This window comes from Hibiscus syriacus, unplaced genomic scaffold (assembly GCF_006381635.1).
Source record: "Hibiscus syriacus cultivar Baekdansim isolate YM2019G1 unplaced genomic scaffold, ASM638163v2 tig00113184_pilon, whole genome shotgun sequence".
Lineage (NCBI taxonomy): Eukaryota > Viridiplantae > Streptophyta > Magnoliopsida > Malvales > Malvaceae > Hibiscus > Hibiscus syriacus.
Window position 1 is genome coordinate 1 of NW_024063448.1, and position 72,089 is coordinate 72,089.

The window sequence follows — 72,089 nt, forward strand, 5'->3', positions numbered from 1 at the left end:
AAGAGGATGAGGAAAGTGCTCATCGTAGTACCTGTTCAAAATTTAACGTTAAGTTTTGGGAAAAAAAATGAAAGTTTAGGTACTAAAACGGGCCAAAATTGATAGTTTAGATACTAAACGCGTTAAATTTTTAATGGTGGGAGTACTAAAATGAAACAACAACTAAACGTTAGGTCAGACCCGTCCCAAAAGATGTGGAGGTCCTATGCTACTTTTTAAAATGAGGCTTCTAAAATATTTTATAATAAAACGAAATTATAAAATATCAAAATTTATCATATTACTAATATTTCTTATAAAAAAAAAAAATTAAACATACGAAACTAAGATAATATCACAAAACAACTCTATAATCATGACATTTTATTTAAAAAAGTCATTCTCCAAACGTTCTTAGAAGCAAAATCAACACAATTATTATCATTGTCATTCAAATTAACAGAATCATCATTCAAAATAATTTTATCATCAACATCAATAACGTAATTAATTCCAACAGAAGTATGTGATTCCTTCACAAATAACTTATCAAGAGCTCTTATTTGAGATTGAGTTAACTTTTCTCGTTTTTTTCTCATGTTTTTCACGTCCAGAATCATGTTTTCTAATTGTAGTACCCATGATCAAATTCTCAGAGAAAGAGATCAAGTGATAAACTAAAAACCAAAAGGATAGAAAGAACCTTAAAGTTTAGAAGAATAAAACTTTGAAACAATCGAATTGAAAGTCTTCAATGAGACTATCAAATTGGAGAAGAAACAACCTTCAAATTCCTCAATTAAAAATTCAACCATCAAAACACTAATTAAAAGTAGTAGTAGAAAATTTCTTTTTTTGAGTTTTAGACGATGGAGAAGATTGAAATTATGATAAATATAAATAAGATATTTTTCCGTTAGACATCGTGATTTTAGTGAGTTTTTTAATAAGAAATTATTACAATTCATTTATTGAGATAATAAAGGAATGATAGCATATTGTTTTGGAAAAAATAATTTTTTTATTAACAGATTTCTTTTAAGCGTGGGCCTTTAAAATTTGGGACTATGTTACATATTACATTCTATACATGTAAAAATGATGGGTATGCGTTAGATATGATTTTAAAAATTAAATTTAAAAGCGGACCAAATATGATAATTTAAATGTTAAATGTGTAATTTACCCTAAATATATTTGAACATTGAAAAAAAGTAAAAAAAAATAATAATCCGGACGAAAATCGAATATTACATTATTCCACAAAAGACATGGACCAAAACGTGTGTATGGTATGGACCTATTGGTTCAACATATGGTGTTCAACAGTAAGCAAGAGACCATGTGATGGAGATGAAAGATTTGGCAGCCAAGTGAAGTCCCAGAAATTATGGGTTTGGGGGAAAAGACCATTTGTGGTCTCCTAATCGTCCTCTTAAAGGTAACGGGGACGACTCAGCTCTCTCACTTGACTTCTGTCAAGCCTAATTTCTTCTTCTTTAGTCTACCGATCACATTTGGATTTTCACACATAACAGGTTCAGGGGAGCTTTTTATGATGTTTTTTTTTTTCTTTCAAAATCGTTGTTTGTATAGTCTATTTTGAGGTCAACGAGCATCTATAAGATTGGAATGTAATTTTTTTTGTCTAATCATCGATATTTATCCATTTATCGATTAATCTGAATTAGATATTACAAAGACGTATTGCGCTTGATCTTCCCAATTATGTTTACTTCATTCACGACGCCAAAACGTTGGCCAAAATTAAAATTATATGAGGATAAAATCATATGACATAAATTCACTAATGTAAAAGGCATTTTATATGAGTATAAACTTATAGGAAGGGTCTAAAATATAATTCACTAATGTAAGATTAAAAAATGACATAAATTAATTGTAACCAAAAATATTATTAAGAGCGTAAAATCTATAATATTTTGGGTCCAATAAAAAAATTTATAATATTTTTATTGTAATTAAAATTATTATAAATTGTATATTTTAATTATAAATCTTTAAATTATTGTATTGTATATTTTCGATTATAATTGAAAATATTATAAATTTATATAACTTTTGAAGTTAAATATGATTATATTTTATATTAAAAAAATACTTAAATAATCTTAAATTAATCGGCAAAATCACTCAAAACCCATGATTCTCAATATATATATATTTATTTATTTATTTAGTAGGTAGAGAACGAACAGTGAAGACCACGTCCAGAATGCTACACGTTTCAGAACAATATGGAATTTGCTAAATGATTTCAATAATATAAATTGTACTATTAATAATTAAATTTTAAATTACTTATTATTTAGTATAAATTTAAAATATTTAAGTAATAGTAAACTATAAAAAGAATTTTTGTACATTTTTTTTGAATTTAAAAAATATAATATTCGACCACTTTCATTTTTATTTAACTAAAATATAGTTATTGAAAGTTAATTTTTGTTAAACCTTTACCGGATTATTGATATGAAATAATAAATTTATAAAATTAAAAAGGGTTCATTACAAAAATAGTCATTAATTTGAGTAAGTATGAGTTTTCTCCCACTAAAATTTTAAAAGTAACAAATTAGTCACTAAAATATCAAATAGATTCTTGAACAATGATTTTATATCTAATTTATCAAAAATTTTCTAATTTTTCCATTTTTTGTAATTTATATATATATACTTTTTAAATTTAAAAAATAAAACTTAAAAATTAACTTTTTTTAGACATGAAGCACTCAAATATTTTGAATGATAAATAAAAAATTAGAAAACTTTTAAAATAATTTAAATATAAAATCATTATTAAAGTACCTATTTGATTTTTTAGAGACAATTTCTTATTTTTAAAACTTCAATAGAAAAACGAAAATTTACTCAAATAATAATGATCATTTATATAGTTTACCCTTTTAATTTTTTAAATTCATTATTACACGTCAATATTATGTTTAATAACTTAATCTTAATTAAATAAAAAATAACTAAATATTATATTTTTAAATTTAATATAAAATTATTTGAATTAATTATTAATTCTATGAAATCGTTATTTTCATTAAAAATTAAACATTCTATTCATATTTAAATTAGTTTTACAATTATTTAAACATCAATGATCTCATTTCATCATTTTTATTACATTATTAATTTAATTTTTTAATGTTATGAAGCCAAAAAATATATATATTAATTTTCAGATTTAAATTGTTTTCCTTTATTAAAATATTTAAAATATATTTGAAGATATATGTAATATAATTAAAAATAAATCTTATCCAACATCATCGTAGGAAATAAAATATTAAAACGTCAAATTTTAAATAAATTTTATAAAAAACCAATTCAATAGAAAAAATAAATAAAATACACAAATAATCTTATACAGTAGAATGTTTTTTGATAAATCTCCTATTATTAAAAATTATAAAATAATTTTGTCATGTAAACTGTTTTATTAAATGTTTTAACTATTAAAAGTTATAAAATGATCACTCAATTATTTATATTTATAAAACAATCACTCAATTATTTAAATTCCTCTTAGTAAAACTAAGATAATAATAATAATGTTACATTTCAAAACAAGTTGAGCCAAATATATAGTTGTCCGCTTCTAGGGTTTCAGTTACAAACACAAACAAGGGCAGCTCACCTTTGTTCTTTGTTTAACGACGCACGGAAAGCATCTGATCCGAAACAGAAGCCAGACCCTGCATCAACCTACAGATTTCTACCGTGTCGTCCAAGTAGTACTTGGCCTTGCTCGGTTTTTTACCTACGGTACACGCAAACACTTCTGATCTGGGATCGATCAACGGCCCGGATACTGAGCTTATGATTACCTCGAACATATCTTCGTCGGATCGGTCGTCTCCTATGCATAGAACGAAGTCGGGTAACATCCCCTTCTCTTGCATGGTGGAAAGTAGGCGCTTAGCTACAAGACCCTTGCTTACACCCTGCATGTACACCAATGAAAATGAATGCTCGATAAAGAAACACCATCCAAAGGTCAAAAATACAAGAGCTCCATTAGAGAGCTCTCGATAATAGTTAAATGCAATTCGATACGAGAAAGAAAACGAATGCCTAGTTCAACCAATAAACCAGTTCCTACCTAAGGTCTATTTCTATTTCGTTTAATCCTTAATCAGATCCATGATAATCCGAATATGATCAGATCTCATTATGCATGGCTAACATGTGATTTAACTGATGCGATTAATCGATTTTCAGCTCAACCATGAAAAAAAAAGCACTTGTTTCCAAACCTGTGGCTTAACCTCCACAAAATTCTGACCACTCTTTACTGTAACAGGTTCGTTGGCCAGCACACTTTCGAGATGATCCAGAAGTTCTTTAGCTTGGCACGATCCAAAATCTGGATCCGCGTCCTCGTAACACCAGACGAGGGCAGTTTCCTTGTCTTCGATATAGGATCCATCAGTGGTCTCCATGTATTGCTTCATTACAGGTTCTGCAATCTGCTTCCATCCACAGTCCGCTGCTTGGACACACGTTTCCCATTCCTCGTCTCCCTTGAGCCTAAAAGGATAAAAAGATCAACTTTAAACTGAAAACCAGTCTTATGATAAAGATAAAAATAGGAATTACAAGGATTCAAGTGGTTCACTTAACCTCAAGAAGTAGCCATGCTCAGCAGCAATTCCTAGTTTATCGCATGGAGAAAACCATTCCGCGAGTGTCTTTCGGCTTTTGGCACTGACGATAAAAACCATGTTGTTTTTATCTCTGCACAGGCTATTTATAATGTCGAGGGATTTAGATGATGGGCTCTTGTCGATCGAAGCCTGTGGCATTAAAGTGCCATCATAGTCTAGAAGAATCGCCCTAGTGGTCGTCCTCTTGTAAGCTGATACAATGTGCTCCATTGAGAGCTTTCTGAAGTTTGGACCAAGAGCCACAACTCGAAAACTTAACCCAAAACCAATACCCCAGCATCGTCGTCTGACATGTTCTCGACATGTCCTCTCCAAATCTTGAAGGAAACTATGAGCCCAATATCCAACATGATGGGTACTCACATATCTGTAATGCTTCTCGTGCCTAAGCTGTTTTTCCGGTTCTGCCATCGCGAGGGCGCACTCCATTGCATCTGCTACAGCATCAATATTCCACGGATTTACTCGAATTGCTCCGCTCAGAGAAGGGGAGCAGCCAATGAATTCCGAAACAACAAGCATGCTTTTCTTTGGTGTGGATGGCTCCAACCCCAAAACCTTATTCAGCCTCTCGTTCGCCTGTCGGCTGATTATATACTCATACGGTATGAGATTCATTCCATCCCTTACAGCTGTTACTAAACAACACTCTGCAACAACATAATATGCAATCCTCTCGGAAAACTTAAGCGGTTCATTGATCAATACAACAGGGTCATACCCCGGCTTCCCGAAAGTTTCATTAATCCGCTTCACAGTCGAGTACGTCTCCTCCTGCACTTCTTTCACATCTTTTCCCCGGCCTCTCGCCGGAAGCGCTATCTGGACCAGCACGACCTTCCCTTGATACTCGGGATGTTGCAAAAGTAATTGCTCCATCGCTAGCAGCTTCAAACTAATACCCTTAAATATGTCCATATCATCCACCCCAAGCAACATTGTCTTGCCTTGATCACAATACTGCTTAATGAGGTCGGCGACCTTCGCTTCAGTCTCCGGAAGGCTCAAAACCGACTCGAGCTGACCCATATGTATCCCTACAGGGAGAATTTTGATACTAACAGTTCTTCCGTAATACTCCACGCCTATATACCCTCTCTTGGATTCATAAGTAAGACCAAGCATTCGACTACAGCACGACAGAAAATGCCTGGCGTAATCGAACGTATGAAACCCGATTAAATCCGCATTCAAAAAGGCACGCAAAAGCTCTTCCCTAATAGGCAATGTCTTATATATCTCCGATGAAGGAAACGGACTGTGAAGAAAAAACCCCAGTTTTACTCTATTGAACCTCTTCCTCAAGAAAGTTGGCAACACCATGAGATGATAATCATGTATCCAAACGAAATCATCCTCCGGGTTGATCACCTCCATGATCCGATCGGCGAAAATCTTATTGACCGATACGTAGGCTTGCCACAACGACCGGTTGAACCGACCGCCGAGATCCGGCGACAGAGGCAACATATAATGGAACAAAGGCCACAATTGCTGCTTGCAAAACCCATGATAATACCTGCTGAATAGATCAGGTGGCACAAAAGTGGGCACACACTTGAAGGTCTCAAGAAGAATCTGGGAGACCTCATCTTGTTCATTTGGGTGGATTTCTTCCTTTAAACAACCAACGTATATCACCTCAACATCATCATCTCCTAGCCCATCTTTCATTTGAAGTAGAAGTGAATTATCATCCCAGCTAAAAATCCAACCATTGCTGCTGCTATTTTTATTATTATCCGATTTTCGATGTGCCCTTATAGGCAGCTGATTAGCTACCATGATAATTCGATCTTTCTGAGAGGAGGAGGATGGATCGGAGCATACACTCTCCGACAGATCATCATCGATATCGGAAATGATCCCGGGGACCGTCATAATCCGAGGAATCCGACGGCTAATTCGGCCTAAAGATGGAGGCTCACCGGAGGCAAGCTCTAAGAGATTCGAGTATGATCTGGATACCATTCTTAAAGCTAATTAAAAGAGTTGCTTCAGTATTCCCAAAACCAAAAAAATCCCATTAAAGGGGTGATTCGTTTTGCAACTAGAAATAACGGAAACAATGAAAATTCAAAGGAAAAAGCTGAAGAATTTCAGGGTAAAGACAGATACTTTGGGTTAATGAGAAGCTCAAGAAGAAGTGAATCAAAAACAAATGGTGGATAATAAGTTGACAAATAAAAGGGAATGGAATAGATTCAAGATTACACAAGTAAGAAAATATAGTTCGCCCCAAAAGAATCTTCCACTAGAGATTGTCACACTTGCTACAACAACTGCAGAAAATTCCAAAGTTGAATGGGAAGAAGAAGAACAGAAAGATCAAGAATAGTTGAAGAAATTACCGGCAGTGGTTGTTGTTGAATATTGAAGAATTTCTACTTTTTGATTCCTTTTGGGTAGATAAGAATATCGGAAAATTCACAGGATAAAGCTTAGACCTTTAAGCTAAACAGTGTGACCCCCAAAGAATAAATGAAAAAGAAATTAGCTTTGATAGAGGCTCAAGCTCATCTTTAAATCCCTTTACCAGAAACAACACTCCCTTGCCAAACTCACCGAGAAAAATACTAAATATACCGAGTATTCTTCTTTTTTCTTTCTCGAGAATAAAAAATACATTTTGGGGGCTGAACGATGACCGTCGGATGAGATTTGTGGATTGATCGAACGGCCGGAAGTAGAAGAAAATGTGCACTCGGAGTTCTTATCCTCTTGTCCCTTAGGATAGTCCATCACGAGGCGGGGGGCGGGTCCCACAGACCTCAGGCATCTTGTCTGAAATTAGCTGTAAAATGGGTCGGGGAAATCCCACGTGGCGTGAAACCATTCGCCGGGTAGGTCTTCGTAGGCTACGTGGCATCGTCTCTACGCTTCGTTGACAACACAAAGCCATAGCGAAGTTGGTTCTCTCGAGATACGCGCTCTCGTTTTGACAGATGAGATCTCGTGGGATAATAAATAAATAAATAAACAAGTAAAGAAACGCAAAATATCGTGATTCGACAATACGATATTGAAGCTGAGAAACCTAAAATATCTCCCAAACAAACCGTACAATGCAACCTGCAACCTACAAATTTACAAGCTGTGTTTTTCTATAAATACAATGCAAAACTTTCGAGATAATATTCGAAAAAATTAATTCAAGAGTTAATACACTTTTAAGATTAATTGTTCAAATAGGGTGAAATTCACAGTGTTAGCTGTAGGTCGTCATACACTCCGGGCGACCTACCCTTGCTCAAACAGAGAGAATGAACGTATTGCATGGCACATGTACGTCCCAACACATAGGTCGCCATGCCCTCCGGGCGACCTTGTAGGTCGCCATGCACTCCGGGCGACCTACCCTCGCTCGAATTCCCTCGCATAGCTCGTTCGGATGCCCTCGCATAGCTCGTTCGGATGACCTCGGATACTTTCGGATGGCCTTGGTAGGATGGCCTCGGATGCCCAACGTGTTAGGACGTGCATGGCACATGCAATCTCTTGTAGCTCGCCGGGAAGACATGGCGACCTAGTAGGTCACCCGGAAGGCATGACGACCTACAGCCAACACTGTGGATTTTGAGCAATTAATCTTGAGAGTATTTTATCTCGTGAATTAATTTTTTTCAAAAATTATCTCGAAAGTTTTGTCAAATACAACGCTTGTTGTGTTATATTCATAAAAAGGTTTAATCATTTTCAATATATTATATAATAAAATAATTATTTATATTATATATATAAAATAATTATTTTTTAAAAATCAAATTGAAATACAATCCTTTTAAGGCGCATTACGTTTATCCTCTATATATATTTTTACGAGTTTATAAAATAAATTGACCGTCACATTTTAGATTACCTTTTCATTCCATTGAATATGTTTTGATTGGATATTTTAATTAAAATTATGCTAAATAATTAATATTAATAACGGTTTAATAGTACTTAAAAAATAAATAGCATTTCCTTCTTTAAGGGTAAAATACACAAATTATCCTCGAACATAGAGCGATATTTTGTAAAGTCTCTTAATTATCAAAAATTACAAAAATGATTTTAGATTATGAGACGTTTTGTTGAATCTTCTTACCATTACAAGTTATAAAATAATCTTTCGACTATTTATATATTTTAAAATTATCATTTTTTATTAAAAATTATTACAGTCTAAACTGAATGTTAAAATATTGACTAAGATATGATCACTAAATCTCAAAAGAATATTATATCATAGTCAGTGTATTAACGTTAAATTCCAAAATCTGTTAATTTTTAACAGAAAATACGGATTTAAAATATATAAATAATCGAGTAATTATTTTATAATTTTTAATAGTCAAAAGAATTAATAAAATCATATTTTATAATTTCTAATAATTAAAAGTTCATTAAAACATGATAAAATTTATCCTCTGTTACTGGGTATTACGTGATATTTCAATTAAAAATCTAATCAGATAAAAATAATTATAAAAAGAAAAAATTTATCGGGGGCGATACGATACAAAGGTGGGAAAAGGACCGAAAGCAGCTGGACGTCACATTGAGTTATCCGCCACGTCAGCATAGCGGGACCCATAGGCTATATATATATATGGTTTAACAGGGCAAGTGGGTTCATAAAAGCCTTTTTTTAATTTAATTAAATAAAGTGTAGACTTAAGTGGATAAGCACGGATAATTGAACAGTCTCACGTGGCCTCCAACACGCTCGACACGTGTACCGCACTTATTTAATTTGTGTCTGAATTCGCAAAGAATTAGTTTCTTATTCTCATATGTAATTTTGGAAAGAAGGTAAGGTAATAGGTTAACCCCTAACGTCAGGTTGAGAGTAATTTTTGTAGAAGACTTAGTTATGAATTTTCAATGGGATTCGATTCAACGACTACAAATTAAAAACCTTGCGTTCTACCAATGATAAATAGACAATATTTTGAATTCGCAAAGAAGCGAAAATACGTACGCAGTCTTAATATACGATTTAAAAAAATATTATCAATTTATTATTATTTAAATAATAAAATAGTTAAAAAGTTATCAAAAAATATTATTATTTTTATCGATTTTATTATTATTAGACGTTTTACAAGTTTTGTTAATAAAACAGATAAAATACTATCGATTTTGTTATTATTGAATAATTTATCGAAAATATTAAAAAAATATTGATATTTTAAAAATAAATAATAATTTTTTAAATAATTTTTTTATCAATTATATTATTTAAATAATAATAAAATCAATAAATATTTTTTAATTGTATATTAAAGGCATAAAACTTCCCCAAAGCAGCAGATAAAACAATATTTGCGAAGCGACAAAAACATTAGCCGGCACACCCCCTGGCTTTGCACAGCTCCCTTTGTGACATTTTAAAGATAATGTTTTTAATTGTATTGTTGGCATTTACGACGGCGGTCCATCGTTCCAATCATGGATCTGTCTGCGTGGAAGGACTCCCTCCTCCAATTGCTACCGTTCATAGATCTAACGGATGTGAAAGCACGGCACGAAATTATGACCAGGTTTTGGGGAAATTACTGAAAATGGTTAAAATGATTAAAAATATCTATCTTTAATTTATCAATAAATTAAAAGGGAAAAAAATCAAATTAAAGTACTTTACCCTATCTATCTAAACAACACAAATGAAGGCACCGGAGAAAAATAAACAAATCAATAAACGCTTGCATAAATACTTCATTATTTTTGTATTTTATGCCAAACAAAAATCAGTGGTGAAACAGAGAGGAACCTTGTAGCGCCTGTGCTAGGGTCGTCTGAGCTAGTGAAGGAAACGTTTGCCCAGCACATAAATACTTCATTATTGTTATAATAATAAGATAATGGATTCCACTGCAATTTTTTAACTAGTCCAAAGAAAATGCTCCACTGCAGTATCTGCAAAATCAGCAAAAACATGATAAATTTGGCTTTCCCATGAATGCCATGCAGTAAACCAGATGTTCAAGAAGAAATGTGTTCCACAATATGGAAAAAGGTTTAGTCAATAATAAACGATCTATGTCGATCCAACTATGTTTTTCTTGAAATACCCATTTCCGATATGGTATGAAGATATGATCTATTAATTATCCTTCAATAAGAAAATCAAAAGTACCTGTGTCGGACACCTGCCCATATCCAGGGACAGAAACAGGATTAGATGGACTTCAAAGTTAGCAGGGACCTAATAAGTATTTAATCTAAAATTGGGGGAGCCAAGGATTAATTTGACAAGTATTCAAACTAACAGGGACTACAGTTGATGCTAGACCCCCCCCCCCCTCCCCCCACCCAATTCACGTAGTAGCTCCATCCCTGCCCATATCTCACACTTACAGCCAAGCTCAAGTACCATATCATCAGATTACTTAAAATATCAATGTAACTGAAAATACAATCTGATAGTAATCATTAAAGACAACCACATACTTCCGGTAATGACTAGAAGCTTGAAAACATTTCAGGGTTGTCTTATGCATGAAGAATGTGAAGGTACGAGGAATATGTAATCATTAAGAGCAGTGGATAGTAATGCGATAACAACACTCTTGTAGGAAAACAATTGCAGAACCACATCTACAACCCCTCACCTGTTACTGAATTTCTCAACAGCATCAGATGCATAGAGGAGAGTTTCATTAGCTTTCTCTAGAACCATATAAAGCTCCTTTCCGCCGGTAATACGGGCAATGGCCCAGGCATTATTTTTCGCTCTAATGCACACTTCCAAATCTTTTTCACGACCTGGATTTTCCCATTTTGCTCGACCCTTTTCAGCATCTACTTCTTCTCGAAGCCTATTTAAGGCAAGTAAAGATTCCTGCATTATAACAGAAAAAGAGAACCAGTGAAGGCTTTAATGTTTATCTTGATGAATCAGCAGATTGCAGCAAGATGCGATGGAGGGAATCTTCTAGTTTCTAGATAACATCACAAAGTATCATCAGTAACAGCTTCTGATTTATTCTTAGATTTGAAGTTCGATTGACAAAAGGAAACTATATTTGACCAGAACAAGCTTTATTACAGGGTAGTAAATAGAACTGTAAAGGCAGTCTACAGCAAAATTGATTATCAAAACCAAAATAAATTTCTATTACTAAGAAATAACTGAAAAAGAAGAGTAAGATTATGCTTAGTACTTCGATTACTTGAACTTAGGGCACTTTAATCTTTTCAGAAGGAGAGTAATGAATTTAATTCAATTCTATCGAGATCACTCCTCAAACCCTGCAGTTTGTAGGAAGCACCATAGCAAAATAGCTTACAAATTTACATGATCGAGAAGTTGCAACACAGACTTCTAATAAATCAAGCTGAGCATCTCTCAACTCATAAATACTCCCCTATCTACAATATTGCTCGCATATGGATAAAAAAACTGAAGTTGATTATCACCGAATTATATGACACATCAATCGCCAACACATTTAATTCGAAAAAGCTTAAATCAGTGAAATGATGATAATTTTTTTTCTTGGCCATGTTAAGGAAAAAATTATGTGGTAACCATGTAAAACAACAACAGCTGTTTACCTTTGCTAATGTTGTAACCTTAGCTGGGGGTGAAGCCCTGGATATGTCTCTGTTACCATCCACTAACAAGTAACGATACCCACTGACATGATAAGCATTCTCTCCACCCCATCCCTTTGACAACTTTTCTTCAACTTTCAAAATCTTCAGTGAGGCCTAGAGGTTTTAGCAAATGCAAAAGGTCAAAGAGACTGTCAGACTAGCTAATTATGTATTCATATCATTTCTAAACTTGGTACAATTATTGCACCTAGTAATTAAAGGATCGTTCTCTATTCGGAATTGCTTTGATGCTCAAGTCAGGTTTGTTGTTCATTTGAAAGTCCTAAATGTATTTAAATGATATTTGGCCATGTAGGAACTAACATTTTCAAGAAGTTGTTGTTTCACAATTGAAACACCTTGGTCCCCATTAAGGATAGAAGAGAGAGGAATAAGAAGGATCAACGTAAGGCTTTTGTACTGATAAGCACAGAGATACATCCTCTCCTCTGTCTGCGTAGCCAAACTGTTGGAGTAGTTACATTCAAACTACCAATGTCCCCACCCCAAATATCAGTGACAAGAAAACCGTCTTTCCCTTTGAACCACTTGTCATGCTGCAAGGGCATTGTAACACGATATCTATCATCTCCGGCATGAGAAACATCATGTGAACAATAAAATTGTTCTGAAGCAGAGCAGATCCAGTAGAAACATGTGATGAAGAATTTCCTTTCCGTAAATAGGACCATGACTTTGCGCCAGAGGATAGAGCAAGTGGGGTAATCCTTAAAACCGCATATGTGAACATGTTTATGGTATCCTCCTGACATGAGACCATTAGAAACATTAGTATTTAGCTTTATAAAGCTTAACAGGAAGGGTTCCAATATGAATTTTGACATGGAAACTTTATTTAGCCATTAGAGATTAACAACTTTGGGATAAATGTTGAGGCAGCTAAGAAAAACAAGAAAACTGGTACATCAGCTTCGAAGATCAGACCATACCGGAGAAAGTGTTGTGGACACGAGCAGATCTTGAAATAAAATGAGCGAGAAGCATGGCATGTTGCCAGCAGAAGATTCTAATATTCTGACAAGTGTCTACCAAAACAAGAGGAAATCATTAAAACTAAAGATAAACAATTACGAACAACTGCCATTTTAAGGTACATTTAGTATATTCGTATTCTATGCTTATGGTAGCAGGCCAATAAAGTTTCAAACAAGTCAGGAAGGAATGATTGGTTTTCAATAAGTTTCTAATCTCCTGTTTTAAAATGTTTTCAGTTAGCACTTAAGCAGGTTAAAAATTGATGTAGAACAAAAGGCTAAGCAATACAGTGCTGCCAACTCTCACATCTGGTATAAAAGGTCAAATAGGATTATCCAAACACATTTTTTGAAGAATCAGACAATTGTTTACAAGATCAACCATCAAGAACTGTTCAATTAGATTTACTCGTTAATGCTATATCTTTATTCTGGTAAATTGATGTGCTCAATAGAAGACTCGTGACTCTGGACCTTACAGGTGAGCTTGATTGTGTTATCTTGCCCACTGAAAGGGGAACAACTTCTTGATGATTCCAGAAACAAATACAAAAGAATGTATAGCGTCATTTTCCTTTAATTATATAGCTATTAGAAATCTATGGTAGGGACAATATATGGGAAAACTCAAGTGGAAACATGAGGTATGATGAATTGGTAGATACAGAGTAATAATGGCGCCAGACCTCATTTAAACTACATAAGTATGACAAATCTAAAGTGCAACAGTGTCACTCAAGCATAGAAATTATCTATTTACCTATACTACATTACAATCATTAGTAATTTAGTTACAAAGGTATATAACTTGAAACCACCAAAATATAAGTTTTCCCATAAAGTAGGAACTTTAAACCATTTGGAAAATAAGGAAAAAATGGCATCTAAAGTACATGTGACTACTTCCAAACACAATTCTTAACACAAACCTGAACTTCAATTGCAGCCTCTCGACCTACAGTTAGCATCTGCACAGTCCTTCGTTCCTTTAAGCAGTCACGGAATGATGGCAACTGGGGTTTCTTCCCAACCAGAAAATCTGCCTCAAAATAAAAATTATACATAAGGCATGAGATTTAGCTAGTAGCTACTTCAGCAAAACATGGAAGCACAAATCCGATAAGGCCATTTGATACAGCAACTTCAGCATTACCCCAGCAGCAATTATCCAAGGGAGACCGCTTTTGACATGCTGACAATTAGTGACTTACAATGAAATAAATTCAATCAAAGACAAAAGAACAATAAAAATAGTAAAAGTTTCAAGTGGATATAAAATTTCATATCAACTTACCTCTTAGATAATCCATGATGAAAGGGTATAAAAGGGCACGAGTTAGTCCTCCACCAGGTTCTTTATCAAGCAATGCTCTAATAGATCCATGAAACATCATGAAAAGAGAGTGAATTTCCTTAAGAACCTCTCTTAATGCATCAATCCTCCATATGGCTTCGGCCTCCTTACTTTTCTCCACTACCTACAGCAAGTTTAACAGATATCACCTACCTAGAATAACGTCAGAAGACCATAATTTAACAGACTACCTAGTTACATGTACTCTTCTCTTTTTCCAACAAAATGCTGACAATTAGGGAAATTCTTATAAACAAGGCCAAAAGGATTCCAAGACAGTCTATAGAGACGAATAAAAAAGCATTTCGTACATCTATACATAAAATTAGTAATTCAGAAGAAAATAAACATAGAAAAATATTTCATGCTAGAAAATTACAATCACGTCCATACCATAACCATCCAGATATCTAGCTCTGCCTCGTAAAAGACATGAGAGTGCTTCTCTGCTTCTATAACCTCGCAAGCAGCCTCCGGAGAGAAAATTCTGCAGGAAAAAGAAAAACACAAATTCTTTGAAAAAGAACTAGCTAGAATAAGAAACTGTGTTCTAATTTTAATTTGAACATGTTCGATCAGGAAAGGAGTCCCTTAGTACTAACCGCGTGAATGTAATGAGCCCTTCGCTGAGCCCAATCACGGAGAGTTGATTTGAAAAGGGCAAATCAGCAGGGAAGAAGTATAAAATTTTGTCAAGTTCTTGGCCTTCATGTTGGCCTCGTCTCAAATCAAATATACAGAGTTGCATGCCTTCACTAGCAGTTCCAATTGACGAGAAACCCATGCAACTTGCTGAATTGGCTCAATGGACCTGATTGAAATTAAGAGAGAAAAAGGAAAAATTGAATGCAAAAAGCTAAATAATTAAAAGAAGAAAAGAAATAAAAAAATAAGAAGAGAGACAGAGAGATGCAAAATCACTTACTGTGTAGAATTTGGAGATGAAGCTTCTCCGATCCTCGGTAACCAAAGAATGAGAGCGAGAAGACTTTGGTCTAGAAAAACAACTTTGAATCGTAGGTGGAAGGAGTAACTGTTAGTTAATGCATACAAATCAAACGACAAAATTGGGGAATTCATATTAAAGCCCAATTTGAGTTTTTCGGGCCTCGAGCGTACTACCAGACTTCAAGAATTGATCATTGGCCTAAACTCTTTATTAAACTTAAATGAATTTTTGTTGAATAATTATCCGATAAATTGGTAATATTATCATTTTTTTAGATGAATTTTTCTAATAGTATAGGATGATTGTTTGAATTCGATATATGATGTACATATCTTACCAACGTAATTGTTTGAATTCGATATATATAAAAATATTTCTTTAATGTAATAACGTCTTTGTGTTGGTTCGCTTCATTGGTACCATTTCAATTAAAATTCAATTTTATAAAGGCTTAAATATACAAACGTGTCCAATGTATGTCTTTTTTCAGTTTAGTGCTAATATTTTTTTCGTTCCATTTAGTGTCTAACGTTTCATTTCGTTACTCAAAATGGGTCACGTGTTAAGAGGCACGTATTACAATATAGTAATTTTAAAATTTTCTTTTTAAAAATAAATATTAAAAATATTATTATATTTATAATAAAACTCTTATTTCTTTTAAATTACAAAAAAGCCCAAATCCTAACGTTGAAACTTACCCACAGCGTCAGACGGCAACTACGACGTGACCTACCAGTTGGGTTTTGAGCGAACAGTGACGAGGAAGCTAAATATAGTGGCGTTTAGGCGTACGGAGGTCTGAGGCGGCCGAAATCGTCCAAAATCCGAGGCGTCAGGTGGGTTTTCGATGGAACTTCAAGGGTTCGATTCCGACGAATGGCGACGGCTATCCAATAATTATTTTGGGGCTTTGATCATGGCGGCGAGGTGCTTCGATTGGGATGGGCGATGACGGCGATCAGTGTGGGTTTAGGGGTTGAAATGAAAGTTTTCAAAGGTTTTGGATTATTTCGAAATTAATGTGTTCTTTATTTTAAAAATATATAATTTTTGGATTAAAATTATAAATCTTCCTATGGTTTCCCTTGCAGATGATCTGCCACCTCCCTTCAATTACAAGTCCAAATTTACAGATCTGCATCTCTTTAAAAATCTTGGGTTGAATTTGATATTAAAAAGTGTTTGCCTGCACCTCCCTGATATCGTATTTTGTGTCGTAAGTGAAATCGGCATGAGACGACCGATAAGCCATGGACATTTCCTTGTAATCTTGTAAGAAAATCTCCTCTCTCATCAGTGTTTGGTACAAATACATGGATTGGTGTTCCAGTAGTCACTCCTGCAGTTGTGCCATGATTTACACATAAAAAAGGAAGTAGAAGAAGACAGTAATGGTGGATTGTAGTAATTTGAAATAAGATTTAACCTTCGGAATATATCTGTCTCCGTCCTTCGGCAGTAAAGAAAGGTTGTTTTCGATGATTTTTTGGATTAAAATCAAATATTTTTTTGATTGAAAATTATATATTTTTTAAAATCAAAGACACGTTAATTTCGAATAACCTCAAAACTTTGAAGACCTTCATTTCAACCCCTAAACCCACTCCGACCGCCGCAGCCGCTCGTCCGTGCCTGTCACCGCCATGCCCAATCGAAGCGCCTCGTCATGATCAAAGCCCCCAAAACAATTCGTGGATAGCCATCGCCCTTAGTCGGAATCGAACCCTTGCAGTTTCGCCAAAAACCCACCACGACGCCTCGGATTTTGGATGATTTCGGCCGCCTCGGACCTCCGTTCGCCTCACCGCCACTATATTTAGCTTCCTCGTCGCGTCCACTCAAAACCCAACCGGTGGGTCACGTCGTAGTTGTCGTCCGCCTTGTGGGTAAGCTTCGGTGTTAGGATTTGGGCTTTTTTGTAATTTAAAAGAAATAAGAATTTTTTATAAATATAATGATATTTTTAATATTTTTTTTAAAAATAAATTATCAGATTGCGACATGTGTCACTTAACGGAAAAACTAACGGTCCGTCACGGCGTGACCCATTTTGAGTAACGAATAAACATTAGGCACCAAACTGAAAAAAAAAAAACATTAGACACTAAACTAAAAAAACGTCATACGTTGGCACCTTTTGTATTTTTAAGCCTTTATAAACAAGTAAAGAACTTGATAAAATTATTTTAAGTTTTTGTATATAATGTATTTTTAAAAAACAATTACTTATGTTAAAATGATCATTTTCTAGAGTAATTTATATTTTAGATCACGTGCGGATTAACTGACCTCTCTAGTAAAAGAATTGTTGGTATTCTTTAATGATACAGATTCGAGCACCGTGAATATCAGGGTGTGAGCGTTCAATTTCAAGAGGTTTAGAGTTATCTTTGAATAGATATTGCGTCGTACTTACCTTAATTTAATTGAATTATACAATTTAATTTTTATCTTTAATAAATCACGTCACTCATACTAATAGCATTAAATAATTAGAGTAAAATACGCATTTAATATTTAAAATATTAGTTTTAATTGTATTAGTACTAAACTTTTAATTTTTTTCAAAACATAAATTAAATTTTAATGGTACTAAAATGAAATAAAAACTTAAATTTAAGTATGATCTTAAAATATAAAAAGTTTAGATATTAAAACAAACCAAAACTGATAGTGTTTAAATACTATGTATTATATTTTGCGTCAGAGAGTCAAACAAATATTCAAATCAAACGACGTAGAATACAGACGTGGACGGTTGCATGTATACAGGTGCTAGCGTGAGGATACACACAGCATATAAAAATGCTGTCACTCTCCCCAGTCACTACTCCCACAATGTCCATAACCACTAAACTTCAACTCCACACTCCACTAATCTACGTTATACTACACTTCATCACCTCTCTCTCAATCTCTCTCTATTCCATTCCAAACAGAACTTTCAAATTCGAAGTCTTAAGCAATATATCGCATACAATGAAGTTGAAGAACAAGAACATAATGGAACGACTAGCCGCTGCATCGACGTTTGTAAAGAAGAAAATCCGTTCGAGGCGATCTCGACGAAGACGCTCTCAGGTCGCTCCATTTGTTTTGCGAAATCAGACTGTTGATCTCTCCGTCCATTCCAGTTCTTGTTCTTATTTTTTCGACGCCAATGATGTTTCTTGCGATTCAAGCGGATTTTCGAATCCGAAGAAGAGGAGTTTCGATGTAATTCAAGGTGGATATGGAGCTAAGAATCAAGGAAATGAAGGAGCTGGAGAGTCACAGTTTACGAGGATCACGAGATCGCATTACGAGAAGGGAAGAGAAGCTATAGGAAACGAAGTTGAAGTACTGAGTGAATCTTCTTGCGTCGAATCCAATTCTGGAGCTGATTTTCGTCTTTTTTGTGAACGAAGTTCTAAGTTAAAGAAAACGAGCGATAGTTCTAAGGAAATTGAGAGAAACGACGCGGTTTCGGTGGCGGTAACGCAATCGGATGTTTCCTGCATCGAGGTGATTCATGATGAAATCTCAAAACTCTCTTCGAAGTTTAAGGAAAACGACCTCGTTTCGTCGACGTCCGGTTTTGAGTTCTGCTCAACATCGAACTTCGACACTGCAGTTGAAGATAATGAAAACGACGTCGTTGACGCCAATTTCACCGTTTCGAACTCGAAGTTTGTGAGGATAAAAATCCGAAGAGCGTCGCGGTTTAGATTCTTCACAACTCGTTTGTGACGAACAGTTGTCATTGGAGGAAGTCGTATCTGATTACTCATCAAGTCATCGGACTCTGTTTTCTGAGCTGCAATCCATCATTTTCCCTGAAAGTTCGGATTTAGATTTCTCAGACTACACTCCTCTTTTATATGATTCCGGAAGCCAATTCTCTGATCAGAAATCGACCGATGAATCTCCGACTTCATTGACTTACTCTCTTTTTCTCGATTTCAAACAACAATTCTCCAGATCAACATCTCCTTTAGATCCTAAATTTGCTTCAAGCGCTGTAGATGAGTGTCAACTTTATCCTACAGTGAGTTTACTGAATATTTTTATCGAGTTATTTCGTTGAATGATAACCTTTTGTTGAGTGAATCAAATGATTTAAATTTTCTGTCCTTATCTTTTTTTAAAAAGTTGGTGAGGTTTGAAGATGAGGAAGACGAGGAGAGTTACAAGAGGTTTAGGGAAAGAGAAAGAAGGCAGGTGTTTTTGCGTGATTATGCCGAGGAATACCGATTCACAACTGACCATGGCGATCTTATTCTCCAGCAACGTTCTTTCATGATCCGTTGGATCGTTGAGGTCTGTGACTCTTTAGATCTTTATGAACTCGCTTTAATCTCACCAGAAAGTACAATTTGGGATGTTCTCTGCTTGACGATTTTACACATGCACTGCGCTATGAATCAAATCGTGACACTTCACCATTTTAAGGCATGAAAAAGACTTACTACCACTTTTTTTTTCTTGATGTTTATGAAAGTTATAAAGGGTTACTATTAAGAGTCTATACTTTTCGCCCTTCCTATTGGCTTGTTGTTTGGACCCTTTTGTGATACTGTGATAGACTGTTTAAACCTCGGTAGCATGTAGTTTCTGTGCCTTAGAAGGGATTCTATCGTATTTCTTCCTTCAGGTAGCCCGCAACTGAATCAAACTTGGGTGAAAAGAAACTCGTTATATAGATAGCATTGATTGGTCTTTAGCTTTCAGCATTTTAATATATATATATATACACGTGTGTGTGTGTGTGTTTATGTTGTTAAATAGCCTGTACCAACCGTTTCTTTATTCGTTTAGTGATAATATGTTGTCCAAGTTGATTGACATGTTTTCTGATTTTGAAAGCAGCAAAGTACTGCAAAGGAGTTTCAGCAGGAAACCATATTCCTTGGAGTTAGCTTGCTTGACAGATTCTTAAGCAAAGGATTCTTCAAAAGTAGAAGGAGCCTTCAGATCGTTGGAATAGCCTGTCTTACATTGGCCACCAGATTAGAAGAAAATCAGCCCTACAACAGGTGACGATTACGATAGTTCCTCTCTTTCAATGGGTTACAATTAGGGCAAGGAATTTGCTAATGAGAACTTATTTGTGGCTATACTTAATAATACCAGTGTGCGGCAAAAGAACTTTTACATTGGGAGCAACAAGTACAGTAGAAATGAAGTGGTGGCCATGGAAAGACTGGTGATGGAGTGTCTCAACTTCCAATGTTTTCTGCCTACTATCTATAATTTCTTATGGTAAGTTTTTTCCTCCCGTGTGCCAAGCACCTTCAATTGGAGACATTTAAGACAATCATTTAGATTATACGTTCACCTATATTCCCTTGAAAACTTATTCTGTAATTTTGATTGCTTCCTTAGACATGTTATAAGGTTCTGAAGCAAGAACTGATCTCAAATTATCCCTAGGTTCTATCTCAAAGCAGCCAAGGCTGATGCAGAGGTAGAAAAGAGGGCCAAGTATCTGGCTGTGGTTGCACTGTTGGACCACAAACAGCTGCGCTATTGGCCATCGACAGTTGCGGCAGCGATTGTCATAATGGCTTCTATGGATGCCAATCAACATGGATCGTACCACCAAGTCATCGAGGTACAAATATACACAAATATATATATATACACACACACACATATATTACATTCAGCATCAAGGCTTTTGAAAAGGATGTAAAAGCAAGGTTTGCATCACTATCTTAATTGGAACATTGTTCTCCTTCGAGAATCGTAAATATCATCACAATGTTTCGCATTGGTTTGCACTAAATCTACGTTCTGATGTTAAAATCTATATGTTTTGGCAGATTCATATGAGAACCAAAGATAATGATTTGCCTGAATGCATGACGGTATGGCTACTATACCACCGAATATTACTATAAAATAATCTTCTTTTGCAATTTCTGAGTGCACTGATAATGTTTGACTAAACAGAGCTTGGACTGGTTGGTACAGTACTTAAGCTGCAGCATGGCAAAGAAAAGGGCCCTGAACACATACCGTTTCCATTATTTGCCTTATAATTGAGGCATTATTCATTTCAAACCCTATTATTAAACGAAATCTGTCGTAAGTTGTTCATACTTGTACTTGAAGCTCATGTGAAGTAGAATTTACCCCAACTATATATGCATATTGCGGTTTGAAAAAGGTTAAAATTGTTAGGAAAAAAATGTTAATCCGAGATAAAATAATAATAATAATAATAAATATTATTATATAATTAAACAAAATAAAAATAAATAAAATTTAAAGTAGAGGCAAGAAATTGGTTTACTCATATTTGTACACTAAATCGGATGAGTAAAGTAACATAAATCGAAGGAAAATTTTGTTGAGGCTTTTATGAACAATTTCCTTTAAGACATATTCGTCCTCTCCTAGGTGCTTTGAGTAACGTTTGACGTCGAACAGTAAGTACAACCGTAGTGGTCAGTCGAACACAATCTTGTCTTTCTCTATCACCGGAAATAACGAATTTGAAAGGAATTTTCTAAGTGATTTCCTAATTCAACTTTGTTAATTGTGTCTCAAAGTTGTCTAAGATTGTGCTTCAAGTAACCTATTTATAGGTGAGGGGATATGAATCAAAAGGTTATAATCTTTTGATGAATAGTTAAATTTTATCGAATGGGCATGGAAAGTGCGACCTATCGAGGTAGTACGATCCAATATAACGTTCGAATAAGAATGAACTTGAAAATAATTGAGTATGTTTTAATAAAAATAAATGAATAATTGCTTTAAACAATGATGGCCGTATGCATGTCTTTATCATATGGTTGAATTTAATCTTTTATTAGTGCTTGATATGTAATCCCGAATAATTAGTAAAATTAATATTCTTGTATAAGGAATTGATAGATGGGGTAGCCTTCTCATTAGAGGACATGAAAATCGTGATCTTCTCAAAATATGAAACATTCTTTGAAGTTCGAAATAAATTAATTGATAGGTAATAAAATAAGTTGTGGGATAATTTTCGATTTTAGCATTTGTTTCGAGCAGCCCAATAATTGACGGCCTATTGACTTTTACAAGCTGATTACAGTTCCTAACAAAATCTTGATTTCCTACTCCCCTGCAGTTCCAAGTGATGAGTTTCATTGAATGATCATTGCTTCGGTGGTTTTGGTCTGATGACCCAATTCATTACCTTCAGCATCTGTCACTTGGCATGATCTTCAACTCATCCGTAGGCAAAGGGTTTGACTCTCTTAAAGGAACTTTAGTTCCCGTAGAATTAACATTAGTTCTAGTCTCCAATTCCCCACCATCCATGTGCACATCTGTCTTCTCTAATCATGGTATCCTTCCATCTTCTATATCAATCACTTCCACGGGATGGCTATAAAATTTGAATTTGACGGGTTTTAACTTGATCCAATTTGATTGAGTTGTATTTAAAAAATAATTGAGTTTGGGTCGAGTTTTTTAGATAATATTTCGGATCGGAACGGATCCAGATTTAGCGAGAAAAATACTTGAGTCAACCTGAGAAATAATATAAATTCAAATTATATTTAGGGATAATTATAATAATAACTCTCTATATATTATTATTATTTTAATTAGGTCCTTAATTTTTATATAAAGATATTTATTTCGTGTCAAGTCGCGTTCGGGTTTTATCTCAAAAGTCGAGTCAGGTTCAGATTAAGTGAAATTGTCTCTAAACTAGGGTCGAGTCGGATTTTAAATAGAGAGTATATATTTTTTGAGTCGGGTCAGGTTGACCGGAAACCCAACCCTACCCATATCCATCCTAGTTGCATATTGACCAGATTGTTTTTTTTTTTTGACACCAAAAACATGAGCTAGCAAAGAAAATTAGAAACCATTCCTGTTATAGCAAACTGAGATTTATACGAGACTTAATTTTGTTTACTTAATTTTTGTGTTGCAAATCGCTCTGTAATCTGCAAAATCATAACCAAAATTGACACCTACTAATCTATTCATTTACAATCAGAATGGCCTTTTAAGATTCTTAAAATGATCCATAGGATCAACACATTCCATTTTGTTCCTATGAAGATTCAACATCTTCAACACCTCCGAAGCTTTCTCCTTCGTTTTCTCACCACACCCCACCTGCAAAAGCAGCAACAGCTTTTGAAAAGCTCCCACTTGAAGAGCTTCAAACACGGCACTTTTATCATCATCTTCCATTTTGCAGAGTTTTCGCAATACAGACACCGAGAACTCGGTGGTCAAGTCGGAAACTCTGAGGATTTTCTTGACCAAACCGGCATACTCAAGGCGTTGTCGATGGCCATTCGTCTCCCTTCCTCGGTGTCGGATATTGCGTCGAGAACGGCCAACGCCTTCTCGCATATGCTCCGTTCGGAGTCGAGCGATGTCTCGAGTAGCAATGATATTGCGCCTAGGTTTACTAGGTTTCTCACTTGTTTGTCCTTTGTTGGAGATGATGTGATGATCTGGTGAATGATGAGTAAAGCGGCTTTTGTAGATGATGGACAAATTGGGTCTTTGATCAGCTTGAACAGTGCTTCAATGGCGCCTTCTGTTTCTGATAACTCATCCACTTTTGTTGTATTGTGTGATGAAGACGATGAAACGAGTTCCTTTAGCACTAAAACTGCGTTTCTTCCTCTGGACAAGTCTCCGCTTCTTAAGAACCATATTAAGCACTGCATGGCCGAGGCTGATCCGAAGAAACCCTTGGCCTGTACGTTTAGAGGGAACATCATGGTTAAAGCCGACAATATCTCTTCCAAAACATCATCGTTTTCGTCGAAAGAAGACGCCATGGAAAACGCCTGGAAAGCTTCAGATAAAACTTCGCCTGCCCCATTGGAAACAATGCAACGCTTGTTACGTTCACTCTCTTTTGTCAACGACTTCATCTTTACGACCGAATCTCGACACCTTCTTCCGTCTTGTTTCTTACGAGCAACGTCGACCTCAGAAAGGATGCTCGAGACCTCCGCGGAAGTGACCGGAACTCGAGGCGTCGGGATTCTTTCGATCCCTTTCAATCGGTTCTCGACGCACCAATCTTGAATGTTCTTCCTTATGATGTGATTCGGGGTCGGTTCGAGACTCCTCAGAACTCTGTTGGTGAGAGGGCAAGTGAAATTCCCAGACTCGATCCACTTCTCGATGTTTTCCCGATCGTAGGTTATCCCCGTGGACAACGTGACGGCATCTTTCATCAAGTCTAGCGAGATGGGGCACCGGAATTCTCTTGGAACATTAAGCTCAATCTCACCATTTTCGTTCCTTCGATGTTTCCCTCCACGTTTTGCAGCTCTTCTCCTTCTCCAAGAAGAAATCATGGTCAGTAAAGAAAGAACGTTGGGATTTGGTGGGTGATGGAGCGGACGAACATATATGTTTGTGATAATTTCTGGGAATTTGTTCAACGTTTAAGAGCTGAAGGAAATTATTAAATTTGAAAATTAGAATATATCTTTGACCGTTGAATGGATTACTAAAAATTAAAAATGATGAATGCAAATATGCAAATGTTGAAATGGTAAAAGGGGAAGCACAAATTCAAAAACATTGACCAAACCCCAACCCATCACAAGAGGGCAACGTCTATGGGCAAAAGAAAACAATTAATATTAAATTTTGTAATTTAATTTGATTTAACTCGTAATTTAATAAATTTTGATTTTATTTAATAATTAATGAATTAGGTTTTAAATTTAAATCGTGTCTCTCAACTTTACATGATATATATAGGGATAGATTGAAAGGACGGGACGGGTGTGACCAAATTATAATAAAAATATATATATGTAATTATTTTAAAGGAAACAAGTAACAGTATTATCAATTTGGACCTATTAATGACATTATAATAATTGATTTATTTGTTGACTATTACTTTTGTTCGTTTTATTCACTCAACTATTTTTTCTAAATCATAGCTAATGGTATGTTTTAACTTTATTTAGCTCACCCGTCGTTAAAAAATGAATGGTAACGTCGACGTGTCACCATAAGGTAATGTCGCATCATCGTTAAAAAATAAGAAAATGTCATGTTAGTAGTTTTGTTAGTTTTTTAACGGTGAATGACTAAAATAAAATCAAAATATAACGTTAAATGTGATTTTAAAAAAAGTAGTTAAGTGACCAAAACATAATAAAAATAATAATTGGGGTATTAAACTTGTGCATTACCCTTCTTTTTTCACCGGTGTGCAAAATGAACATGGATGCCAGGCCGAAAGACAGTACGTATAGGTTTTGAAAGCTTATATGATAAATAAGTAATTAAAAGTATACTATATTTTTCATTTAAGTACTTAGATTATTTTTTATTAAAATAAGTACATGAAGTTTTTTTTTGTTAAAATAGATACTTAAAGTATTTTTATATCAAAATATGTATCTAAAATATTTAAAAAATTTATCTAAGTACTAAAAGTATTTTTTAATGAATGTCACATGTCAACTTTTTTAGAACTTAAATGAAAAAATTTGAATAATTTATTTAACTATTTTGACATAAAATACTTTAAGTACTTGTTTTTGAATCAAAAATAACTTTATAGATTTATTTTGACAAAAAAAATTCTTTAGATACTTAAATAAAAAATATATTTTATGTATATAAGGGTATCTAGAATAATAAAGATCGGAGTAAAATAATCAAACATTTTAGCATGAGCGAAAGGTAAGTTAAAGTGAAGAAGCAAAATGAAAACGAAGTGGGAAAAAGAAAGCTTAAGAGAGTAGTGATTTAGCAAACAGTGGGAAGAAAAAAATGCATATTTTCTCGAGAATCGGCGCCGAAAGGGAAAGAAAATGTGGAAACGAACAAGACAGTGCTACTGAAAGTCTGAAGCATTTTAGTTTTAGTGCAGAAAACCAGCAAAGTGAGCTGACGTGAAGAGTTGAGAATCAGAGTTTGAAAAACGTTGTGGATGCTAAATCGAGAACCAGATCTGATAAACCAATAATTTAGTTCAAACATACTAAAGTGAGATTATAATAAGATAATCACGTATAAGATTTAACGTGTTTCGGTCTTATTTACTCAACGAATGATAATAATAACAATTCATTATATAAAAATTCAGTATCTATATCGAAACCGAACACTAAACACATGGTAGAGACTCTTGTGGGATAGTGATTCAATGATTTCTAGAAGGTAAACCATTATGACCATAGACTATACCTTGGTTTTTTTTTTTTTAATTTATAACTTAGAGTAGGGGTGTAAACGAGCCGAGTCGAGTTTGAGTTTTACTGAGCTCGACTCGAAAACTCTGAAATGAAGGTCGACTTGACTCGACTCGAAAACTCTCGAGCTTAAAATTTTCAAGCTCGACTCGAACTCAAAATCCTGAACTGAAGCTAGTGAGCAGCTCGAAAATGCTCGAAATGAAAAAAAAAACATTCTTAAACTTAACTCGATTGAAGCCTCAAACTCAAACTCGAACATGAACCTTAAATACATGAAATATTACTGTATTTTTTTCTCAAAAAATCAATACATAAATATTAATATTATTATTAATTTATTTTTTAAATAAAATCTTAACATATTATATTTTCGATCTGCTCACGAGCTTTTCGAGTCGAATATCGAGTAGCTCGTTTCAGCTCGTTAAGAACTCGAGTCAAGCTCGAGTCGAGTCCATTCGATTCGAGTATTTATCGAGCATTGATCGAGTCAATCTCGAATAGTTCGCGATCTGTCTCGTCTCATTTACAGCCCTAACTCAGAGAGGCTTTTTTTTATTAATTTAAGGTAAGTATAAGATAGTATTTATTTAAAAATAACTGAATGCTCATACCCCTGACATCTATAGTACTCGAACCTAGATCCTCAGGAATAATCACAATTCATTTACCACAGAGGTCACGTAATTCATACCCAGAGAGTCAAATAGTTTGCCTATTAAAACTGTTTTAAAGGTTTCAAAACTATATTTTCCCTAAGAGATAGATTTATCTCCATTGCTGAATACTATAGGATAAATGATTAAGTTCATGGATCAAGTTGCAGAGATGATGAAAGTTGTCTCTAGTTCAGACAACATGAGGGAAAACCCTAGGGTTATATAATATCGAAAGGAGGGGTGATCAGGGATGGATCGAAGAGTGGGTGAGCGCAGTCAACTCCCTAAAAATTTTAAATTATCATATATTTTAAATTTTGCTTATGTATTTTTTATTGAAAATCTGTTTTTTATCTTCTTAAGTTTTATGAGTTCATTCATTCTTAAAATTTTAGAAATATGTCCACTCAATATAATATCATAACATTAGTTAGATTTGTTAAATTAAATTCCGCTTTTACCCTTAAAATTTCAAAAGTATAAGGACTTAAACTAAACAAATTAAATGTAAGGTTTAAATCTACAATTTATGCATTGTAGATGGTTTAGTAATATTTTAACCTTTGTTAAGAATTGGAAGACTTGTAAGACAAACGTAAGTCTTGAAGATTTTTTTTTTTATTATTAAGCTAAGGTGTTTACGAGTAGGCATCTATTTTAAATATACTCCCAACCATTTGACAATGAACGCTTAATCATCTTGTTGCAATCGTTGGTGCTTGAACCCGTGACTTGTAGGAATAACAACAATTCTTTTAATTACTGAGGTTATTCGGTTCGTGTGTCGACATTAAAATTTATGTTTTGAGACTCAGTTCCGATGTTCGAGTATTTTATATTTAAAAATAATGAAAAATAACTTAAAATTGTTGTATTAAAATTATTAAATATTTTTATTTAATTTAAAATCATTTTTAAAAAACATTTATAATATTCTACTTAAATTTTATCAAGCAATGTTCACAGACATTAAAATTATTTTACTAAAATAAAATTGAAAAACTCAAGCCCAAAATTAATAAATTGAGAACCGAACCTAATTGTTATGGACGCCAAAAATATTTTAAAATACGAATGATTGAATATTTAAAGCTTAATAGGCTTTAAATTTTCTTTTGGGCCTGACCAGATTGTATGGTTATGGTACGGAAATCAATAATTTAGGCTTTCAACTTGAGAGATGAGATGCAAGAAATTTGGAGACTATAAATATAAAAAATGTGAATATTTAACGTTAAATAATTAAAAATTATCTTTAAACCGATAAAATATTTTAAATGACGCTAAATATTTATCCTTTAATAATTGCAGGCACAGATTTAATTAGAACACATAAGAATCAGCTAAGCGCTTTGATTAGTGGAATGGTGGAGTGCCAGCTGTACAGTAAATGCATTCGTGTTTGTTTCCTTTTTAAGACCACCCGAAAATGATTTGTGGACCGTTGGATTTGATCGGGAATACGCGTCCCTTCCCTCCACCGATTTTAAGCCGCCTCCTTTAATCCAATGCCCAGCCGAGATTTGGAAACGCTATGGGCCCCCGCCGCGATCCGCGTTTCTACAATCGATTAGTATTGGTCGCTACGGCACCGTTTCGCTTCGTCACTTGTATTCATCTGTTGAATGTTCTAGACTACAGAATAGAAATATGTGGGAAGGTTACTTTTGGGATAATATGAAACGAGGCGGTGTAATGGGGCGGCACGGAGCCCCGTTTACATATATTTATTTAATTTAAAGGTAAAGTTATACCAATAACCACTTAATTATAGTCATTTTTCATTTCGAATATTATTTTTAAAATTTTATTAATCATGTCATTCAACTATTTAAATATATTCAATTGGGTCACGTGTCGTTAATATTTGACGAGAGTGTCGATGTGACTGTTAATAAAATTGGTATGGTTACACATTTAATCACTATTACTTATTTATTCTATCAATTTTATTTGTTGTTATATCAGCACTTCTGTTAAATGTTAGCGTCGATGACTTAATTGAATGTATTTAAATAGTTGAGTGACCCTATTGACAAAATTTCAAAAATGATGGTCAAAATGAAAAGAGAATATAGTTAGGATGCACGAATCAAGTGGTCTTCGTAGTAAATGACTTGTTGTTATTCATTAAGAATACGAGTTCAAACACTATAGATGCCATGAGTGTGAGCATTCAATGTCAAAAGGTTAAGAGTTATCTTCGAACAAATATTGTCTTATACTTGTATCGATTAATTAAAAAATGCTAAAAGGAGAACCTATTTTTGGTCCTCGAAAGTCTTAATAATCATTATTTATACCCCTAATGATTTACACACTTTCTTTTGTATCGCCCATTATTGTCTTTGCTGGCGGTCCTAGGATGCGAATGGGTTGGGTCGGGTCAGATTTTCTGTCAATCCGACCTAATCCAAATATTATAAATCATCCACTCAATTTGAATTCGATATGGTTTTTTGAAATAAAATCCAAACTTGACTTGACTCGACCCGAAATAATATATTTAATATAAAAATTTATTTTTATTCAATAAAAATAAGGATTTAATTGAAAGAAAATAATATACAGAGGGATATTAATACAATGTTTTCGGATCAAGTATTTTTTATCTTAAATATGAACCCAACCTGATCTGATCTTAACCTAATTTAAAAAAAAAAATCAACCTAATCAGATCGAGTTGAGTCGAAATCCAACGGCTTCAGATCCCATGCGCATCCTTAGCCGGTCCACCTTTTATTCATTCTTTATTTTTTTTATGGCACTTTATCCCTCTGTCAAGACTTCAAATTTTCATATTTTTTTCAAGCTTATCGAATAACTTTTATTTAGAAGCCTTGGCGAAGGGGTAAGGTGGCCAAATAATTAATTGTATTTAAGAAGTTGTTCCTTACTAATATTTTAATTAGAGCAAATAATTAAAACATGTCGAATCAGATTCCACTTCTGTAATAAAAACATTTCATAATAAGCAACAAATTATTTGATATAATAAGAAAATTATTATTTAATATATTGATGGTATAATTTTTAAATCAAAACATATTAAAAATGATTATTTGATATGTAGAGTTTCTTAATTACGTAAACGGTATTAAAAAAGATACATGCATTTAATTAATGTTTAAAATAAATTAATGTTAGGTTAAAAAATTAATATTCAATATATATACTTTAATTGATTGAATAATTATTACAATCTTGATGAAAATTAAGATTCGAGGCTCACTAATGACCTTATTTGGCATGAAAATAAAAGTTTAATGATATTTTTTACTCTGAAATAAAAAAAACAATTTAACTCTTAATTTTATTTTATTTTTCTTATTTTTTAACTTTGATTTTTTAATCGAATCAAATTAACTGACAAAAATCAAAATATTTGTTAAGTTAATATCAATAATTGTATTTTTTTCCACACACACATATATATAATGATTTAAATAAATATTTTTTTATAATTTTTTTATTATTATATCATTTTTAATAATTAAATTGAACTCTTTACTCAAAAAGATAAAATAATAAATATAAATATTAATAAAAAGATAAAATAATTATTATTTACTTAACAGTCTGTTATTTTCTTAATAATTGTCAATTTAATAGAATTTTAAATTTTAGGAGTAAAAAAAGACATAAAAAATTAAAGACTAAAATAATATTTTAAAATATTTAGAAACAAAAAGTATCATTAGATAAAAAAACCCTCCACATCCACTCTAATAAATAAAATCCTAACAAAAAATTATAAACTATAAAATAACTTTAGAAATACTATCAAATCTACCAATAACCAGTTAGTCTAGTAGAATGAGATACTAGATTCTTTAAGCAAGGTCAGAGGTTCGAATCTTGATGATTGTGAATTGAGCAAACTGGGTTAGGAGGGTCGCATTTACCTCTACAGTATCCGATCCGGATTAGTCCATCAATAGATTAGATACCGGTGGTTATACAAAAAAAATGCTATCTAGTCTTGATCATAAAATAAACAGTAAATTAAACATTTTGTACATAAATTATTAGTTTTAGTTAGTTTTAATACTTAAATTTTCAATTTTTTTAAATCATACCAAAAGTTTAGCTTTTGTTTTATTTAGTATTCCGTCATAAAAAAAACTTTAGTTTTGGTTTCAATTCAGTATACTCGTTCAAAATTTAAGTTTTGAAAAAAAATTGAAAGTTTATGTATTAAAATTGTCAAAAATTGATAGTTTAACTACTAAATGTGTTAAGTTTTTAACGACAATCACTAAAATGAAATGAAAATTAAACGTTAAGAATGTTTAAAAAAAGTAAGTTTTAACATTAAAATGGATTAGTTTAGTTATTAAATACGTAATATACCCTAAGGGTGTGTTTGGTTCATGAAATGTAAGATTACCAGTGGGAATAAAAGATTACCAGAGAATATGATTACTGGGAATGTTGTATTTTGTGTTTGGTTGTTTTAGCATGAATGTAATATTACCGTGTTTGGTTAAAGGAATAAAATATTATTAGAATGTATATTTGACCAAATTGTCTTTATTATATATTTGTTTTTTAACAAGTTGGAAAATATTTATATATTTTCTTTAAAAATTTAAATTCATAAAATTTATATAATTTTTTTACAAAATTGAAAATATAAAAAGGTTTAATGAAATGGTAAAATTTTATTTTAACCCCCGAACTTCATATAAAATTTTAATTATATTTTTTTGTAAATCTAAAATAGTTTAAGGATAAATTTGTAATTTAACATTCATAGAATTTTTATTATTCAATGACAGAATAAGAATATTTTTGGAAAAAATATAAAGGCATTTTAGTCCAAAACGTCGGTAATCCAACAATACCTAAGGAAAGGGGTAATGACATTCCCGGTAATATACAAAAAAAAATCCACTATCTGTAATGTCAGATTACCGAGAATAACATTCTCAGCCAACCAAACGGAGAAATGTGTATTTCATTCCCATGAAAATCTCACATCCCCAATCAAACACACCCTAAAATAAAAGATGTCATTGGAATAATATATTTGCATTTTGTGCAAATAACGACATCCAATATATCTACTTTTTTTAAAGCATAAAATTCAGTATCAATGTCTTGCATATGAAAGCTACACAATTAGTTCAGTGTAATTTCGTAATTAGGAAAGCATTAAAGGATAGTATTGAGTTAAGATCCCGACCCCAGTCCCAATCTCAATGCATTTAGAGTATCTGGGATAAAGTTGAACACCAATCTCAATATCTATGAATTTGTGAATCTAAAATCAGGCTAAATTACAAGTAAATAATTATGCAAAATAAAATTAAGTGTAGGAAAATGATGGAATTAGTAAAAGAAATATCATGATGAACAGCTCAATAATACCCCCTTCCCCCTTACCAAAATGACCTGAGCTTTCTTTTCATTTCAATAAGCCATTTTCAGCTCTCCATAGCTGTAGAAAGATTATTCATTTTATTTCCCAACAATTCTTCTTCTTCTTCTCTTTGTCTTGTATAATCTCAAGGTGATAGAGCAACAAAAAGCAACAAAATATAAAGGGATAATACGATGATGAAGTTACCGTGTGTGGGTTCTTCTTTGTTATTGGTTTTGACTTTGGTTTCTGCTTTCGTTTCTGGGTTTGGGAAAAGGCTCCCGATTCTTTCATTTGATGAAGGGTATAGTCAGTTGTTTGGAGATGATAATCTTGTTCTCCATAGGGATGGTAAAGCTGTTCACTTGTCCTTGAATGAAAGAACAGGTTCGTTTTTTTCCCAATTAGTATTCAGCTTTGCTGCTCTCTGGTTTTGATATTTTTGGGCTTTCTCTGTTCCCTTGTTTTAGTATAAGGAAAACACCCTTTTTTTGTTCTGTTCATGGTGCAATAAACAGGGTCTGGATTTGTATCGCAAGACCTTTACTTGCATGGCTACTTCAGTGCTTCAATAAAGTTGCCTGCTGATTATACTGCTGGAGTTGTGGTTGCTTTCTATGTGAGTTCATTTCTGTTCAAGATTGAACTTTCTTTTTACTCTTTTAAAGTTCATCACTTCTTCATATTTTTGTTTAGGAATCTGATCAAAATCCAGATGGTTACCGTAAATACCAAATAATTACACCATTTAATACAAGAATATCCTCATTAATCTTCTCGACTACAGATGTCAAACGGTGATATATTCGAGAAGAACCACGACGAAATAGACTTCGAGTTCTTGGGGAACATCAGAGGCAAAGATTGGAGGGTTCAGACCAATATTTATGGAAATGGAAGCACCAGTCTTGGCAGAGAAGAAAGATACAATCTTTGGTTCGACCCTGCCGATGATTTCCATCAATACAGCATTCTATGGACCGATTCTCAAATCATGTAAGCATAAAACAATATGGTGATGAGTTTAATGTTGTCTGTTGCAGGTAACAAGGTTTGCCCCAAGTTTGTTTTTTTATTCATGTTTTTTTATTTTATTTTGCAGATTTTATATAGACAATATCTCTATTAGAGAGTTTATGAGAACAGCTGCAATGGGTGGAGATTTTCCTTCTAAGCCAATGTCTTTGTATACCACAATATGGGATGGGTCTGATTGGGCTACTAGTGGTGGCAAATATAGAGTCAATTACAAATATGCACCTTACGTTGCCGAATTCTCCGACCTGATCCTCCACGGTTGCGCCGTTGATCCGATTGAATTTTCGTCCGAGAGGTGCGACTCGACCGCCCAAAGTTTGGAACTCTCTGGTATCATCACCCCATCACAGAGAACCAAAATGGATAGCTTTAGGAGGAAGCACATGACATACTCCTACTGCTATGACCAAACCAGATACAAAGTCCCACCTATGGAGTGTGTGATCAATCCCAAAGAAGCCGAAAGACTCAAGAAGTTCGATCCGGTCACATTCGGGGGAGGCAGGCGTCACCACGGGAAACGACACCATCGCAGCCGAGCTAGCCAGTCCGAGACAGACGCCATCTGAATTAGAAATAAAAATAAAAACAGGCCATCGGTAGATTTATTTGATTACATGTTGGGGCATCATTTTCCACTCAGTTTTGTTGTGTATAGGCTCCATTTTTATGATTGATGTTTTGATTTTATGTACTTATTCCCAAACACACCTCATGGGATTCCATTTCTGATATATACCTTTCTTTTTCGTCATCTGCAACATCAGACATTGTTGTATTTGGATGGATAAAGTTTGGGGTTATGTGTATGTCTGGAAGTAGTGTGTGAATATATGCACATTCAAAGTAGTATAGGATGATGTGATGATTCAGACATGTTGTCAAAACGGTAGTTGGAATCCAAGGTGACTTTAGATAGGACAAGTGGGGTTAGAGGAGGTGTTTGTTTTTAAAGAGGTAAAAGATTTATAGTCTGCGGATCATATCTGTAGACATCTGCAGCAGAAGAGATGGATTAAAAGTTTGTAGTTTGCAAGAAGAAGAGTGTTTGTTTTTTAAAGTCTGCAGATTGCTAAAATAAACTGAAATATAAAATAAACTGATTTTTTAAACTTAAAAGAGTTTTGCAATATTGAAATTTAAATAATTTTAGTTTTATAATACTGAAATTTAAATAATCCATACAATTACAATAATAATTTTTTTAAAATAAAACAATTCATATTTTAAAATAAATCAATATATATTTAAAAATAAATCAATCTATATTTTAAAATAAATCAATCTATATTTTAAAATAAATTTTTTCATATTTTAAAATAAGTCAATCTATATTTTAAAATAAATTTTTTCATATTTTAAAATAAATCAATCCATATTTTTTAAAATAAATCAATCCATATTTTAAAATAAATTATTCCATATTTTAAAATAAATCATTCCATATTTTAAAATAAATCAATTCATATTTTAAAATAAAATTTTTCATATTTTAAAATAAATCAATCCATATTTTAAAATAAATCAATCCATATTTTAAAATAAATTTTTCCATATTTTAAAATAAATCAATTTATATTTTAAAATAAAATTTTTCATATTTTAAAATAAATCAATTCATATTTTAAAATAAATCAATCCATATTTTAAAATAAATCAATCTATATTTTAAAATAAATTTTAAAATAGATTTAAATGATTTTAATTTTCCCGCATACCTTTTAAGACATAAAACCATGTATGCACCAAGAATAGCTCACGCAGACGTTTGAAGAGCTTCTGTCTTCTAAAAAATAAACGGTCTGCGAAGCTCAATGTCTGCGTGTGGTCTGCGCGGTGCAGACATAAGAGCTTTGCAGACTTTACACAGTAAAAACAAACACTAACTTAGAAATGACCTTAGGTTTTGGGGGTGCAAAATCAAGTGAAGGAATTTCACTCAACTTATTCATGTAAACTTTGGTGGAATTTATAATGGATGTGTGAACTTTAGTTTATTGCAATTATATAATAAAAAATTGATTTGTTTTAATTTTATTTATAATTTTTTTTAATTCAATAGTATATATTTATGAAAATAAAAATTATTTTTTTATTTAAGTAGGAGCAATTAGTTTTTTCAACAATAACAACAACAACAACAACAAAACCCAATTCCCATATGCAATGGGGTAAGGGGAGGTAGGGTAGTAGGCTGCCCCCAACGCTAGGTTGAGAGTAGCTTCCGTGGAAGACCTCCGGCAGTCAGAAAATCAAAAATATAGATAAAAATGCAATGCATGTATAAATAAATACATAGTTGAACAGTATTCATATGTAGTCATTAATATCCTATGCGCGTCTTTAATGGGAAGTAATCCCTGCAAATAAAACCCTGCGAAAAAATCTCTGCATATAGACAATAACGTTAGACCCAACTAAATTTAAAAGAGGAAACATGAAGAGAATGATACACAGAAGCCAACGATAGCAAGCCCAGTTCTAAGCCTTCATAAATACCAATAACATAAACGTATAAAAAGTAGAAGTCATGAAAATTACTACAAAGGCATTAAAAGAAGACAGAGATGATATACCCTAATGATGTGACCCACACTACTCGACTACCCTAGTCTTAAGTCTCCATACTTTCCTATCAGAGGTCATGTCCTTGGTAAGGGCTAAATCCATCAAATCAGATCTCAAGCAGTCTTCCCACTTCCGCCTTGGTCGTCCTCTCCTTCTGGCACCGTCGACTGTAATCAATTCTACCCTCCTGACCGCATCCGACGGTAGTCGCCTAAGGACATGCCCAAACCACCGTAGTCTTCCCTCCCTCAATTTTTTGGAAATAGGCACCACCCCAAGGACATCCTAATAGCAGAGTTTGTTGTCATATCCCACAGAGTCTTACCACATGTCCATCGAAGCATTCTCATTTATGCGGCCTCTATCCTCCTTACGTGATCATTCTTGATTGCCCAACATTCTGATCCATACAACAGCGCTGGTCTTATTGCCATTCTATAAAATTTTCCCTTGAGTTTTAGAGGCACGTTCTTGTCACACAAAACTCCAGTAACGGCCCTCCACTTTAGCCATCCCGCCTTTATACGGTGTGTAACGTCATCATCTACACCCCCATCTTTATGTATCATAGACCCTAAGTACTTAAAACAATCCTTTGAGGGGAGAACGTATCCTTCTATGCATACTTCTACATCTTCATCGTTTTGGTTCCCACTAAAGTTTGAACATAAATACTTTGTCTTTTCAATATTGATCCTTAGACCTTTTTCTTCCAAAGTAGTCTTCCAGGTAGCCAGTCTACTATTCAACTCAGATTTTGTTTCAGCAACTAGGACAATGTCGTCAGCGAAAAGCATACACCATGGTACACTGGCTGGTGTCGCACAAAAGATGTCGTCCATAATCAAGGCGAAGATGTAAGGGCTAAGGGCCGATCCCTGGTAGAGTCCGATTTCCACCGGAAAAGCCTCGGTGTCGCCAACTGTAGTCCTGACGAATGTAGTAGATCTACAGTACATATCAAGAATCGCCCGAATATAAGCAGTTGAGATCCGTCTCGTTTTTAAAGTCTTCCAGATCGTATCGCGGGGAACACTATCATAAGCCTTCTCAAGGTCAATGAACGCCATGTGAAGATCTCTAGAATTTTCCCTATATTTCTCCATAAGCCGTCGAAGTAGATGAATCGCCTCCATGGTAGACCTGCCTGGCATAAAGCCAAATTGGTTTTCCGAAACCCTAGTAACTTGTCTCAACCTTGCCTCTATCACCCTTTCCCATAGCTTCATGGTATGGCTGAGTAGTTTAATACATCTGTAGTTACCACAACGTTGGGGATCTCCTTTATTCTTATAGATTGGTATCACCGTAGACTCTCTCCACTCCTCTGGCATCTTGGAAGTCTCTAAAATAATATTAAAGAAGTTGGTCAACCACTTAACTCCCTCTTCTCCTAGGGCCAACCACACAGTAATAGGAATTTGATCAGGACCGACATCTTTGTCACTTCCCATCTTTCTAAGAGCCATTTTAATTATTTCAAAATATTTTTCAACAATAATATTGGACACTCATTTTTTAATAGTCGATTATTACAAGATAATATTTGTTTTATATTTTTCTTAATTATATGAGTTTGGATATTAGAATTTTAGGGATAATTACACAGATGATCACATATATTTGTGTTTTGTCCATTTTTAGTCATTAATTTTTAAAAACATAAGATATTGTCACTTTCACTTTTATTTAATTAAGGTGTGGTCATCCCGAGTTAACTGCCTTAAACAACAGTTAAATATTTTGATATAATTGCATATTTGGTCCCTTTTATTTTCATATTATCTCAATTTAGTCATGCATTTGATAAATTAAAACAAATTTAATCTTCCAATCAAATGATGACACATGTCATGCCAATGTCACCATTCGATTGGAGAACTAACTTTATTTTAATTTAATATATTTATTTCTACCAATCAAAGAGTGACTTGTGTTACCCTCTACTTGAAAGAAAATAAAGGAAAGCAAATTGGGACAAAAAATATTCAAACCTTGATCACGTAGGAAACTAAACATATATCCAACCATTAATCCATAACCATTGCTTGGTCTAAAGTAGACAACATAGTGTATATATTTTTTGTCTTAGTGTATAAATACTTAAATTCATAATATTTTTTATATATTAACTTATTAAATAATTTAAAATATTTTATTTTCATTTAAAAATATATATTTAATGTTAAAATTTATTTAAAAGTATGACTAAAATGAAAGAATATGTAAATACAAAGGACCAAATATCTGATTATACAATAACATTAGACATTAATTTTTAATGTATAATTTTAATTATTTAAAAAATCAACAATAACATTGGATATTTATTTTTTAATAGTTGATGATTATAAGATAATATTTGTTCAAAATTTTCTTAATTATTAACAATGCACACACTTTGCAGATAGAACTGCGAAGTCGGGATATTAAAAAAACACTCTTTTTAATCATTAAAACCACTTGATGAGTTCGGGTATTAAAATTTTAAGGTTAACTACACAAATGATCACTTATGTTTGTATTTTGTCTATTTTGGTCACTGATTTCAAAAACATAAGATATTGTCACTTTTGTTTTTATTTAATTAAGGTGCAGTCACCCTGAGTTAACTACCATTAGCAACAGTTAAATATTTTGATATAATCACATATTTGATCCCTTCTATTTTCGTATTCTCTCAATTTAGTCATACTTTTGATAAATCAAAATAAATTTAATCCTCCAATCGAATGATGCCACATGTCACCGTTCGATTGAAGAACTAACTTTATTTTTAATTTAATATATTTTTTATAATTAAATAAAAATGACCACCCGTGTAGTTAACCCAAAAATGACAATGTCTTATGTTTTTTGAAATTAGTGACCAAAAGTGGATAAAACATAAACATAAATGATCACCCGTGTGGTTAATCCAAAATTTTAAATCAAACAATTTAAAAATATTTTTTTCATCAAGGTTTACAAAAGTATTGGAGAACACATCTTTAACTTCATAGGCTAGAGTAGCTGTGAGCTCATTTATTCCTTTGATTTCATATTTTTGTACTATAATTTAAATATAATAACTATGTTATATAATTATAAAATATAATGTGACTCATCATCTCTCTTAATCATAAGGTTAGTGGTTCAATATCCACCAATAAAAATAGAATAATAAATAGTGGGTCAAATTCTAATAGTAAATATTAATGCTTTGGGTCAAATTGAAATAGTACAATAAATATGAATGACATGAGTTAGAGTAGTACAATAATGTTGGTCCAAGTTTGACAGGGTAATTAATTTTGTGTACAAGATAGTTATAAACTAAAATATTCAGCATAATTACTAACCTAATTCACTTAAAATTTAAATCTTGTTGTATTTCATCTCTAGCTTTACTTGTTGCATCTAAAAGTTCCAATGTTACGTTCTCGTACCGCAGCAAAAAATTGTGAAGAGTTATTGACGCTATAAGTGTTTTATTCCACGTAATTAGTCGCAACGGCATTGTATCATCCACAATTTCATCCTCAATAAAATTTTCAATATCATTTCCACCCGAGTAATCCAAGAGGTGATTGACATCTATTTTGTTGTGGTACCTAAGGCCATTAATCATCCTATTAAGTTCATGAATACCTTATTCTGTAGTTTTTTCATTTTAATTTCTTTGAGGCTACTTCATCATGCGAATAAATTTTACAGTGTCGAAAATAATGCGTTATTGTCTTTTGTTGAACATTTATCATCTAGTCATGGGTATAGTTTACCTAATTTATTATATAATTATATCAATTTTATTAACTATCACGTCAATTTGTAGATGACTTAATTGATATTATTTAAATAATTAAATAACTTAATTAAAAAATTAAAAGATCGATGCTCAAATAAAAATCTCCGGTCATAGGTATAGTTTACCCAATTTATTTTTTTAATTTTGAAAAAGAAAAATACAACATTGTCTTTTGAAGCAATATTTCCAATTATGAACTGGAACCGTAAACTCAGAGAAAAATAGAAAACATAATTCATAGTTATCCAACATAAAATCATGTGCAAAGTTGATGGAAAGCTACACTTGCTTCACTTTTCTGCCATTTGCTAACCCTGAAAAGGAGTTCAAAAGGGGTCTTATAATCCGATACATATTCCGACATGAGCCGAGGAAGAACTTACCGTCCGACGAGAACACATACGTGATCGTCACAGAAAGGATGCATCGACGACATACCTGATGTTTGACATTTATGCCTGAAGGAATTGTGTCCAGTACATGACCTCTAAGCCCGGGATTCGGCGGCCTCTTTTCGCTCTACCAGTTTGATGAAGTTGCGAACAATCGATATGCCTTCGGATGTTACGATGCTCTCTGGATGGAATTGTATGCCCTACAGTTTTCGATCAACGTGCTCATGAAAGACGTATTTATGGAGAATTAAACGCAGATTTTTCATGGTTTCGTGTGGCACAAGGCACAAACAAGTAAAAATAATGGAAACTTTACCTGAATATGCTTATAGACTTTGTGGCTAGCAGCCATAATCAGCCCATCTTCTGTCCAAGCAGTAACCTCAAGTGCTTCGTCGGGGAAACTGTCCTTTTCGATCACAAGACTATGATATCTTCCGGCATTGAATGGGCTTGAAAAGGCACAATAATACTAAGAATTGCTGATAATTTGAGGCGTAATGAATGGAAATGAATCGGAAATTCTTTCACTCGAACGTGCAATGTAACAGATACTTCACACATGTCCAGCAATATGCATGAGGGCAGTAACATAAAGGAATCTAAACTTGAAAGGTGAAAACACAGCTCAAGGAACAAATATAAATAGCTTGACTATAGACAACACATAAATGAAGCAGAGTAAGAGAATTTTTAAACTGGGAATCACATTAGAAGAATCGATACGTACTTTGATAATCCAGCGAATAATCCATCTTCTCCCTTCTCGTCATAACACACGGGAGAACATTTGCCATGCATAACACCGTAGGGAGAACGGACTATCTTTCCTGCATTTTAGAATGCAGTCAAACAAATCATGTCAAAATCCCACAAGCAAGCACCTAATCTTCCACGATAAACATAAAGAGTCTTGATTTAGCTTTCTTAGCATAAGCGTAAACATTAACAAGAAGAGCAGTTACAAAAGGCAACCTAAAACACTCACCTCCAAAAGCCTCACCAATGCACTGCAAACCCATACAAACACCAAATAAAGGTACAAGAGGTCCAAGTTCCAAAACTGTTTGCAAGGATATTCCAGAGTCTTGGGGTGTTCCTATATTAAGGATAGAATAAAATTATATATATCATGCTTAAATATAACAGATTCTTATGTTCGGTTTGTTTATAGTTTAAAAAATATATTAGTAAACTCTTACCTGGACCAGGGGAGATAAGCACACCCCTAGGGTTTTTCCTATAAAAAAAAAAAACCAAGAGAAGTGTCACTTATTTGGATCGAAATCGAACATTTCAAGGATACATAAACCTCAAAGTTCTTACCTTTTCAACTCTTCTACAGTCAACTCATCGTTTCGATAAACCTCAAAGTGACATCCAAGCTCTCCCATGTACTACAAAATTATAGGTAAACCTTTGAGGATATTCCATTCTTAGTCAAGGATACAACTCAGAAAAGGCTAAGAGATAAGTTGAACCCAAAAAAATTCAAAATATCATAGATGCAAAATCTCAAGTTCCAAAATTTCTGTAACGTAACTCGTAGTGCTCATACGGCGGCAATCGAATCAATAGTATATTCTTAAAACGAGAAAGACAGGACCGGAATGAACACGACTTGCTATTGAGGATACCGAATTGAAATCACCGCAGCATGGGAATATTTAGCAGGAATCACTTTCAAAACATCATGTTTGCAGTCCTGGCACAAACCAGATTTGCTTTTCAATTGACAATTAGCCATTTTAATACAATTATGATTGAAGCACCTCATTTCACATGCAAAATCCTTGGAAAAGGGACTTGAATTATATATACCAATAACAACAAATTATTAATAGCAAAAGAAACCTTTTCTATACCATGTAAATACATTACATTTTGTTCCCATCAATCGTTTAATTGATTTCTTAAATGATCCAATCTTCACCTTAAATCTCCGATAAAAAAGGTCTTCCCTAACAATCAAACATATTTTGCTAAAGATTTTAATGCTGCAGCAATTCAGAACCAAGTAAGGACAAGATAAAGGAAACAAAAGAAAAATACACAAATTTCGAATATGCAATCAATCAAACCTGGCAAAGATTGTAGGTGAAACTATCATAATTATCAATGACGATAATGGGGTTCTTGTTGTTTCTATATTCTTCCAGAACTGAAGATTTTGAAGCGGATACAGACGATGCCAATGACAGTTTTCCAACAGACAAAGTTCTGTTTTTCGGCAAAAAGCAAAAACCTGCAAAGCAGAATAAAAAAGCAGATAAAGGAGGGAGCTTGGTGATGAAAAAAAAAACCCAAAAAGAATGGAGAGTAAAAACAGACTTGATGAAGGAGAGAGCTTGGAGAAGCGAGTCAGAGATGGGTTTTGAAGAGTTTTAGCATTAAGTGAAGGTTTTGGTTGAACCAGAGATGCTTGCGTTATAAAATTAGCCGCCATTTTCCTTCTGAAGAGGGAAGAACAGAAAACAAGATGTTCGATTCCTCCGGGAAAATTATTCTGCTTTACGTGTAAAATTTTGTTTATATAGGAATGATCATCCGTTCACTGTTTAGTCCTGAAATGGAAATGTGGAAAATGTTGATGGATGGGATCGTAATTAGACATTTTGTTGGAGGGTTAATTTGTTTATTTTGACAGATCCTCCTTATTTGTCGTTTGTACTGATTTGGGTTTATCTTTACGAGGAGGTTATGGTACAACAAACAAAAACAAAATCTTTATTAGGTATGATTTTTATAACCAGATCGGTTAGCGAATCATTCGTGCTATCGGTTTATTGGTGTAACCAGTTAAATCGGTCAGATCGGTCGTAAGAATCTGACGACATCATAATTATTTAAAAAATTAAATAAAAGTACTAAAAACGTTTAATAAAAAATAAAAAAATTTAGGTTGAACCGATTCACGATCCGGTCCGGTTCGAGTGGTTCAAAGCCGGTTCGAACGGTTCCTTGCGATTCACTAGAACCGGTTCAATAGGGATAGAATGGACCTGACAAGGCAACGGTTCTCGGTTTTCAAAACACTAATGTTAGGAAATATGAATGATTTAAAAAATTTAAAAAAAATATTTTTTGGTATAAACATTAGTATCCGATTTATGAATCTACTGATCCGGATCGGACACTATAAAAGTAAGGAGATCCTCTCAACTCAGTTTGTTCTATTCACAATCGTCAGGATTTAAACCTCTAACCTTATTTAAGAGATCTAGTGTCTCATCCCACTAGAACAACGGATTGTTGGTTTAAATAAATTTTTTTATGATATAACTATTTTTAATAATTTAATAATTTCATTAATTTTAAAAAAATAAAAATATTTATAACATAACTATTTTTGGAAAAGTAAAAGTTTTAATTTAAATTCCTTTTAGTTCAAAAATAAAAATTCGTTTTAAAAATCACATCTCATTATAAAATAAGTATTGTTCAAACTTCAAAGTTGAAACGTAAACGTGTATGTCTAAATAAATTACCTTAATATAATTTCATGGGTGGAGAAAAAAGTTTTTATGCTAAAATATTTTTTTTAAAAAGGGTAAATTATACGTTTATTACCTAAACTATTAGTTTTGATCTATTTAAGCACCTAAAATTTTACTTTTCAAAACTATATCCAAAGTTTAACTTTTGTTTCATTTTAAAACACACCGTTAAAAATCTTCTTTCAGCAACAGTTATCGCTAGAAACCTTTACTCATCGAAAAACTTGCCAAAAAACTATACGTACATTTTTTTGGTAAATGTTCAGGTGAGTAAAGGTTTCTAGCGATAAGTACTGCTAATAGTCATTCTTAACTTAAATAATTTATAAATCCTAATTCTAAACATATTAAATTATTTAAATTAATTATTATTTTTGATAAAATATCATAATTTAATTATAATTCTATCAAAAGTAAAAGTAAATTTTAATTAATGATTAATTTTAAATAAATCCTTATACTTTTTAATATTTATATAACAAGGATAAATTCGTTTGTAGTATGTTTTGGTACATCGCTTTAATAGTACGTTATATACATATTTATATTAGTTTCTTTAGTAGCTTGTGTTGCACGTGTATTTATACATTTAATTGTTTAGTTTTTTTATGTAATAAAATTAAAATGTTTTTTTATTTAATTTGTATACCATACGATGCACGAGGAATTTGTTTGATAATTTTATGTATATTTATTTATTGGTCCATTTTTACCTTTTCCATAGGTTATATTGACCTATTTTTAAAATCATATCCACTGAAAAATAAAAATATGTTGTAAAATATTATAATAATATAATTATTACAGTTTTAAAAATAAAAATATATCTAATATTATTCATTCAAAAATAATATATTAGTACTCTAAAAGAAGATAGCTATTTAATTTAAAATACATTATTCTTATTAAAATTAAAATTAATCTCATAGTAAAATTAAAAATATTATGTCATGCATATTAATTAATCTAATCTAAGAAAATCATATATATAATTAAATAATTTAATCTAAAAATCATAAATATAATTAAATAATTTAAATTTTATCTTTATCATTCGCTATCAAATTTTAAAATTTTATCCTTATTTTAAATTTAAAATAGCTTCAATTAAATTTAAAAATATTAACATTCGCTATCACATTTACGCTTAGATATTTGATATCCCGTATTCAAATATTAATTTTTTTAAGTAACTGAAAAAATAAATTTACTTAATAAACGGATTAATTGTTTACAAAATAGAGAAAAAATAAAATATTATGTTCTGATTTTAAAGGTGAAATTCAAAATTTATTATACAAATACAGGGGATTATGTTAAAATTATTGCATGCACATGGACAATATTACTATACCACAAAAAATAGAAATATTGTACAAAAAATACATTTAGAATGAATTTTATAGTTTTAAAATATCATTTATTAACTTCAATTAATTATAAAAATGTACAAGGTTATTCTAATATTTAATTTTATTCAATTTATTCCTTTACTCCAGTAAACGAATAATTTTAACTTTTAAAATAATTTAATAATTTAATTTTAAAAAATTCAAAATATCTTAAAATTTTATATATATTTGGTTTCAACAGGGCTTAGCACATGTGCATTGCTAGCATCCACAAAATTTCAACAGTTTGAGAAAATATTGGCAGCTCAGAAAGTATGCAGGCATGAGTATATATACATAATAAAATTGTATACTTCTTTCATCCCCTATAAATCAACTCCCTTGAAGAGATATTTGGAGTTTGTAAACCAAAAACTCTTTCAACTCTAGGTGGTTGAAGAAACACCATTGCCATCTTGACAATATTCATTCCCATGCAACTAATATCATAGAATTGGCAAGTTTCGACTCCTCGAATGTTAATTTGCTATCATAATCCAGAGGTTTCGAAGCTCCTGGAAACGGTAGGGTCAACCGGAATGGCTTTGAATCAGCCTCTCCAAGTTGAGAATAGCAGAATGACCACAATAGCTGCAAAATGACAAAATGAAATGGAAGTAATAAACCAAATCAGATAGGGGAATGGCTTTGAATCAGCCTCGCCAAGTTGAGAATAGCAGAATGACCACAGTAGCTGCAAAATGAAAAAATGAAATGGAAGTAATAAACCAAATCAGATAGGGGCAACACTAAGGACTGGATCACTCTACCCAAGGATACAATAATACATTTTTCTCACATTTTCAGTTCAGCTCAATTCAATGTTTACCCGTATTGGATCGGTTCGGAGAAAATTTCTCTGTACTCTGCGTCCATCAGGAAGACGTACTCCAACCCTACATAAGAGGTTCCTGTCACCTTTAGGTTCATCAGGTAGAGATGGATATGCAGGCTTTTGAATCGAACATGGTTCCTCCTTGTCAGTAGTGGATGATGCTTTATCATCTGAAGTTGTTTTAACAGTCTCTTTTGCACTCTCCATAGACGCTACTATTGCTCTTAACAGTTCCTTATCTTCATTTGTTTCATCTGCTGACACTATAACAAAATGAACTGACATTACATACAGACGAGTCAAACAGTTTTGTAAACATCTTTATTTGTTTTAACCTTGAGGTCATGGGATCGAGTCTCACGGAGGGCATTTTATAATTCGGAGGTCTTCTACGGAAGCTGCTCTCAACCTGGTGTTAGGGGCAGCCTATTATCTTACCTCCCCTTATCCCATTACATATGGGAACAAGGGACAGCCAGCCATATATTATTCTTGATGGATTTTTTCATGTTTCTTAAAAGTTATTCCTTGTCATTATCCATGAATGCAACAGTATTATGTACAGAATTAGCACATAGATAAAGGATTTCTCTCACTCCCCCTTGAAAGTTTCAAGCTGAAACTTTCCATCAATTCATAAAAAATATTGTTAACTTTACTGCCTTTATTGTAACAGGTCTTGGAACTACATGCTGAAACTTATTTAAGCGTTAACTTGTTCTCTATAGATAAACTTTAACTTGGTGTAGAAAAGAAGATACATGATTACCTTTAATTTTTTGTTGCTGTGTAACTGAGCTTCCTCTTGGACGTTTATGAGACAGAGTTGCATGATAATCCCTTGGGCCACCATCCATGAATTGAATCAGGTCCTAAAGGTTAAAATGCCAAGTATCAAATCACAAAATCCATAAATTGAAAGTTCTTCAACTACCATTTCATTTTTGCTTATTTTCCTAAGAACTTCCAATCTGCATTAATGTTACAAAATAGATACCTCCAGCAAACTCTCAGGTTGAACCATTCCACACCAGGAGCGCATTTTCTGTCCTGTGATTGGGTCAATAACAAGCACTACAGGAACCAAATCTAGCTTGTAATAGGTGCAAACTTTCCTCCCCTCACTTGTATCATCATAAACCTAGATCCATAAGACAGCATCAATAAAATAAAGAATATAAAGAAACAAGAGATTCAAAAATACAATTATATGGAAGTCCTCTATGGATGCATATGGCACTTAATATACGAAGCTCTGACTCCTAAAGTCGTATACACACAATAAAATGTGGCAGTTGTCTTAGAGGACTATTTGATTTCCCCGGCAATTGTTGGCTGATAAAAAACTGAAGTATCAGATCAAGTTCCCAATTTTAAGAGAATGCATCTTTATATCTCCATTAACAACAAGTTGCAAACAACTTGCATCATATAAGAATCTTGCAAATTTAACCACAATCAAAAAATAAAAGAGAGTTCAAAACACATTCCTAATTATACAATAGCATCTGTGATGGAGAGGAAATACAAAACAATTCCAGCAACCGATTCTATTAAAAATTCTCTTAATGGCAAATGATAACCGCCCTAATAACCTTCTAGTATGTAATTATGATAAAGTTATCACTAATAGTCCTATGCTAATCACATAACCATCTAACAGAACACAAAAGATAAACTAATGTAACGACTGATAACTAAAAAAACTAGTCCTAAAAATAAAATAATTAAAATAATCTGGGATTGTCCTGCATCAATCTGTTAAGAAAATAAATGGAAGGTAAAAACCATAGAATATGGGTAAAACAGATAGTAGAGGATGAGAGAGAGATGGCAAACAGGACAAGGACAACTAGAAAGCATCATTCTAACCTGCCAGAAAATAAAGTTGGTGCTAACAGTTTGAGAAACTGCTTCATTTCCCCATGTATCTCGATTAAGCTTCAAAAACACATACAGCATCAGAATATATGATTACATTATAAGATTCAAACCTGCCAGAAAATAAAGTTGGTGCTAACAGTTTGAGAAACTGCTTCATTTCCCCATGTATCTCGATTAAGCTTCAAAACACATACAGCATCAGAATATATGATTACATTATAAGCCAGTTCAAACCCAGGGAATGAAGTAAAAAAAATTATTAGTTTCAACTAGAGGAAAAGGGAAGACTCAAACAATACCATATGTGAGCTGAACTCCTTGGAAGATTGTAAGTTCAAGAGTAGCCACTTATCTTCAACAGATGCAGCAGCTTTTGCCTAAAAGATAGACATATAGCCTTTGATTAAATTGACTTTCAAAGTCAGAGAGAAAAATATAGAAAAGGCGGCCTCAAAATCCAATTTTCTAGTCCTCATTAACCCAAGGCACAAAATATCATTTTCCCTCAAAACAAAGTTATAAGCCCTGGGCTACATACTAAATGGTCCAACAAGGGATATTATCACTTAAAAGGACAAAATTTTGAGGTTGATATACAAGTCACACTTAGTAAGGAATAAGAAATTCTAAGATAATCAATATACTTTTTCAAAAGGTCCCTGGAACATCAGATGAAAAGGAGGACGATACAAAGAGGCAAGGTTATCTCGAGAAGCATCAACCGTGGAAGAAGAACCTTCATCTGATTCCTAAACCCTAGGACGTTTCATTTCCTCATTAAAATTACGGAAAGCAATTAACGAACCAGACTGTTGAGGAGGGAATCCCAAGCTTGATGCTCTGTAGGAATATTAGAAAATGAAATATTACCACATATGGAATTATTAGGAAATTGCAGTAGAATTCTCTCCAAATCATACAACAACTGAAGACGATGTAAGCATGCATGAGCTGACATTCAATGACACACTACAAGAAAATTACCATAAAAGAAAAAACCGATATATACATTTGCAATATCATATGAAGAAAAGAAAAATGTAACTGTTAAAAATTAAAGTAGAAGATACCCATATAGCGATGCATCATCATAAAGTGCCTCCCTTACTACAGGTAAGGGCGGTCGTACTTCCTCTCCACCAATGGGTCCAACATTGCTGGTTCCCGATTCCTTCAGCTCACTGAATAACATTAGAAGCCTATGGCAAAAACATTAGTAAATATTACGAAAACAAACAATTATGTGCTAAATTAGAGTGAAAATTAATGCAAATCTCTAACCCAGAATTTTGATCAGCCCAAGAATCTACGTTTTCCACAGCAGGAGACTCAGAATTTGGTGCAACTACACCACCTTCATTACCGACATAAAATAGCTGAAGAGCTTCATCAAGCTTCCAGCTTGTTGCCTGTTTTCCACAAATATTTAATCATTAAGAATGTTGCATAAATAACAATAGTCTTCTCAGAAATTTAAACTAAAAATATATATATTCTCAGTAAATAAACATTCATAACAGATTACCTCAGCTTTACTAATTGAATCACAAAGCCATTAAGAGTTTAAGGGGAAAAAAATACAAACAAAAAATACAAGCTTCAACATTGTGGAGACACTTGTATATCAAAAAGGCTTCGAACTTTATGAATCAAATGTCAAAAAATAGAGAGAGTCGATAAAAGCTTACTTGCAAAAACTGCATGGCAGTTTCGGTAGTTTGACCAACGGCGATCTCGAGAAAGGAGGAAACCATGCTCTGCTTATCACTTGCAGACAACATTCCCTCCATTTGCCCTCTTTATTTCGTTCCTCAATTTCCTAACCGAATCCCGGAAACGAAATCCGATTCCAAAGACCTAGATGGATGAATTCAGCTCAATTTGGAGTAGAAATCGAGAAAGGGGAGAGCCTTAGTAAATAATTAGGGTTTGAATTAGGGATTTGTCTAATATTTATAAGCTTAATGTCACGAAATTGGGCCTTTTCCCCACACTTTGGGCTATGTTGGGCCACATTTAGTCTTGGAGGTTGATAGAATAGTGTAGATTATTCTAGAACACTCAAGACTTGTACATATTCTAGAAGCATTCTAGAGTCTTCCATGTTAGGTAGGAAATAATGGAGAATTCTAGAGAATCTCTCCCTACCGTAGGATCAAATCAATCTCCACCGTCCATTGAGGAGGTGAGATGCTATAAATAGGTGTAGAATCCTCATTTGTAAATCATCCAAGAGTTGTAAGCATTCAAGCATTCAACAAGCTTTCTCTCTAAGTTCTTTCCTTTCTTCTTTGTTTCCTTGCCAATCCTTTCTCTAGCACGAGTTCGAGTGAGGCTGACTTAGCTATCGCGAGGGGCGAAAAGGAGCTAAGGCCGCACGAGGCTTATTGAGCGATTAAGTCCGTGACAGTTGGTATCAGAGCTAGTAAAGGCGTCAATATCGTGCACGTGTATTGTAGGAATGGCCGGAAATTCGAACGAGTCGATTGTTGCTGAGGAACGTGGAAGAGAAGCTGCACCCACCAACAAGAATAAGAAGAGGGACCAAAGTAAGGCCCGCGAGAGCACTTCTGTAGAACCGATGGTGGCAGAGTTTGGTGAGAAGCTGGAAAGGGTCCAGCACGACTTCAAGACGTTGGAGGACCATGTCTTGGAGCAAGTTGACACACTCAAAGGAAATGCCGAAGAGACCAACAACAAGGTGGAAGCTCGGTTCATACAGCTCGAGGATATGATCCAAGCCGTCCGTGAAAGCATCGAGGGGATGCGGGAGGACTTGACGCTCTGCAAGAGAGCCGCCGTTAGCGGGAGCGCTAACCATGTCTCCACCCCGAGGGTCGAGTGCCCCAAGCCACAAGGGTTCAACGGGGCAAGGGACGCCAAGGAAGTCGAAAACTACCTATGGCGGATGGAGCAATACTTTGAGGGAATCGGCCTTAACGACGAGGCCGCCAAGGTAAAGACCGCTGCCTTATATCTTTCCGATACTGCTATGTTATGGTGGCGTAGGAAACATGCCGACATTGAGCGAGGAGCTTGTCGGGTAGATACGTGGGATGAGTTCAAGAAAGAACTCAAGAAGCACTTCTATCCCGAGAATGTGGTCTACGAGGCTCGCAAGAAATTGCGGGAGTTGAAGCAACGGGGTATCATGCGGGACTATGTGAAAGAATTCACAACCCTTATGCTTCAAATTCCCAATATGTCCGAAGAAGATCTCTTGTTCTACTTCATTGACGGACTACAAGGATGGGCCAAGCAAGAGATGCACCGTCAGGACATTAAAACGGTTGATGAGGCCATTGCCATCGCCGAGTCACTTGTCGACTTCCAACCCTACTCCCACACCAATGCAACGAAAAATAAAGATAAGTATCCGGCCAAAGGTGGGGGAGAACGGCGGGAGAATTACCAAGGCAACCGAGATCGAGATCACCGAAGGCCACAAACTAAAGAGGGAGATCGTGATCGACGTCCGGGCCGAAGGGACTATGAAGAGAAGAAAAAGGCCTTCGTTCCCAAAGGAGGATGCTTCTTGTGTAAAGGACCACATCCGATGAGTAGCTGTCCCAAACTTGGTTCATTGTCTGCCATCGTCGATCGTCAAGACACAGAGTCTCAAGCCGAGATGGGGTCACTCCAAGTTCTAAACGCCTTGAAGGCCAAGCCATTGACACCAACATCGAGTAATGGGCTCATGTATGTGGAAGCAGTGATCAACGAGAAGTCGACAAGAGCCATGGTGGACACGGGAGCTACCCACAATTTCGTGTCTAAAGACGAAGCCAACCGTTTGGGCCTAAAATACACTGGGAGCACAGGATGGCTCAAGACGGTAAACACACAAGCTGTACCACTCCATGGCGTGGCACGAGGGGTCGAGCTACGCTTAGGCACTTGGAAGGGCCAAGTGAACTTTTCTGTCATTCCCATGGATGACTTTAAAGTCGTTTTGGGGTTAGACTTTCTCCGACAGGTAACCGCTATCCCTATGCCTTCCTTTAGTTCTGTTTGTATCTTGGAGAAAGGATCTCCTTGCATGATCCCCACGGTCGAGGCACCGAAAGAGAAAGGTCGAGATACCACACAACTCTCGGCCATACAACTTGGTAAAGGCATCAAGAAAGGGGACATTACTTACTTGGCCATGCTAAAGGAAGATGACGAGATCGAGAAAACAGATGACCTACCATTGATCATCCGTGAAGTCTTAGAGGAAAACAAGGACGTGATGCCGCCCGAGTTACCAAATAAACTTCCCCCAAGGCGTGAGGTGGATCACAAGATCGAGTTGGAACCCGGTGCCAAGCCGCCAGCCCTGGCACCCTACCGAATGGCCCCACCCGAACTTGAGGAACTTCGAAGGCAACTCAAGGAGCTAGTAGATATGGGAATGATTCGACCTTTGAAGGCACCGTATGGCGCACCGGTACTCTTCCAAAAGAAGCACGATGGGTCATTGCGCATGTGCGTCGATTACCGGGCACTTAACAAGGTAACCATTAAAAATCGCTACCCGATCCCTTTGATTGCCGATTTATTTGACAGACTTGGAGGAGCCAAGGTGTACACGAAGATGGACTTGCAAAAAGGCTACTACCAAGTTCGAATAGCAGAAGGCGACGAGCCAAAGACTGCATGCATCACCCGATACGGATCGTACGAGTGGTTGGTCATGCCCTTTGGTCTAACCAATGCACCGGCGACGTTTTGCACGCTCATGAACAAGCTCTTCCAACCGTACTTGGACCAGTTCATGGTGGTGTACTTGGACGATATCGTGGTATATAGTAATTCCATCGGAGAACATGTAGACCACTTGAGGATTGTGTTCAAGATACTTCGAGAAAACGAGCTGTACGTCAAGAAGGAAAAGTGCACGTTTGCCACCGAGGAAGTACACTTCCTTGGACATGTAATCGGTCACGGGAAGCTATTAATGGACAGGAACAAAATCAAGGCCATAACCGAGTGGGAGCCGCCGACCAAGGTAAGTGAGATGAGGTCCTTCCTTGGTCTAGTAAATTATTATCGACGGTTTATACAGGGCTACTCAGCGCGAGCATCACCATTGACGGACCTACTCAAGAAGGGGAAGGTATGGGAGTGGTCCGAACAATGTCAGAAGGCCTTTGAGAACCTGAAGGCAGCAGTTAGCCAAGAACCTGTCTTGGCCTTACCCGACTTTACCATGCCGTTCGAGGTGCATACCGATGCATCCGACTTCGCAATCGGGGGAGTATTAATGCAAGAGGGGCATCCGATAGCATTTGAGAGCCGCAAGCTGAATGACACCGAGAGGCGGTACACGGTGCAAGAGAAGGAGATGACAGCCATCATCCATTGCTTGCGAGTATGGAGACATTACTTACTCGGCGCGCACTTCACCATCAAGACCGACAACGTGGTGACGAGTTACTTTCAGACCCAGAAGAAGCTATCACCAAAACAAGCTAGGTGGCAAGACTTCCTAGCCGAGTTCGACTACACGTTGGAATATAAGCCGGGCAAAGCCAACGTTGTAGCCGATGCCTTAAGTCGAAAGGCGAAGCTCGCTGCGATCTCTCTAGCCAAGGGAACCGTGTTGGAGCGCATCAAGGAGGGCCTTGAGCAAGATCCAATGGCAAGAGAATTAGTAAAACTGGCTAGCGATGGCAAAACCCAACGGTTTTGGGTAGAGGACGGTCTACTCTACACCAAGGGACGACGAATCTATGTTCCAAAGTGGGACAACTTAAGGCGAGATCTTGTCAAAGAGTGTCACGACACCAAGTGGGCTGGTCATCCGGGTCAAAAGTGCACTATGGCCTTGCTAGAGACGGCATACTATTGGCCCCATATGAAGGATAGCGTGGAGCTTTACGTGAAGACTTGTCTTGTGTGCCAACAAGACAAAGTGGAGAACCGACAGCCGACGGGATTACTGGAACCTTTACCAGTTCCCCAAAGACCTTGGGATGCGATCACCTTGGATTTCATTAGTGCATTACCCAAGTCCGAGGGATACGGTTCGATCATGGTCGTCGTGGACCGATTTTCTAAGTATGGGACTTTCATACCATGCCCCAAGGATTGCACTGCGGAGGAGGCCGCGCGAGCATTCTTCAAGAATGTCGTGAAGCATTGGGGCCTACCAAGGAGCATCATCAGTGATCGAGACCCTCGATTTACCGGACGCCTTTGGACGGAATTGTTCAAGCTCCTTGGCATCGAGTTAAATTTCTCCACAAGCTTTCACCCTCAAACTGATGGGCAGACCGAACGGGTGAACTCCTTGTTGGAGTGTTATCTGCGGCACTTTGTGAGTGCTAACCAGCGAGATTGGGCTAAATTGCTAGACGTCACCCAATTCTCTTATAACTTGCAGCGAAGTGAAGCCACAGGCCGGAGTCCGTTCGAGCTTGCGACCGGACAACAACCGCTCACGCCGCACACATTGACAATGCCACTTGACGAGGGTAAGAGTCCCGGGGCCGCCAAGATGGCTAAGTCGTGGGAGGAGAACGCCGACATCGCCCGCGCATGTCTGGAGAAAGCACGAAAGAAGATGAAGAAATGGGCGGACGAGAAGAGGCGACATCGAGAGTTCTCCGTTGGAGACTTAGTCTTTGTGAAGCTTTTGCCACAACAATTCAAAGCCCTCCGAAGCGTTCACAAAGGACTAATACGGAGATACGAGGGACCATTCCAAGTACTTGCCAAGGTGGGAAAAGTGTCTTATCGCTTAGACTTGCCAAGTACACTTAAGATTCATCCGGTCTTCCATGTAAGTATGCTCAAGCCATATCATGCCGACAAGGAAGACCCAAGCCGAGGGTATTCGCATCGAGCACCTCCCGTAGTAACCAAGTCTTATGAAAAAGAGGTGGAAACGGTGCTCACAAGCAGGACGGTCCGCAAGAGAGGAGTCCCACCGCGTACCGAGTATTTAATCAAGTGGAAAGGACTACCAGAGTCTGAGGCAACATGGGAGCTAGCTGAAGACTTGTGGCAGTTCGAAGAACATCTCAAAGCGTACGAGGCGACGAGGACGACGCCAGAATAGGTGGGGGAGAATGTCACGAAATTGGGCCTTTTCCCCACACTTTGGGCTATGTTGGGCCACATTTAGTCTTGGAGGTTGATAGAATAGTGTAGATTATTCTAGAACACTCAAGACTTGTACATATTCTAGAAGCATTCTAGAGTCTTCCATGTTAGGTAGGAAATAATGGAGAATTCTAGAGAATCTCTCCCTACCGTAGGATCAAATCAATCTCCACCGTCCATTGAGGAGGTGGGATGCTATAAATAGGTGTAGAATCCTCATTTGTAAATCATCCAAGAGTTGTAAGCATTCAAGCATTCAACAAGCTTTCTCTCTAAGTTCTTTCCTTTCTTCTTTGTTTCCTTGCCAATCCTTTCTCTAGCACGAGTTCGAGTGAGGCTGACTTAGCTATCGCGAGGGGCGAAAAGGAGCTAAGGCCGCACGAGGCTTATTGAGCGATTAAGTCCGTGACATTAAGCTCCAAAACAGAAATCTGGTTGGAGAAGGAAACTCAATGGGATTTTATTTTCTCGTCTTTCCTTAAAAAGTCTTTTCGAGAAAATTAATTTTTTAATCGAGATTGATTTTATTTTGATTATTAAATTAAAATTTTAATAATTATATTTTAATATTTAATTGATGTTTTATTATTTTAAAACATAGATAATGACAGTAATATATTATAATAATAAATTTTATCAATTTGATATGAATTTAAAATAAAACTTATACAATAACTTTTACTTTTATATTTAAAAAGAGAGTAAAGTACATAAATAGTCCTCAAACTTTTAGGAAACTTATATTTTGGTCACAAAAACTTTGAAAACTTACATTACAATCATTAAACTTTAGGTTTATTTTCAATAAGGTCCTTGATGTTATCTCTCGTTAGTTTTATTTGACATGACACTTATCTCTCGTTGATCCTTCTTTTTCTTCTTCTTCTCTTCCTCCCCCTCCTCTTTATCATTATGCTCATTCTCCTCATTCTCATTTTCCTTCTTCTTTTTCTTCTCTTTCTCCTCTTCCTCCTCCTCGTCCTCTTTAAACTAAAACACTTCACCACTTTTTTTTCCTTTTAATATATCTTTCTCGTTGGTGTTGTTATTTTTTCAATGTTATTTATGGTGAGTCACCACTGTGAATGTTTGTAAACCGACGGTACCAACAGCAGGGAACTCATCCATTGCGAAAGTTCAACATTTGAGTCCCAACGGTTCCATAGCATGCTTCACCTTCGTCCAGACTTCACGGTTGTTACTCGTCGTGGAAATCAAAATCGTCACCGACTTGAAAACCTAAATGACTTTCTTCAAGGTCTCGACAATGTCAACATCTTCATCGTAAACGAAGCCGACGAGAAGGTGAAAACATGGACAAAGATAGTGGAATTCAAATGATTCAAGAACTATTGGGTAAGAGAGAAGCAATGGAAATGTGGGGTTTTATATGTGAGATTTTGTTTGTGAGAATAAGAAGAATAGGAGTTAACAAGAGATAAATGCCACGTCAGATAAAACTAACGGGAGGTAACGTCGGGGACCTTTCTGAAAATGAACTAAAAGTTTGATGACTGTATTGCAAGTTTTAAAAGTCGGGTGACCAAAATTCAAACGTCCTAAAAGTTTGGGGACTATTTAAATACTTTACCCTTAAAAATAAGATAAATTATACTGATAATCTATTTTTTTTGTTTCCAATCTATTTTATTTTGGTTATTGATCTTAAAAAAATATTTTTCTATTACTTTTATTCATAACCTTCATTAATTTTTATTACTTTATTGACGTGGCACATTAATAAAATAATTAAATTATAATTTAATTCTTAAAATTTACATAAATATCAATTTGATCTTAAATTTTATATAAAATTCTAATTTAATCTCTAAATTTTAGATAAACTATTAATTTGACTTTTAAATCTAGTCAAAATTCTCATTATCGGTCGTCACTCGCCAACATCGTCAATTACCAACAATCTCCGTCGCCGACAAACCACGAAATTACATTTAATTGTCTTATTAATACATAAACAGGCGACATGGTTCCTTTAAGAAGTTATTGGTTTACTCTCACAATTAGGAGTTTAGAAGAGCTAAAAACACCAGTGAGCCCTAGATAAAGATGATCTTAGCTCACTTTGTCTTGTTTTCGTTTCTTCCTTGTCAGCTTGGTACAAGGGTATGCATCTTGAAATCATATGGCTTGAAATGTTTCTCCGATTACCGAACATACTTAATCGCAGAGACGGATGTAAAATTTCATTTTAGGGAGAGAAAAATTCTAATTTTTTATGAATAAACGAATTTATAAAATTTGTAAGGAATAAAAGTAAAATTTTAATAAAAAAATACATAAAAAATTATAAAATATATCATAATTTTAAATTTTCATAGACGATTTCCATCTATTCGTGCATGGTGGTAATCATTGTTGTGAGTCAATTCAAGAAACTATTAATTAAAAAAAAAATCAAATAGAAGCTTGGGATGTGGAGAGAATGAATCTTACATCAAAGCTTGTTCTAACGCAACCAAATTTTAAAAAAAGGGCAAATAAAATTTTGCAATGGGTATATTACACTTTTAGTCCTCCCTATTAATTCTCTTATTAAAAAACATCACCTTTCCATTAGGTTTCAACTCTTCTCCATCAACGCCAAAAAGCATATCTAACAAGTCCAAAACACTAAAATCTACTACTTATTAGCTTGAGTCAACTCCTAACTGTTGACTCGAGAATTTGGGTCGTTACATATATATTTAATTCTCGTATAGATTTTTATATAACATAAGGTAAAATATAAAAAAGCGATTAAACTTGTGGTGCGGTCATTAATATTTGATGTAAAAATGAAGGAAAATTTGAGTTTTATTATTACCCGACTAAAAAATAAATTAAGTTACTCTTTCACATCATCATTCACACGTAAATTGTTACGTCAGTAAAATAAATCTCATGCCAACATTGTAAACGTCAATGTTATAACTATTAATATCACTAAAAAAATGATATAATTAAAAGATAAAAATATTATTACTAGTTTTTGGATTTATTTCAAAGATAAAATTACCACTTAAACTTTAAGTAAGGATAAAATTTCCACTTAAACTTTAAATAAGGGTAAAATATATTAATAATTTGAATTTATTTCTTCCAATAAATGAGATTTTAGTAGTTTCTAATTCTAAAGTAATTATAAAGTAATATATACATTTTTAGATAATTAATTTAATATTTATGGTGTACAATTTTTAAGGAACTAAATTTTAATAATTTATATATATATATATATATATATATATATATATATATATATATATATATATATATATATTATGTATGTAAATATATATATTTTATTTTTTTAGTAAACTACTCGTTTAGTATTTAAATTGTTATTTTTATTTTGTTTTAGTACTTAAACTTTATTGTTTTTAAAACATACCTAACTTTTAGTTTAGGTTTAAATTTGGTACCTTATCGTTAAAAAATTAACAGAAATTGTTGATGTGTCATTTTTTAAAAAAAATTCAACGATGATGATCTTATGATGACAAATCAACATCACCGTTAAGTTTTTAACTACGAAGTACCAAATTGAAACCTAGACTAACATTTGGTATGATTTTGAAAACAAATAAAGTTTAGGTACCAAAATGAAATAAAGTAATAGTTTAAATACTAAATGTGCATTTTACCCTTTAGTTTTTAAATATTTTTGGGGGGCCATGGCCCCCACTAGTCTCTTTTTTTTGTTCTGTCGTTGGTCTTGCTATTGTTGAAATGGATCTTTGTATTCAGTCATCTCTTAAATGTGTACACTCTTTTCTTCATTTAGGTGTATGAAGGTTTTTAATGAGGCATACATTTCGAATCTGTGAGTATATGATACTTCAGTAAAAATTTAATTGTCGGAAAAAATAGAGCTATCAAAGAGTTTGTGTTTTCTGAATCATGTGTTGGGACAATCGGTGCTACATTACTTACTTTTGCTCTTAGGGTGAATAATAGCTTGGAAGAGTTGCAGATATGGAAAGACTCCATTAGATCTAGAGGTGTTGAGGAGCTTTCGAAGATGATTTAAGTTAACTCGTGTTAAAGTTTATGCCGATTTTTACTCGAATTTGATCACAACGACACCCTTTATATCTTTTATTTTAGCAAGGAATAAAATAAATCAGATTTGTTTCAATTGTAACACCCTAATCTGACACGATCCAAAGACCAGCTTACTATAACCTTACATGGGACCGCTGAAGTGGCTAGCTCAAAAAATTTCTTTAAAACGATTTGAAACATTCATTCAAAATTTGTCTCCATGAATTCATAACTAAAAACTGTAAATGTTTAAGTTGTCAAAGTGGGAAGCTCCCATAATACATTCTAAACAAAATAAGTAAAATACTTCAAAATAGAGTTACGACTTACTACAAATGGGATCTATGAATAATGCAGGCCCTCTACAAGACTCAAGATGTACTCTGATGCCTCGGCAAATTCGGAATGTTGACTGGAGATAAGCTCCTTGAGAAATCTTCTAAGAATATGTGCATGGAAACACATTCCAAATGTTGAGCTCACAAGCTCAATGTCACACTGATAATTGTATTATACTACATGTATCCACTACATGAGCATGCTAGTAGGCATATATATGAACAAACAAGAATACAAACATGTAAAGTTGAGGTAGGCATCATGGTGCGGTCAAAGGGTTTTGCATCTCGGGACATACACCCCTTTAGCCTACCTATAATACCCTTGAGTATTCGAAGTAAGATCTAGAACTATATCAGAATGTACACCCGACTAGCTCACTCTTGAGAGTCTTGGGGTATTTGCACCCATCCAACGACTAAAGTGCCTTGATACTAGCTGAGATATATCTGATATTCTAACAAGCAAGACGACTGTCATACAACTAAAGTAACTCAGGTGTTCTGGTTGTTTCCTAAGCATCACATAATGACTAGTTGCATGTCATCTTAATTTGCATTATTTCTAGCTGTAACTATGTTCATTAATTGTTCTCACTTGTAGTTTTATTTAGTGAAGTTTTGGTGTTATTAGACTCTTTGTTCAACCTCTTGATCAAATTGGGTTTCTTACCCAAAACAGTATGCTGGTATCGATACTAAATTCTTTAGTATCAATATTGACCCTTGAATATCAGTAGTCACCCTTGGCACCGATACCAAAAGTAATTACTGGAATTTGAGGAACTGGACAACATCGATACCCTTAAATAGAGTATTGATACTTCTAAACTAGGGCATCCATACAATCTTGGGTATTGGTACCAAAATTATATTTGATATTTTGAAAATTAATCCAGTATTGATACCCCTACTTAGGGTATTGATATTCTTCCCACAGTATTGATACTCCATTGAGTATCGATACCAAAATAAGCTACTAAAATTTGAAATCTAAAACTAGTACCGATACTCCACCCTTGAGTATCGATACCCAACGAATAATATCGATACCCAATGAACATGTATCGATACTCCTAGCCAAAAAACCCCTGTTCTAGGATATCTAAAGAACAATATCAGTACTTTTCATCCAGTACCAATACCTAAGCCCAAAAATGCTTTGTTTTGAGCACGAAAATGCTATCCAACTTTCCCTAAAACCCCACTAAGGTACCCAACTGTTATTTGAGTCTTATATATGTTAAGAGGGGTCATTATATGGCAATATACATGTTGAAAAGGCCATAAGTTGAAATCTATCATGAATGTGCTTACATGCTTCATAAACTCATGCAAACAAACTAACACATTTAGTGATCAATATGTGGTAAAGATGAGTTAAAAATGTGTTACCTTAGATTCTAAGTTGATGGAAACACCCAAAGTTTAACCAAGTGCTAGCTTTTCCTTTTCCTTTTCCTTGCTCTTGGAGCTTTCTCTAACTTCTCTCACTGGAGATTTTTAGACTAGGTTTAAAATGCTACAAAGTTACCACCTTTTTGTTATACCACTTAAAGAGAATGAATAAGATGTAGATAACTAGAATATAAAGGAAAGTGAAGAAAAAAAGGAGCCCTGCTATGTGACTTCATTTCAATTAAAAATATTCAACCTTTGAAACAAAAGATGGAATAATCACTCCCTTGATCCTTCAAACTTTGGTATCAATTTAAAAATATCTTTTTTTTATCACAAGTTGGGCCCATCTCAAGTCCAATCCAACTTAATTTGAGTCAAGGCTTCCCACAAGACTAAAGAACTTATTCTAAACACTCGGTTTAGTTCGAAACCACTAATCCAAGATTTGGGGTGTTACATAAACGATTAAAGTAATTCTATAATCACTAATAGATCTAGATTTGAATCCTTTTATTAATACTTTTATTTTCATTTTTTAGCATTACTTATAATATAAGATAAATAACATATGTTGTAAGCCTTCAGTCAAATATGGTAGAAGCATTCTACCCCCTCCAACTAAATATAAATAAAATTTAAAAAATTCTCTCATGTCGTGACATGTGTCATGACACATAATTTATAACACATATTATCTGTAATTGAAAGATTAAATATATTGAGTTAATTTAAAATTATAATTAAATTGATAAAAATATATAAATAATAAGGTTTAAATACGTAAAATAAGAAAAGGACAATAATTAACTGATCCTATGTACAGCTCACCCTTTATTTTTAACCCTCTTCCCCTAATTTGGCTGAGAGAAGGTAGGGTTTCAAATTTTAAGAGGGATATTTCAGAGCAATAGTAAATGGGTGAAGAAGAAAAAGAAGAAGAAGAAAGAAAGGAACAGAACATGGAATCGAAGAAGGCGGGAGAAGAGGGCGAAAGCTCAATGACTCCATGGGAGCAACACGCCAAAGTCATAAGCATCCCTCGCTTCGATTACAAGGCTCCTTCTTCTTTGCTTCAACGCTCTCACTCTGCTTTTCTCATCACTTGCACTATCAGTACTTCTCCAGTCCCTTTCACTTATTTTCTTCTGTATCCTCTTTTTCCCCTAAATTTGGAAATGGGGTTTTGATATTTTCGTTTCTCTTGTTAGCAGAGAGGGAGAAGAGCGCTACGAAAGAAGCCATGTCTATCCTTTCAAAGGTCTCATCCTTTCGTATTTAAGACATTGCTAGTTGTTGATTTCATTGAACCATGTCCTGGGACTTTGAATGGTATTCGAGAGAAGAAGAAGAAAGACAAAAGCTTGGGTATTCAATAGTAGAAAGAAACATGAATCAATTAAAGTTCTCCCTTTGAGAGCTAAGTGTTGGTTACTTAAGTGATGAATCTATGTTTGCTTTAACTTTCCATATGTTTAAATAAGCTTAATAAATCATAATTGAAAAATGAATAGATTTTGTTTTTTACATGACGTTAATTGATTGCGGTGTTGTTTTCTGCTTCTAAACAACGATGCCAAAACACTGAATTGGTGCCTTTGATCATGTAGAGTGTATATCACTTTTGAATTCCTTCTCTTCAGTTACTCTATTAGAAAAGAGAGTTTAATGGATAAATTGCATCTGCACTTTGTTTCTTTTGAGGTTTCATGGAAACAGGTTTTTGCATATTGGAGAGATGTACTGTTATTGTCAATACTAATGCTTGCTAATTGTTTGAATATTTTTCCAGTACGTTGGTCCCTTCAACGGTGAAACCTCTGATGCAAATGTTGATGCTAAGAGAAGGAAAATATGTACTGAAGAAATTGATCAGATTATTAGCAAGACTGTTGACAGCCCGGAGATCACTGATGATGCAGGTGGGTACTTTCCAGGCCTTAAAAAATGGGACTTTGACATTCAGTTCAATTTCGTTTAGGCCCTGGATTCTAAATTTATTGATAGTATCTCATTGTGGTAGGTGGAATTCCAAAAGATGGCAGTTCCATCTCTGCAAATACTGATAAAAGTGAAGCACCAGAGCTTGCTCTTTCACTAGTTAAGCTAACAAAGAGCGGCTTGCTTCTGCTTACCCTCCCTGTGGAGAACTCCTTAGACACAATTGATGTTGTCTCAAAGATCTTTTGTGATCTGGGATCTGGTAGTTTAAAGTCACCGCTGTAAGTTTGTTACAGATATCCTCAAGTTTATATTTATTTTCGTCTTTAGACGTGTTTATAATTCTTTCCCATGGTCTCTTTTTTCCCAAAACTGTGATCTATCTGAATCATCTTCCAATGGCACAAAGAGATCTCTTCTGAGAATATTGTTAGGATAGCTGACTCCTAAGCCCTCTCTAAGCTTGCTTCAGGACTTGAAGTGAATAGTATCGAATAAGAACATACATTCATTAGTATATCTTTTCCATATTTGCATTATCATTCATATACATTTCTTTTTCACTTCAGTATTCTATCATATTTACTGAATTTTGGGTGAAATGGCATTTCATTGGTGCAGTTGGTGTCATCGAATCTTCCCTATCCAAGCTACATGTACCTTGAGTGAGAAGGAGCTGCATGCAGTTGTGTCGAAACTCGTTCAACAATATGTGAAAGACAAAGGAAACAAATTAACATCACCTCTAAAGGTTTGAGCTTTAGTTTTTAGTTTTTATGCTTGCAGTATGTTACCTAAGAGGCTTATGGAACATTTCTTCTAATACTAAGTTATGCAAGTGTAAAGCATTGTTTTTATCTCTAGTTTGCAGTTGGATTTAACAGAAGAGGAACTGAAGAGAGCCAGTTGAAGATTCCAAAAGATGGTTCAAAGAATTCTGATATGTCTGCATTATTGGACCGCAACAAATGCTTCAGCGTTGTTGCCGCCGCTGTTAAAGCCAATGTTCCAGATTCAGTTGTGGATCTGAAATCTCCAGAGGTACAAATATGTTATACAGCTTGTAAATGGTCTTAAATTTTCTACCCCGACGTTTGCCTAACTGCAATAGCAAATCTTTCAGCTATCTATTCTCGTAGAGTTGCTTCCTCTGTCCGGAGTGCCCAACGGATCGCTAGTGGTTGGCGTGTCAGCTCTACCCCTAAACCTTGTTAGTACTAAGCCAAAACTCTGCATTAAGCCACTGGTTGGGGATAAAATTGGGAAGAAGGGAAGTTAAAGCATGTCTACTGGTTGGCTTGCAACCTTCATCCACTGGTTAGGGAGTTTGGAACTTGTAACATTATTTTTTATGTTATGATTTGCTAATCCAAGGTAGCATAATCCGAACTGATTTACCCAGAAATTTTGTTTTACTTTAGGGTTAATAGATATGAGAAATTCAGTTTACCATTTTTTTTGATAAAAAGTTTACCATTTTGATTAATTTAGAAAATATGTGGGTTTTGTTCAAATTTGGTTTTGGTTTAAATCTCATGTCATGTGTAGGGGTGTAAACTAGTTGAGTCGAGTTCTAGTATTGCTGAGTTCGACTTGACTTTAAAACTTTAAAATAGAGCTCGACTCAACATGAAACTCTGAACTGAAGCTCGTGAACAATTTGAAAATACTCAAAATGGAAAAAAATCTTAATATATTATTAATAAATGTTAATATTATTAATAATTTATTTTAAAAAATAAAATCTTAATATATTATATTTTCGATCTGCTCATGAGCTTTCTGAATCGAGTATCAAGTAGTTCGTTTTGGTTCGTTAAGAACTTGAGTCGAGTCCATTCGATCTGAGTATTTATCGAGCCTTGACTGAGTCGATCTCAAGTAGTTCACGATATGTTTCGTCTCATTTACAGTTCTAGTCATGTGTATTTTAGTATAATTCAATTTGTAGTGATTTGAATGAATTGTTAATTAATATAATTTACTTATATTTTTTATCAAAAAGAAAACACATAATAACTTCACTATCATTTTAATAATAGTTACATAAAAAAGTTTCTTATTTTCAAATAAAAATAGCATAATATTATGTAATATTTTTATCAAAATAATTATTAGTATTATTATTAATTATTTTGTTATATTACCAAAATATTGACGATTATGTTTAATAATGTTGAAAATCATAATATTTAAATAATTTTAAGTATTAATCATTTGGTATTTCAAATATTTATTAAAATTTAAATTTAAGAAATTTTAATATTAAAATATGTATAACTTGATTTATATTAAGTTTGGATTTAAAATCATATTAATTAAAGTAGTTATTTTCTATTATTTTTTAAGAGAATAAATTTTTTAAAAAAATTGACCAATACTTACTATGTTGCCTAAATTTTCACCCTTCTTCATTTCCTTATTTGGTCTCTTGTTCTTCTTTTAAGCTTTATTTGCCCCTCAAGTTTTCCATTTATTTTGTATTACTAATTATTTATTTAAATATTAAATAATAATATAATAAATAATAATCCATTTATCAAATAATAAATTTTAACATAAAAAGTGGGTATTATTGCAACAGCAGAAAAAACTAAATAGATTACACATTGTATTAAAAAATATATAACCTTTCATAATCTTAATTAAGAAAGAACTAGAGGAAGAATTCTTTTTCTTCTCTTGGATTCATTCTTCACATATTGAAAGATATGATCATATGAAAGTTCATGTCGAATTCAGAGTCTCAAGTTCTAAACCAAAAACGAAATATTCATAATTTCATATATTTATAGCTTAGGGGGACAGCAATGAAGATTAGTTGCCACAAAGAGCAATGGAAAGATCTAAGTTAAGACTACGTGGGATGGAGCGGTCTTTATAATTAGAGTAGGATGATGACGAGAACCCCTTGCTGCTGCTCATCTCGCTTGTACAAGATGTATTACTTCTCTGTGACGATGGCAGGTGTTGCAGCGACAGTGACAACGATAATTCACATCCTTCTTCTTCTTCCTCCTTATCGTGTTGAATGCACGATCTCTTTACGTTCAGTTTGACGTGTTCACCGTCTTGTTCGTCTTCGTGTTCTACTCCTACCTTGCCAACCTAAGACATTTAAGTAACATCAAATGTTGGTACCCTAGTAGACCACAGTCCATGCACATATTGGAAACATTTTCTAACACAACATGGATCAGATAAGTAGTAAAACTACCATAACAGTAATTACTTAAAAAAAAGTATCTAAGAACAAGTGAAAAGGCACAGTTGGGAGAAAAGCTACAGAGGAATCAGATGGAACTGGTGGGGAAGAGAAGCATGAAATTCAAAAAAGCAAACTTCTGGTCCAATGCACTAAAGGTTCATTTTGAATCTCCATTCTGGCCAACCCCCAGAAAGGTCCCCTACTCACTAGAGTCACAGTGGACCACAGAATGTAAGAACAACTTTTTCATGGACACTGGTCCCATCCCCAATTCCAAGTTTAATTCATTTGATTTCTATGATCAAAGCAAGTGAAACCCATAAAAGGTAAAGTGAAAAAGTTAAAAGACAATTTTTCAATCCCCCTTATGCCTAATGTACCCTAAAGTTCTGTTGCATCATCCAAAGTGAAACACACTATGTAACTAGACTTTGTTGTAAGCACATTCACAAGATTTTCAATATAAAATACAAAAAATTATCTAAAATACATTATAATTTAAAATTTTCAGAATTTTAGGTCCATTTTAGCTGGTTTGACACCAAAACCAACATTACACTCAAAGCTGGCAAAAAAGAAAAGTGGCAGTGAGATAGGGGAGATGTAGGTTTTGGTTTAGTGTTACCTTATGGTAATTAGGTTGTTCTACTGAATATCTGAAAGAAAATGGCAGCGGCTGCTTTATTCCCATGGTGTGAAGATGATCATCAAAGCTGTACGGAATTGACATTGTCTCGTCAGTGATTGTACTCCTGGTGCTCTCCATTCTAGCCCTGAGGTAATAAGAGAAAGACAAGACATAAAACAAAAAGAATTAGGTTTTGTTTGCTTCTTGCACTGTCTGACAACACAAAAACTGACCTTTTTGAACGACGGAGTGAACAGCGATGAGAATCCGATTCTTCTTGTTCTTCAGTGGTCTTTGAAGCTGAGTGAAACCCCATATGATCATTTACTTCATCAACACATCCATCATGGTTCTCTACACACTGTCTTCTTTGATGGGTTGAACTCCGATCTGTCATTCACATGCATGCATTATTCATGTTGGGAAATTTTTTAAAGAAAAAAAACAAGTAAAAGGGGGCCGTCATTTTCTATGGTTGAATTTGTTGCAGGAAACATTGAGAAATTAACAGATAGATTTCTCAAGACATACCAATAGTAGAAGATTTACAAAGTAAACAAGTTAATTCATGTTATCATCTATTTTGGTATCAAGTGAATAAGAAAGGAAGAGATGATAATAAATGAACTGAAACATGGCAAGTAAGCTCTTTGACTTTCAACACCAAAAAGACAGCCATTAGAGGAAAGTGTCACATAAAATGGAAAATCCATACAAGAAGAAAGCTTTTACCTTCTCTGCCAAGATCACTTCTCATGCTCCGATACATCTGGGGAATAAGGGAAAAAAAGAGAGGAATTTTTAGGGCACGAAGACAAGAGGAAGACAAAAAACAAATGGTAGAAGATGAAGTACCTGAGGTGGCTTTTCACGTGTGAAATGGTGAGCCCTTTCACATCCATCAGTTGAAGAACAAGTTTCGGCGTAGCTTCTAAAGAAACATACAAAGAAGCCATTATCATTAAAAAAAGATGAACAATCACAAAGAAGAATAAGTAGAAGAATGAAAGATGAGCTTACTGTGGTGGCCGCCAAGCCTTTCAATGGCATTAACGAAACATTGGTGAAGCTCAGGTGTCCATCTCAAACGAGGCACCTTTGATCTTATACTGCCTCACTGCACCACTCCTCCCAAAACTACCCATTTTTTCTTTCACCCCAAAGATCCCTTCTTTCAACAAAACCCTGAAATCCCAAAGTGTCTCCTTTCACCAAGACTCGATCTTTGAAGGAAAAAGAAAAAACAATCTTCAGGGTTTCATGCTATTTTTAACACCCCAGAGAAGCCAAGGAGTAAAAATATATATCCACAAAAAACAACCCCAAAGAAAGAGAGAAGAGGAAGATCACGAGAAAATGAAAAGACGAAGCTGCAAATTCCTTAAGGAACACTGATTATACCTTGCCTGCTGCTGACTTTGTTCTGTTTCTATACCCTAAACCAAACCAATAATAATAAACTCTGAGCACTTTCAGAGATACATAAATAAAAAGAATGAAAATACCATCACGAGTTTCTGATTCACTTCCCTCGTTAAATCATTACCCCTAACCCAAACTGTTTTACTTTGACCTCTGTTACAGCACCTACGTTTTTTTTTTTTATTTTTTATTCTCTTGAACTGTAATACTGCCAACGTCGTCATGATCACAAAAAGGCACCTTTCATAATTATATATAGGATAAATTATACATTTAGTCCCAACTATCATTTAGGTTGTGTTTAATCATCTAAATGTTCTTTTAGAAATATATCTAAAATTACATCATGTCATCATTGAGAAACAAAGAAAATTCCAACTTAACAATTCTATTTATTTTTAATTATGGGTGATTAAAAAGGAATTAAATATAGCGTTAGACATGATTTTGAAAAAAATAATTGAGTGATCAAAATGAAACTAATATGATAATAATATGACTAAATATTGATTTTACCCTATAATATAATTTTCTTGCGACTGGTTTGTATAATTGTATTTTCCACAACAAGGGGAAAGGGACAAAATTTTGGGCACCCTCTTTTGACTGTTCTGCCATTAAAGAATACGGCTAGTACCCATTTTCTTCTCGTTGCATGTTTTCCAAAATCACAGTTTTGCCCTTCCTTAAGGACATGGACTAACGTTAGCTGATTAGGTGCCCTTAAATAAGGGTAACTTGAAGTCCAAGTCGCCGAATTGTATTTCAAGTACCAAATTTTCATTTTTTATGTACAATTCAAGAAAATACAAAGTAGAAAATTAGACATATTACATAATTAACCCAAAATAGTATATATACACAATAAAACAAATAAAACAATTTATTAATAATTTTATTGATAATAATAAATAATTATGTCAATCATTAGCCGTTTTCCCCCTAATTCACACGAAGAATCACAATTAATGTATCTTAACTGTGATAATGAAGAGAATGAAGAGATTAAAATTTATTTCAAGAAGGGAAAGGGTCACATATTCTCGAAGAAATATATCCCTTTCTTTTTTTCTCTCCTAAAAATTTATGTATTATTTTATATGTTTATTATATTATCGAATAACAAAATATAAAATGTAATCGTTAATTATAATTTAATACGATAAATAGGATGGATCTCGAGAGGGTGGTGGAAATAATCATCCTTCTAAAATTTAAAATTATTTTTATTTTATTTTTTACATGTATTTTTATTAAAATATTTAATCCTCTCAATTTTCATAAATTTAAATTCGATCTCTCTAAAATTTTAATGTTATATCGTACAATTATTTAATCCGTATGGTGATAAAAAAAATATGGTCAAAATGGTGGAAATTGGTAAAGGAGTGTAATGAAAAAATCAAGTAGACAAATGCAGACAAAGATCTGGACCGTCCGTTTAGTATAGGGGAAAGGGATCACGAGGACAAATTCAACGGTGGATTGTAGTTAGGAAAAGGAACACGTAAGTGGGGCCGTCAAAGAAATAGATTTCCTAATGTGAAATTTTGGGTAAAAGGAATTTAGGACGTTTTAAAACAAAAAAAAATACCGAATTAATTACTTATTAGACATTGTTTTAAAATTTTTTATCGATATAATATTCCTTCTAATTAGAAGTGAATGATAATCTGTAGCTTTCAATGACATGGATAGGTATTAGATCTGTAAAAAAATTTGAAACGGTGCTTAATAATTAATTAATTCATTTCAAGATGATGTTTAGGTAAAAACGCCGGAATTTAGACCAAACAAAAAAAAACCGGACGGCTCATTTATCAAATAAAGCACGTTATTTTCACTGGTTTCTTGTTGAGCCGGTGCCGACTGTTGGACAAACCGCATTATTACGTATGCTATTATTAAATTTTTATATCTTAATAATTACTTGCATGCAAAACAATTATGATAAATTACAACCCTATTTTCAACTTTTTTCCTGGATAAATTATGCATCTAGTATTTAAACTATCAATTTATTATGTTTTGGTATGTAAACTTTTAATATTTTTAAATCATGCCTAAAATTTACTTTTGTTCATTTTAGTACCTTGTTCAATGTTAAGTTTTGAAAAAAATTAAAGGTTTAGGTATTAAAATAAAATAAAAGTGATAATTTAAGTGCTAAATTTGTAGTTTATCCATTTGACTCCATTTTGGTCACCTAATTATTTTTCAAAAAGTATCCAATGTTTATTTTTATTTTATTTTGATCATCTATCATTAAAAAATTAATTGTGATACTAATATGTAACTATAAGAAATGTCACGTCATTGTTGAAGAATAAAAAAATTCACACGATATTGATCCATAAATATTTTTTGCAGGTGAGCACACATATGTTAACAACACAATTTTTGAATTGGTCACTACGAATAAATTTTAGGGTGAGCACCACAGTAAAAATATAACTAGCCGAAGAAATTCAAATTTTAGTGTGGACGCCTAATGTTGTGGATCCGCCACTAATTTCACGTTAATAGTTTCTTAACTTTTTTTAACAACGAGTGATGGAAATGAAACCAAAACGTAACGTTAAGTATGATTTTGAAAGCCAAATAATTAAATGACTAAAACAAAATAAAAGTGATAGTTGAGATATTAAATGTACATTTGACGCAAAAAAATAATATTACACAATACCAAGTAAGGAATATAATATAATTTATTAAGGTATTAAAAAATAATATAAATAAAGGAGAGGAAAAGGCAGAGAGGCGTACGTGTTTATGCATAAGAGATTAAGGCATGTTGTTTGGTTAAATAGAATCATTTAATGTAAATTTGAACTCTTTAGTATTTAAATTGTTGTTTTTTATCTGTGAATAAATTAGTGTTGTTTGATTTAGTAAAATAGTGTCGACTGATTCAATAAAATAGTGCTGAATGATTCAACACAGAAATATATTTTAAATGATTCAGAGTCATATCAAACAGCATGTCACATTAAGAACTAATCATACAGAATTTATAAATTATTCAACATTTAAATAATTAGCGTTTAATCATTTGAAATAAAATATAAATATAATATAATATATTCTGCAATTCTGAAACTGATCAAAGGAATTATCATATTCTTCCCTTGGGATACGCGCTGCAACCTGCAACGTACGATCGCGCTTATTCATTGTTTTTGGCTGCACATTAAATATGAATAAATAGTATTTAAAAGTATTGTTTAAACATAAAAAATAAAAAGATTTTAATGGCTAAAATGATTTTTTTAATCTTAAAAGATATTGGATTCCAGAATTTGTTTACAGAATTATTTAAACATTTATCGTTAAATAATTAAATGATTAAAATATTATAATATAATTCTATTTAAAAATTAATCATTAATAATGTACATGTATCGAATATAATTATTTAAATCTAAAATTTTTAGACCTTATATTACTAAATTAATAAAAAAAATCGTTTAATTGATTCTTAATATCTCATTAAAGGAAAAAAATAGATTTCGTTATCAACGAGAAATCATGTATGCAAAAAGATATTGATCCCAAATAAACGATTCATTCTTAAAATGTCATGTCTCATCATACAGGGTTCAACAGAAATCAAACATTACATATATAATCTAGCTACATCTCCTAATCTTTCAAGTCCTATCATCAATTGAATGACAAATCCACTTACTATGAAGATCGAAGGATGGTGAATGTGTGAATGACATGGAATTATTTCTTTACATTTATTGTTATCGTCTTCTCAGTTATATCAAAATGAGCTGAAACGGTTGAAGTCATCTATTGGAAGAAATACATTCTTCACATCGTCAATCTTCCACCTTATGCCTCATAAAACACAGTTTTTGT

The 72,089-nt window shown here is 33.9% G+C and overlaps 6 protein-coding genes and 3 pseudogenes across 6 annotated transcripts; 3 read left to right on the forward strand and 6 right to left on the reverse strand.

Moving 5' to 3' along the window:
* Positions 1-3,522: 3,522 nt before the first annotated feature.
* Positions 3,523-7,199, reverse strand: LOC120186076 (alpha,alpha-trehalose-phosphate synthase [UDP-forming] 6-like). Its single transcript, XM_039190118.1, has 3 exons — positions 4,636-7,199; positions 4,269-4,542; positions 3,523-3,956 (listed from the first exon to the last, which is right to left on the reverse strand). Exons 1-3 carry the CDS (start codon positions 6,648-6,650, stop codon positions 3,663-3,665), a joined length of 2,583 nt encoding a protein of 860 aa, XP_039046049.1. The 5' UTR covers positions 6,651-7,199; the 3' UTR covers positions 3,523-3,662.
* A 3,352-nt stretch (positions 7,200-10,551) lies between these two features.
* Positions 10,552-15,419, reverse strand: LOC120186077 (annotated as a pseudogene).
* Positions 15,420-18,546: 3,127 nt separating this feature from the next.
* On the forward strand, positions 18,547-21,594 carry LOC120186072 (cyclin-SDS-like). The gene is given in 8 exon segments (XM_039190114.1): positions 18,547-19,241; positions 19,243-19,594; positions 19,699-19,866; positions 20,416-20,582; positions 20,680-20,808; positions 20,980-21,160; positions 21,372-21,416; positions 21,502-21,594. Coding segments are annotated over 8 exon segments (1,830 nt in total).
* A 1,941-nt stretch (positions 21,595-23,535) lies between these two features.
* On the reverse strand, positions 23,536-24,869 carry LOC120186068 (annotated as a pseudogene).
* A 7,993-nt stretch (positions 24,870-32,862) lies between these two features.
* LOC120186070 (probable xyloglucan endotransglucosylase/hydrolase protein 28) lies at positions 32,863-34,373 on the forward strand. The gene is made up of 4 exons (XM_039190112.1): positions 32,863-33,146; positions 33,278-33,378; positions 33,547-33,755; positions 33,862-34,373. Exons 1-4 carry the CDS (start codon positions 32,954-32,956, stop codon positions 34,364-34,366), a joined length of 1,008 nt encoding a protein of 335 aa, XP_039046043.1. The 5' UTR covers positions 32,863-32,953; the 3' UTR covers positions 34,367-34,373.
* Positions 34,374-40,486: 6,113 nt separating this feature from the next.
* LOC120186071 (anthranilate synthase beta subunit 2, chloroplastic-like) lies at positions 40,487-43,027 on the reverse strand. The gene is made up of 8 exons (XM_039190113.1): positions 42,879-43,027; positions 42,629-42,792; positions 41,874-41,944; positions 41,750-41,787; positions 41,536-41,646; positions 41,278-41,377; positions 40,864-40,999; positions 40,487-40,747 (listed from the first exon to the last, which is right to left on the reverse strand). The coding sequence occupies exons 1-8, from the start codon at positions 42,991-42,993 to the stop codon at positions 40,640-40,642; spliced, it is 843 nt and encodes a 280-aa protein (XP_039046044.1). The 5' UTR covers positions 42,994-43,027; the 3' UTR covers positions 40,487-40,639.
* A 2,594-nt stretch (positions 43,028-45,621) lies between these two features.
* LOC120186073 lies at positions 45,622-50,057 on the reverse strand (annotated as a pseudogene).
* An 11,846-nt stretch (positions 50,058-61,903) lies between these two features.
* Positions 61,904-64,296, forward strand: LOC120186074. The gene is made up of 7 exons (XM_039190116.1): positions 61,904-62,139; positions 62,238-62,284; positions 62,816-62,945; positions 63,047-63,245; positions 63,586-63,715; positions 63,829-64,005; positions 64,088-64,296. The coding sequence occupies exons 1-7, from the start codon at positions 61,941-61,943 to the stop codon at positions 64,241-64,243; spliced, it is 1,038 nt and encodes a 345-aa protein (XP_039046047.1). The 5' UTR covers positions 61,904-61,940; the 3' UTR covers positions 64,244-64,296.
* Positions 64,297-65,767: 1,471 nt separating this feature from the next.
* LOC120186075 lies at positions 65,768-67,569 on the reverse strand. Its single transcript, XM_039190117.1, has 4 exons — positions 67,533-67,569; positions 67,034-67,190; positions 66,798-66,945; positions 65,768-66,072 (listed from the first exon to the last, which is right to left on the reverse strand). Exons 1-4 carry the CDS (start codon positions 67,567-67,569, stop codon positions 65,782-65,784), a joined length of 633 nt encoding a protein of 210 aa, XP_039046048.1. The 3' UTR covers positions 65,768-65,781.
* Positions 67,570-72,089: the final 4,520 nt, after the last annotated feature.

Coding starts and splice junctions, on each gene's coding strand:
- LOC120186076 (XM_039190118.1), bottom strand. CDS start 6,650: ATGGTATCCAGATCATACTCGAATCTCTTAGAGCTTGCCTCCGGTGAG. Junction 4,543..4,635: donor GAGCATGGCTACTTCTTGAG/GTTAAGTGAACC, acceptor TTATCCTTTTAG/GCTCAAGGGAGACGAGGAAT. Junction 3,957..4,268: donor TTGTGGAGGTTAAGCCACAG/GTTTGGAAACAA, acceptor GTGTACATGCAG/GGTGTAAGCAAGGGTCTTGT.
- LOC120186070 (XM_039190112.1), top strand. CDS start 32,954: ATGATGAAGTTACCGTGTGTGGGTTCTTCTTTGTTATTGGTTTTGACT. Junction 33,147..33,277: donor GTCCTTGAATGAAAGAACAG/GTTCGTTTTTTT, acceptor TGCAATAAACAG/GGTCTGGATTTGTATCGCAA. Junction 33,379..33,546: donor GAGTTGTGGTTGCTTTCTAT/GTGAGTTCATTT, acceptor TCTCGACTACAG/ATGTCAAACGGTGATATATT.
- LOC120186071 (XM_039190113.1), bottom strand. CDS start 42,993: ATGGCGGCTAATTTTATAACGCAAGCATCTCTGGTTCAACCAAAACCT. Junction 41,647..41,749: donor GCTTATCTCCCCTGGTCCAG/GTAAGAGTTTAC, acceptor TCCTTAATATAG/GAACACCCCAAGACTCTGGA. Junction 41,378..41,535: donor CATTGGTGAGGCTTTTGGAG/GTGAGTGTTTTA, acceptor TCTAAAATGCAG/GAAAGATAGTCCGTTCTCCC.
- LOC120186074 (XM_039190116.1), top strand. CDS start 61,941: ATGGGTGAAGAAGAAAAAGAAGAAGAAGAAAGAAAGGAACAGAACATG. Junction 62,946..63,046: donor GGAGATCACTGATGATGCAG/GTGGGTACTTTC, acceptor TCATTGTGGTAG/GTGGAATTCCAAAAGATGGC. Junction 63,716..63,828: donor AATTAACATCACCTCTAAAG/GTTTGAGCTTTA, acceptor TTTTATCTCTAG/TTTGCAGTTGGATTTAACAG.
- LOC120186075 (XM_039190117.1), bottom strand. CDS start 67,569: ATGTATCGGAGCATGAGAAGTGATCTTGGCAGAGAAG. Junction 67,191..67,532: donor AAGTGATCTTGGCAGAGAAG/GTAAAAGCTTTC, acceptor TGTGAATGACAG/ATCGGAGTTCAACCCATCAA. Junction 66,073..66,797: donor AACAACCTAATTACCATAAG/GTAACACTAAAC, acceptor TAAATGTCTTAG/GTTGGCAAGGTAGGAGTAGA.